The sequence below is a fragment of the Amblyomma americanum genome, chromosome 6, assembly GCF_052857255.1.
Source record: "Amblyomma americanum isolate KBUSLIRL-KWMA chromosome 6, ASM5285725v1, whole genome shotgun sequence".
Classification (NCBI taxonomy): Eukaryota; Metazoa; Arthropoda; class Arachnida; order Ixodida; family Ixodidae; genus Amblyomma; species Amblyomma americanum.
This window is the reverse complement of record NC_135502.1, coordinates 47521594-47593682: the sequence shown is the minus strand read 5'-3', so window position 1 is coordinate 47593682 and position 72089 is coordinate 47521594.

Sequence of the window (72089 nt, the reverse complement as noted above, 5' to 3'; positions counted from 1 at the left end):
GTACGCCTTCAGCCGTTTCTTGTCATAATTTTTTTCGTTTCTAACTTGCGATAGCGGGTTTAAACTGAGAGTTTTCGGGATATTTTCCCGCCACAATACAGTGGGCAGCGGGAAGCAAGCGCCGCCTAGAGGCTTTTTATATATTGGCTAAAAGAGCGTTCCCAAAGGTACTGGCACCTCTAAAACGCTGTTTGAACAGTTTTATTCCTTACGAAAGCCAGAATTTAGTAGCTCTGAGCAAGCAGCATTCTACCTGCTTAGGAACTCAAACTTATAAAAGGAATCCATTAAAAAGGTAAGTCATAAGATTGCAATAGATTAAAAATAACCGGAATAAAACGTTAGTATTCAAAGAACCTCTTTTGCCGTTTTTTTTGGCACGTTTTATTCTTCACTAATGCTTTCGTTTTAAGTTCTCCCAGGTTTCTGGATTAAGTGAAGGTTATTAACTGACTAAAGCACTATGTTCACTACATAATGATTTGAGAAGCGCATGAAATTCAATGTTAGAACGAATTTATACTTTTTGTTGTTGAATAAGGCAGTAAAACAGTACTCTATGTTCAGCATTGGGTAAGGTTTTGATGCAATAACACATCCTGTGCTTGATAATCCACTATTAGTGTGACCAAATAGGAAAACATTACTTACCGCTTTTATTAGGACTCCTGTGCCACATGAGCGCTAAGAATAGCACACCAGGTACTGGTAAAAGGCCGCTTGCAATTAAATTCTCTTCCACCTACCAGATCTAACCATTTAAATGATTTTAGCTAATTGATCCATCTCACAAAATTCATTCAGCGTAAAGAGCTCATGCTAATGCCCTGTTTTCATCGTGATCAGCTTCTACTAAAAGCAAATAAATGACCTTCCCGAATAGTATCTTTTTTTAAGCACTAAAGGGTCGATTCATCCAAAATTTTAAGGAATGAAATTGAGTAACGGAGGCTTTTGCGCCAGTTGGTAAAATATTGTTGTACAGATAGGGCTTTAAAACACTTAATTTGCGCAGTGTTTCTAACAATGATATAATGAATCGTCTGGTTTCTACGGCGAAGAAAGGTTTAATTTGGCCCTGTGTGCCTAGAGGAATGCTTTGAAAAAGTTCAGAACCGCAAGAAAACCATTTCGAGAAAGAAAAGGGCAAAACTCTGCACGTTTTAGTTGGTCGATTCTGAAAATGACGTGTGTGCATGATGTGGCTGGATCAGAATTGAGACATAACACGATTCTGTTATTTCCATGGCATCTTTAACAGCTATCCCTGTACAAGGGAGTATGGAAACTCAACATTGTTATCATTTCATGATAGCGAAGAAGCTTAATATACGTTTATTTGGGTCGACGAATTGACTGAAACCTGTGTGGTTGATTTTCGCCTTCATATTGACGTTGTATTAAGATACGTTCATAAATTTAGCCACTACATTGTTTTTTTTCTGAGTTATACTTATGAAAACAATAAAGTTTTCAAATTGGCTTCCGTTCATGTGCTTTCAAATAGCGATAATTAATTAAATCGGCGTTTGTAGATGAAAGGATGCATTAAAAGGAAACCCCTACCACGATATGTTTATACTGTGCGGAGTAGAATATCACCAAACGAATACCGTTTCTTGAAAGTGTCGACCTTTCTCAGCGCTCTGTTACACAAAAATTCTAGTTCACGGAATCAGCTTCAAGAAAAAAAATCTGTTCGCGACCGCGCTTCGCTTAAAGCACCCGCGGGATAGATTTTGATGCGCGCTGAAAAGTCTCTAGTGTTTGAGGTACATCTGAAGCCTCAAGTGAGGCGTCCTCAAAGCCACCCTAAAATCCTATCGGCCAACCTCAAAGGGAGCTTAATCGTGCATTCGTTACTCGCCCACTTCCTCACTTGCGCAGAACGTTTGGGTGTTTGTTTGCTCAATGTTTTATCAATGTACTGTATTTATCCTTCCCACAGAGTTTTGCAACTCATATTTTCTGAGAATGAGTATGTAATAGACTCTTGCAGTGCAATGACCTCGAACAGCCGTCGTTCTCACCGACGCAAGGATCTTGCATTCGCACGAGAGTGCTCGCAGCACGAGTTAATTAGGCAGTCTTAACCAGAGAGCTGCGTCTTGACTTAACTTTTCCAATTGGTGGTGGTGGTGGTGGAAACTTTATTACATACAGGGGAGTTTAGGACGCGCAGGTCCTTGGGCCCCCGCACAGCCCCACTGCACTCAAACGTTCATGTCCCGGAGGCTCATAACGCTGGCAGCCCGGCCTGTGGCGATGGCTTGCTTGGCCGGGTCCTCGGAGCGCAGTAGGGTCTCCCAAGCCTCCCAAGTGGTAAGGTGCTCCAGGCCCCGCGGGGGAGGATCCGCCGGTCAGAGGAAAAGGATATGATCGAGAGTGGCTTTGGGGTGGTGGCAGAGGGTACAGGAGGGGTTTGTGTGGACTCGGTGATAGCGCGAGCGTATATAAGGGGAGGGTAATGTGCATGTTTGGAGCCACCTCCAAAGTGTCTGATGATAATTGTCGAAGGAGGGATGGGTTGGGGGGTACAGCCGACGCTAGGCTTTGCAGGCCTGCGTCAGTTCACTGAAGGAATGCATGCGCTCCCGTGAGAACCCCAGATCGGAGGCCGCCGGTGCCCGGTTGAGAGAACCTCGGGCTAAAGCGTTGGCAGCCTCGTTTCCGGGATTCCCGGAGTGGGCAGGCACCCATATGAGCTCCATGTGGCGGGGCGGGTGTGCGGCGAGGGAGTTCAATATGCGAAATGCAGGGACGTGAACTCTCCCGCGGGCGAAATTTAGTATGGCAGTTTTAGAGTCCGATAGTATATACCGGGCCTCCGTGCGCGTGATGGCTAGGGCAATAGCGGCCTCTTCAGCCTCCTCCGAAGTGGCAGTGGGAGATATGTGAAGGGTAGCAATCGGTTGTAGGGAGGGGTTCGTGATGGCTTCAACCGCGTCCTCGCCTGTGCATGCGACAACCACCCACAAGGCTTCCGCTTCCATGCCATATTTTTTTGTGGAGCGCCCGTGCGCGAGCTCTGAGGCGGGGTTCGTGGTAGGTGGGGTGCATGTTTTAGGGGAGACGTTTAGTAACTAGTTCGCGGTGAATGTGATCGGGGACTTGGAGCTGTGAGGGATCCGTGGCTGGTATCCTGATACGGATGGTGTGCAGGATGTGCCTGCCGGTGGTGGTTCTCGCGAGACGTATGCATTGTGGCTGTCGGCGGGCCTCGAAAACCTCACCTATCGTGTTGTGTAGGCCTAGATGGAGGAGTTTTTCGGTTGAGGTATCTAGGGGTAGGTGTAGTGCTGTCTTAAATGCTGTTCGGATCATGGCATCCAGGGTGGAGATTTCTGTGGCCTGGAGTTTCAGGTAGGGGAGCGTGAAGAGAAAGCGGCTGAGGATGAAGGCATGAATGTGACGACATAAGTCATGCTCCTTCATGCCCCGGTGGTGTCCAGAAACTCTGCGGATTAGGCAGGATATCGAAACCTCCGTCTGGTTGAGTTTCTGAATGTTGAAAGTATTTTTCTTGTTGTTCTGGATGTGGAGGCCCAGTACCCGGAGAGTGTGTACCTGCGGGATGTACCGGTTTTCCAGTTTCACGGTTATGGGGGCTGTGGGGCGGAGTATGAGGAGCTCCGACTTCTCCGGAGAGCATGAGAGTCCGATACACCGCGCATGTGTTTGGTTGAGGGTAGCTGCCGACTGCACAGTATTCTGTATGTCTCCATCACTGCCATGGGTGGTCCATAGAGTGATATCATCACCACAGAGTGTATGCCGAAGGTGGGGGATAGTTTGTAGTTTGCGGGCAAGGGGGATGAGTGTGACATTAAAGAGTAAAGGGGAGAGGACAGAGCCCTGGGGGGTGCCAACCCCACAAAGGGTGTAAGGGTGGGATGTGTGGGGACCGAAGTGAATTTCGGCCGTGAGGTTAGTAAGGAAAGCTTGAATATAGGTGTACATACGTTCACCTATGTTCAAAGGGGAGAGCGCCACCATGATCGCTTTATGGTCTAGGCGATCAAAGGCCTTGGAGAGATCCAAGGCGAGGACAGCTTTTGTGTGGCCTGGTATGAGGTGGTCAAAAATATCCTGTGTCAGCTGGAGCATAGCGTCCTGGGCCGACAGGTGGGGACAGAAGCCTACCATGCTGTGCGGATAGAGGTCTTGCTCCGTCATGTGTTGGGTGAGTCGGGCGAGTGCGACATGCTCCAAAAGCTTGCCCAGACATGATGTTAGTGAGACTGGGCAAATATTTGCAGGTGTAAGGGGTTTTTGGTGCTTGGGTATGAATAAGATTTTGGCCTGACGCCAGGATTGCGGAAGGGTGCCCTCCTGCCAGAATGTGTTGAAGTACCCCGTGAGCTGGGCAATCGACTGATCGTCCAAATTGCGGAGCATGCTATATGAGATACGGTCAACTCCTGGAGTGGAGTTAGAGCGGAGAGTCTGGAGGGCCGCTCTGACATCTGCTTACGTAATCTCTGCGTCGAGGTTGGCATTCGGGGTGCTGAACTTTGCTGTTTTGTCCAAGAAGCCGAAATGACGCACAAAGAAACGGAAATGGCATACAAAGAAAACAGAGCATGAAATATGCATATAAATAATGAGTACTTTTGGTTCTCTGTTCTTTATGTTAAACGAACCTGAAAACAGCTAGGCCAGTAATGATCCCACCATATTATCTAAGGAGACAGAAAAAATCTGCTCTGCTAATGGCATCCCACAGTGTCAATTCAATGCAGTTTATTAGCTTTAGGACCCCGGCAGCGAAATTTCATAATGGCACAATTTAAAAAGTAGTGAGAACAATTCTTTTCGCATTGTTTCAGCATAAAACCACACGACAACCCATTTTGCACCTTGCTTTAGAATAATTTTTAACGTTGTGGTGTGGCCTGCAGCAATTTTACATGTTTCATGTTGCTTTATTGCGAGTGATAGCTTGAAGTTCAATCTAAACAATTTTGTAAAAGCTCTGTTCGAAGTCCTAATTTACTTTTCATATCATAATTGTAAAACTACATTAATCCTCGTAATGTTGTTGTAATGCTCAGACCAGGAATATAAAGCCCCATTGTGTATGTATCATAAGCATTGCCTCCCGAAGCTCTTTCAATGCTCGTTCAGTGATTGTTTTTAAACTAGCAAAATTTTGCAGTTCTCTATATAAGATGAAGCCTTACATACATTGCGTGCAGTGCCCATAATCTCCTAGAAAAGTTTGCATACTAAGCAGTTACCGCTATTGTTTATAGAACACCCTATTCGGATGGCTACATAAGACTGGTGTTGTATCCGTTAGAACATCGGTGTATTAAGGCGAAAGCTTTTAATGGCTCACTTAGTAAAACACGTTGCGGGGCTAGTTGGTTATGCATATTCTTTCGTTAAAATTTAAGCAGCGCTAACTTTTAGGACGAATACACAGAAGACATGACATCAGCGCCCGTCCTGTCATGTCTTCTGTGTATTCGTCCTAAAAGTTAGCGCTGCTTAAATTTTAACTTTTAATGGCTCATGCTCGCGACCGTGTCCGTCCGTGCGTCCTTCCGTTATGCTCTTCAGCAACTCGATGAGAAAAAAATAATGTGGATTAGCCCCACTAATCCAGGATATACAAAGCGAAAGCGACATTAAGGTATCTATTGACCCACGGAGTCGGTTGTGCGCCTTTTCTTTCGTGAAAACAAACGGTCTTTGCAAAGTTGTCAACGCCAATGAACTCTATGAACGCCGTCGGCTCACTTGTTTTGTTTGGTTTTTGAGGAAAGGAAATGGCACAGTAACAGTATCACATATATCGTTGGACAACCGAACCGCGCATTATAAAGGAAGGGATAAAGCAGGCGGCGGAAGAGGAAACAGAAAACTCAAATAATAATAATTCGTTTTTGGGGGAAAGGAAATGGCGCAGTATCTGTCTCATATATCGTTGGACACCTGAACCGCGCCGTAAGAGAAGTGATAAAGGAGGGAGTGAAAGAAGAAAGGAAGAAGAGGTGCCGTAGTGGAGGGCTCCGGAATAATTTCGACCACCTGGGGATCTTTAACGTGCACTGACATCACACAGCACACGGGCGCCTTAGCGTTTTTCCTCCATAAAAATCGATTTTGAGGAAAAGCGCGGTGCTGCGCAGCGGAGGAACACCTGTGGCTCGGTGCTACTAGTGGCGCATGCGCAGTAGTGACTAGGGAGGGAGTGAGAGAGAAGTTTGGCAGTGCCTTAGCGCTCGGCTATGCCAAGGTATACGTAGCGAAAGCTATGGCATAGCATGGTTAGCCTTGGTTAAACTTGATTGCAAGTCCAGGTTAGTGTGGTTGCCTAGCTATGTTGTTGTCGCATTAAAGACGACACAGCTGTGGCTAGCGCGCACGCGAGCTCTACTTTTCAATCCTCCGACATGCTATCAGGCATGCGACGCAGCTGGCGAAGCGAGCGGAGGCGAGCGCAACGACCAGGAACGCGGCGTGACGTCCTACCAAACGGCGGCGGCGGCGGCGAGCCGCGCGGTAACCGGTAAAGCACGGTAACCGTCTCACATATCTCGGTGGACATCCAAACCGCGCCGTAAAGGAAGGGATAAAGGAGGGAGGAAAAGGAAAAAGAAAAAACTGAAAATTGAAAGTTGCATTTTGAGAGTGCGTGCACAGTGGGTGCCCGGTCACTGCGGCATCGCCGGCAACGAAGAAGCTGACGACCTCGCGACGGCTGCACACCAACTACCTGCCAGCGATCTGCCCCTTGCGCTGGAGGACGTACGTGCGGCCATCCACGACCATCTCCGAAAGCAGCACCTGGACCCACGCACCGCAGGAGGTGAGCGCATCGACATTATCACCGGCTGTCGCGCACTTACACGGTCGAAACGTGTAATGATCCTCCGCGCGCGCATTGGCTGCGTGTGGCCCGGGGAAAGACGGGTGCGTCACGGAATATGCGACGAGTGATGTGTGTGACGGATGCGGTGCAGTGGAAACACTAGAACACCTGCTCCTTCACTGTGCCGCATTCGCCGATGCTCGTCGCGATATGCTTGCGGCCTATAGGGCGCTGGGCATACTATCAGACTCCATCAAGACGCTACTGTGGCCGCAGGGCATTGCGCGAACTCGTGAGCGAACTTTGGTGAGCCACTGTGCATTCCTCGAACACACGGGTTTGATGTCCCGTCTGTTCTCCGTCAGGTAGTTACACGAAGTGACCGAACGCTCCGCGAGTTCTAGCTTGAACGATTAATAACTGGACGCCCCACTCCAGTTGTAGCCAACACAGTGCTTTGTGCGTGTTTTAATTCCTCCAACATGAACTAATCACGCGCACAACCTGGACACATTTCTAATTGTATAAATAGTTTGTATATATTACTTCTCCCCCTATCCTCTTTTCCTGTCCCTTCACCTCTTTCATTTCATTTCTCCATTGTGCCTGCTATCTTTTATTTCCGCTGTCATAGCTCAGGTGCTTCAGTATTGATGGGAGATGCCGGGGCTAGCAAAAATATTTGCCTTCCTTTTTACTATTATTTTAATAAGATAAACCACTACCACCACCATTTTGAGAGAAGGCGCGGCGCTGCGCAGCGGCAGAACGCCTGTGCTCGGTGGTACTATTGTGGTGCATGCGCAGTTGTGACTAGGGAGCGAGAGAGAGATAGATGGATGAAAAAAACTTTAATGGCGACAAATTTAAAGTGTTCTTGACCCTTCCGGGTAACTGGGCGCCGTGGTCGATCCTCGGTCCAGGATGCCGCACTTGACAGCTGCCAGCGTGACTCGGCGTACGAGGAATCGTTGCGCTTCTTCGTCCTGGCGGCAGCCAGCAAGTGCTCCCACTGTGCCACACTCGGGTGGTCTATTTTAGCCTCTAAGTCTGCCTTAGGGCAGGTCCATGTTGCATGCTCTAGTGTAGGTTTTATCTGGCACCACGTACATTCGTCTGGATATTGTGTAGGGAAAATCTTGCGTAGTTTGTGCAAGTACGGCTAGGTACCGGTTTTTAGTCTGCGCCTGTCTACCGCAGAAATACGCCGTGTGTCGTCACTGCTCCTCGCGCATGCGCAGCACGGCTCTCCAGGAATCACGCGAAACTGCACAACCTGTGGCCAGTAAAGCGTTCGCTGTAAAGAACCTTTGTGCACGATGGGATTCGAACCACCATCCTTCCGTTCCGCTGCCGAGCGTGCTAAAGACTACGCTACTTCCTGCCAACTCATATGTAGTTCTCCTTGTCTAGGACGCTGGAGAAAGTTTGCGGAAAGGCGTCGAATCAGACGGATTCCTCCCAAACGCACTGCAGTGTCTCCAGCATTTAAGATTCAAAACCAATTGTGTACTTAATCAACATCTGAACCACACATCGGTCACACAAGCAGCAATACCACGCTAAAAGCTTTCGCCTCACCGCACTTTAGGTCAACAAAGTGGCCCCCTGAATTTTAGCTGTACGTATTAGTAGTGTCGCATTTTAGAGCTCAAGGTTCGCCCTCATTGTTCCTTGCAAATTATTCATTGAAGATATGCACTCTCACAACTGGCAGATATCTGGCTTTTCAAGGTTACTTTACTAATTTAGAGGAAGTGAACATATTAAAATATAGTGTGTCAATTACGGTTATAAAAAATTATTGCAGTGTGCTTGTAATGTTTTAGAAACGCTGGAAAAATAAAAATTGACCAGTACTTATGAAGGTTTGACCAAAACTAAGAAATGAGCATTGTTGGTACGTTTTGATGCACACTGAAAAGGCAAGAGGTGAACTCACCCACGAGTTCTGTGCGCGGCTAAGATCAGTTCAATAATAATTCGTTAGATTGGCTTGGTTCTCCTCCAGCGTATCTACATTGACACCATAACGGTATCCGCACGTCAAAGCACAGAGTTGTTTTTGGCATGACACATGTTTCGCGACTACCGGAGTTTTATTTTTCTAGTAGCTCCGGTGCTTACTTTTTTTCAAAGATATAAAAAATTTGGAGCCTTATTAGTGAGACACTAAAAATTATAAAGAAATTATGGTCGAGAATATGTATGGCGAATTTGTGTATTTATATTTTCTTATTGTATGAAACATCCTTGTGTTACAGCTGTAGAATAAATTTACATCTCCACAGTAGATCCTACAAAGCGAACGTGTCAATTTTTATCAGAAATACCACTGTTGCCATCCTAACAACTACTTGGGATTTGAATGCGTTGAAGGATAATTTTAGATACTGAAGAGGCTTCTTTTCAGAATCTTCCTTGCGGTCCAATTTATTCCCGCATAATTTTGTGCACTTCTTTACGGACATGGTGAAGGCTTCTGGCTTTTCAAAATGAAAAAGAACTAGCCATCTTCACAGTAGGACCAATATTGATAATTTCTGCCCACACAATAGTAGCGGTTGAGTCAGCGCCCGCCAGAGGAGCACGTAAAAGGAGGCACTTGCATTAGAAATCAGTGTACATTTCGCAATGGGAAACTCTGCCTAATGCTAGATTGGTTGCTAGTTCTGCTATGCATCCAGGAGCAAATAAATACCAAAATACGGTGTCTCTTTTCGCCAATAAGTATAGCTGAGAAAAAAAGAAAACAAGCCGCTGTTCTAAAGCGCTTAATGTTGCATATTTCTGCGACGTCTGTAGCTTTAGCACATTTTTTTTGCATTATTGATGCTGTACTGATAGCAGTAGATGCAAACTGCGCCAACTGCAAACCCCGGGAAAATAGATATGTTAAAAAGAGAGCTACATTTTTGGTCTCGTCATGCAAATGTACTTGCTGCTCTGAATATTTAGAGAAAGGCAATGAAAATGCTGCATGAGAAAAACCATGACTATAAATTTTCTTTTGAAAATGACCCCCGCCGCGGTGGCTCAGTGCTTAGGGCGCTCGACTACTGATCCGGAGTTCCCGGGTTCGAACCCGACCGCGGCGGCTGCGTTTTTATGGAGGAAAAACGCCAAGGCGGCCGTGTGCTGTGCGATGTCAGTGCACGTTAAAGATCCCCAGGTGGTCGAAATTATTCCAGAGTCCTCCACTACGGCACTTCTTCCTCCCTTAATTCTTTCACTCCCTCCTTTATCCCTTCCCCTACGGCGCAGTTCAGGTGTCCAAAGATATATGAGACAGATACGGTGTCATTTCCTTCCCCCCAAATCTAATTATTATTATTATTGTCTTTTGGAAATGATGAACCGAACCGATAAAGTTGTACCGAAACAAAGTTTACCACGCAAGCGAACAATGTGATTTGTATCACGGGCGTAAGGAGATGCCTTGTAGCGAGTTTCAATCACAGATGTTGAGCAGAACTTAATATTATTTTGAATATTTTCTGAGGAGCCGCTTGTCATTTCCTCCTTCACCTCGTGACGTCAAGGCGCACTTGCCCCAATGATTGCGACGTCATTGGACCCAGTTTCCGTTCATAGGAACAGCCAGTGCTTGTCCGTAAAACCAACGTTACCCAGAAGGTGTTAGCCTAGGTTGGCAGGTCGTACGTGACATTAAGGTGCACTCCAGAGCTTTGGCCGACTCAGACCAAGTCTGCTGATACAAAATCATTTGTAATTAATTATGCACACTGGGCAATGGTGTTTTGAGTTAATTTTTTTTTCTAATGCCTCCTTTTTTCGCTTACGTCTCCTTTTTTTGCTAACGTCTGCTTGGAGGAAAAAAAATTTGCGCCAAAAAACTGCATTTGCACCCCTTAAATGTTCAATGGGTAAAAGATTACATGTGATCGATAAGATACACCTTAGCGGGCAGAAAATTATAATCGTAAGGACAAGAAAATGGCCTATTGCCCTTCAGACAATAGGCATGTTTCGGTCTGGTGAGATCATGTACCTCCGGCAAATACGATTTCTCCGCTCTGGTATCGTCACTGATCACGTGACTCCCCAGCCGATAGCAAGTTTTCTGAACGACGCCGGACGGTGGCTGCCGGCCTTTAAGCACCGGTGAGAATTGTATTGTATAGCTTGGTTTGTTTTTTGTTTATTAGGGTTTAACGTCCCAAAGCGACTCAGGCTATGAGGGACGCTTTGGTCAAGGGCCCCCTAAATTTCTACCACCTGGGGTTCTTTAACTTGCACTGACATCGCACAGTACACAGTCCTCTAGAATTTTGCCTCCATTGAAATGCGACCGCCGCGGCAGAGATCGAACCCTCGTCTTTCGGGTCAGCAGCTGAGTGCGATAACCACTGAGCCACCGCGGCGGAGTTGTATTCTACTTCATAAAAACAGCGCATGAAGTGACTACCTGACATTCCAAGGTGATGTGAAATGGTGTGAAAAAGTGTAGGATAGATAGTTCTAGCATCTCTAAAAACTCGGACGAATGTAAGGAATATATATTTAAGAGAGCAAGATGAGAAAAAAAGAGTTTAGGCTTACAAGCAAGACTACGAGAACGAGCAGAATGTGCGCATAGTTTGTGCGTGTTCCTCGGGTATATTGTTGCTCACTGTGTGAGTCATTGCCTGAGCACGCTTATTTTACGGGAAGCTTAGATCGACTAGGTACAACATTAAGTTTTTGATCGTCCAAAAGAGAATATTAGTGGAAGGCCGATACTCTTCTCTTTCTTCATTCAGCTCTTTGGTGTCTTCTTTATATAAAGACTGTTTCATTGCCTCAGAAATTATTTTCCTAGCACCCACAAGAGCATTTTAATATGTAGTCCTTTTATTGTCCTTTCCGTACTAATTACCCCTGTGAAACCAGTGCCATATTTGCAATTCCAGTTTTTTATCAAGCGTTCTTCTGCACTATTCTAAGTAGCGAACGGCCGTCCCATGTTCCGTTTGTGTGTAGTTTGCAGACGCAAGTTGCCAGATACCGCAATATAACCTGCGTTATATCCTTCATGAACACTAACATGCTTAAGAACTCATATTTAAAGAAATTCGTTTAATGTAGACAAATACAAAACAGGATACCCGCATTATACCACACTGTAAGTCATTATTCACTTCCTTCTTGTGTTTTAGGTAATTTCCGCTCTTGTTAGTCTGGTTATTAATAAATTATTGCATGTCACATTCATACTGCCGTACCGTTTAGAAAACTGCATTACTGCGCTGTCTACTTCTTTTTTCATAACGTAGGGCTGCTATCACTATTTCTTTTCTGCTTAACCCAAAACGCAAGTTGCATTTAGTCAGAAAACTATGTTAGAAATAATTTCAGAACTTTTTTGCGTTCGTGTGCAGCCGTCGGCCTGCCATTGTCTTCCTGCGCAAAGAAAAAAAGACATTTAGGGGATAGACAACTGCAGCGAACGTTTGGGAAAGTTATCGAGATTCATGTATCGCTTAATCATATTCGAAATTACTTTAAAATTTTATTTATCCTTCCGTGTATTTACTCTTCAAATAATTTGAATGGCTTATTTTTTTTTTACGATAAAGAACAGCTACAGGGTTGAGGTAACACACCTTAAAGTAAATTCGCAGGACTCACAATGAAGATTAGAAAAGAGACAGATGGGCAATTGTGAATCATATTCTAGATGCGAATAGAATGACTGTTCGGTTACTGGAGCTTTGAAGCTTCACCAATCGTTGGAGTGAATGCGCGGGAAAATAGACGCCGACAAGATGAGAAAACAAGCTGGAGCAGTCACCTCAGATGCATAGACCTTTCTTTCTCGCAAAATGGGCACCAGCGTTCTGCCCTTTGTCACCACTATTAGGTGGGGTAGCAAAATATAAAATTAACACCGAGGGCAGCAGTTGTGGGATGCCTATATCTACAGAGTAGAGGCGCAAGTCCTGTTTGTATAAGAGACGGGTCGAAGACGGTCAGACATATACAACTGTCTAGGTCGACCTGCAACATTCGTAGTGCTGGATAAGGAAAGCGTTCCAGAAGAAATACATAGGAAAACAGCGGCGCGTGTTTCTGCTCGTGGTCTTTTTCCGCGCAGCTGCTTCACGAATACAATATTAAGGGACTGAAGACTGCTCCGAAAACCTTGTGATCAATAACATGCCACCTTCTACGGCGTATTGACTTGTGCCTTTTAAATAGGACACGTTGTCCTTCCTACTACACGGAAGAAATATATGTTTAAAAAAGTTCACTATTAGATTTTAGTAATTTTTCTAGAGCATATAATTTGTCTGTCTTCTTACAACCACCAACACTGTAATTACTATGCCGCAGTGAGCTTATATTTACTTCAAAAACCCTACTTTTAACAATTAGTGGGGTGCTTCCTTAAAGCACCTGGAATATATCTGTACACCAGGTTAGACGCTTAGAAACGCTGTTTTTACAGCACACATGTGAACAACAATGGAGCGCTGGCAAGAAGCAAAGTGAGCTGGGCTTGGGTTGCCACGTGCCAAGACCTCACGCGTGCGTTCAGAACTAGCACATGGGGGATCGGCACGAGGCAACTGTCAGCTGCACTTACACCATTGTACGTCGTCTCGCGTGGCTGAGCACGCAGGCAGCTTTGTATAACTGATGTAGGAAGTAGCATGCGAGAAAGGGAGGAAGAAACACTAAAGGAACGGCGTTCCCTTAACAATGTGTCCCGCTTGAAAACGCGTCTTTATAATTGGACCAATTAGAGACTAATCATGTTAACGGTTCTGGCGGGGTGGAGAGACTCGGCCGGAACAGCGCGTGCGGTGTGGTAGCCAACATGTGCGGGTGCGTTCGTTGCGGCCTGAGAAGCGTCAGAACTGACGGCTGCACGCTGCTCCCTGTGACTCACTCCCTGACAAAGGGCCTGCGCTTTCGTTCTGTACCCAAGGTTTTTTGTTTTTTGTAAATATTCTACCCTCCCGCTCGCATTAACCAGGACCCTGCTTATTGCCTTCATTTCTTTTTCCTGAATTATAATTTTTTTTTTATTTCGACAAAGTGCTTGCTTGCGTAAAGTAATATTTACAAGTATAGGTACACACTGAACTCGCGAAGAAAGTCCAGTAACATCCATTCTTCTAAATCTGGTGGACGGCCTGGGGGCGGTCCGCACCGGAACAGCTGTTTCTGCCAGATAGCCCGCAAAGAGGGGCAGGTCCAAAGCAAGAGTTTTGTGTCCACATCGCAGACAGGAGCGGGTCAGAAGGGGCAGGAGTCACCGAAAGGGGCATGGTACTATGCCGCCGATGACCAGGTTACCCGTTTTCACATCAAATTAAATTTTTTTTTTTCAGTCTTATTGCAAAGTTAATATTTTTTACAAACATTTTTCGCCGATAGAATTATTCGATAATTGCCAGAGTGAGTAAAATAAATGTTTTCCGTAGGAAAATTTTATCAAATCTATTGTGTAATAAAGCGGGGTGGCAAACTAGATATCTGGTAACTATTGAGCAAACTGACGTTTACAAGAGTACTTCTTTAATTGATAACTGATTATCCAGAATGCCGGCCCTGCTGTGAATGCACGATTGCATAGTCGCTGTTCTTGACGTACTGATGCTCACTGTACGCCTGTAATGCCAATCTTTGTATCGTATTTTATCCAGCGTGACTGAAATACGAGTTGTATTGGCGAGAACCGAGCTGCAACAGTTTCACAAGGCTGCCAGGTGCTGTTCGCCACCTCCCCTCGTTAAATTTACTTTAATACTTGCAGTCGGAAATTTTTATATGCAATCTTAATTACAATATGTAAGCATGATTTCCATGCCTCAATTCTGTCGTATTCGTACAAGCATTTGGTGCGAGAATGATACGGATGCAAGTCGCCTTTTTGTCTGATGTTATTATTTCCATTTTTTTTTGTCGGGAAAGCGAGAGGCAGAATAAATTTAACAAAAATGATATGACGAGGCATTTTGTTTCAATTTACAAGGATCCGAGGGTAGATAAATGTAGAACAAAATGTCAGAAAAATGTGACTACAATGTCTTTACCTAACTTGTGCCGGTGCTCACCTTTCCTCGGTAAAAACGCAGAATTCAACATCAGCTATTTGTCCCTGCCGATTTTGTTTTTTGATATTTACTTGCTTTGCGCAGCACGAGAGCCCATTGTTGCCACACGAGAGGCAACGATGTGATTGTTATGTGACCATATCACGGTCATCATCATTTTTCTCATCACTGCGCGTAGTCGACGAGCAGATTTATTCCCTTATCAGTTAAGCGGGCTCGAATGGCGTCACGTGACTAAATGACACTAAACAGCTCTCAGGGTTAAACAGCAGACCATAAAAAGCCTGCCTCATGAACGGCCAAGTTTGACATAAAAAAGCTGGCGCTACTCACAACCATAACTTGTATTTGTGCTCGCAGTGCCATACGTTGTTTTCACCACTGTAAACACAGCGGCGTGTCATCACTGTTAGCATATTTTGTGAATGCAACTGAAAATAATAGAACCCGCCACGGTGGATTAGCCTCTACGATGTAGTGTTGCTCCCAACGTCGCGGGATCGAATGCCAGCTTGAGTGGCCACATTTTGAGGCTGGGAAAATGTATAATCACCAGAGTGCTAGACGGTGGAAGTCGATGACAAAACACCCGAGGTAGTCAATATTAACACAGAGTCCGGCGTAGCGCATTTTCTAACAGCCGATGTGTAGCTCTGAAAAGTTAAATTGGCATATCACACCAGCAAAAGTGGTTAGAAGTATGTCCGTGCCTGAGACACTGTTTTGCTATGGTATGCGCTTAGGGCAATAGTGTTACAGGCGCTGTAGGCAATACCTAAGAAATTTCTTGGTGCAATACAAAAGTACAAGAGAAAGAAGTGAAGAACGCCAGTTGGGCTAGTATAAACGAAGCTACCGACAACAACTGGCTGGTGAAATATCGTTCTCAAACACTGACGGGCGCTTTATCGCGGCCACATTTCTTCCAAATGGCCTGCGCCATGAGGGAGAACTGCGCCAGGTGCAGTTTGATGTGTGAGTTGATGTTTCCGCCTGATATCCCGTCTCACCGTTTTGACTTCATGGCCCTCCCGGTTTGTTTGCTTTTAGTAATGCATGAGTGAGTAAGAGAGAGCACATGAAAGGTTCTGTTGTGGTTGTTGTTGCCTCGAAAGCGATTCTTTTGAATGGACCGGCGAGCGTTGTCGTACTTTTTTTACTTCTCCGGTATCACACCTGTTTGAAGCCGAAAAATTATGGGCACGCAATTTCGAGCGGCGTTCGTTTCCGTCCCTGGCTGCCAGAGTGTGACGAATGCTGTAGGAGCGCTTATAAGGCGCTTAAAGCTTAGCGCTTGTGCATTATTTACCTGCTTTTCAATAGAGACTCTTGTCGTAAAATTGTGATAGTCCTCCGTCAAGGCTACAGCGGCGTCATCGGCTTGCTTTCAGTTGTTACATTCATTAGCCTCTTTTGCTCAGCCAGGATGATTGATAATTTTGTTGTTGATAATTTTTATTTATTTATTTATTTGATTTCCGCATCGCCATTCATCACGTTATAGTGGGAAGGGGGTTACAAACACAAATGTACAGAGCACAATACAAAATGCAAAACGCGGTCACATACACGTAAAAGAAACAAAAGAAAGCTTCGGGAGAGTGGTTTTGAGATCAATGAAAGAGAGACAAGAATACCTTTTCGTCACTACACTGCATTAGCTCTAGCACGAAATGGGGAGGCATGCATGCACTTACATAATAAGTTGAAGGTTTGTTTGAAGGTTGTCTCCACCCAACTGCAGTTCAATAAATCCAACATGAAATGTGCGGCCTTTGAAGTAGACATTTTCTTATTTCTAATTGTGAGAACTAGTGTGGTGCGACCTCTGTCGTGCATCTATCTGGCAGGCAGTTTAAAACGAAGCTTAAGCGGTTTATGAGAATTTGAATAGAATTACGGAATACGAATATGTTAGGCCTTGTGGTAAAACGTGTCATGTTTTTTTGGTGGTGTGATTTAAAATGGTGAAGTAATCAGCGACTAACAGCGCGGCGATGTTTAAGCTGTTCTTCAATACATCTGGACACTGCGAAGAAGGTCGGTGATTCCGCAGTCTCCGGCGATATTTCAGAGTTTCGCAGACCACGCTCAGGTATACTTCGACATCGAATGCCGCCAAACGACATTCAACGGGATATTACTTCCATGGCATTGCTTTTATTGTTTGGAGCGAGCGTTTCTGCACCGAAAATGCAAGGACACCGTAGATGACGTCAATGGGGCAAAAGAACCCAAAACCCGAAACCGGTGAAACCTGAACGACAGCCACGGCTTTAGCCTTTTATTTCGTAAGCTAGCGCAAAAGGGCTTCACATGTTTTACCTGGATGTTAGATACTTTCGATCTACTGAACATCGTCAGATTATAAAACCTCTTTGATTACCCTTTGACATTACTTTGCTTTTTTCATTACATTTCTTTTTCACAGTGTATTACGTAACACATTTTTAATCCGTAACATGAACAATCCGTTATTATTGGGTTCCGTGATTGAGATATTGCCAATAAATGAGCTCTTGTACATTACCGCTCTAACAAGCGAATAAAACAGTGCTTCCCATGGTGTCACGGAGGACGTACCACGAGTGGTGTTATTTTTAGCGCCTTGTAAATAGACTTTTCGCTGTACTTAATAAAAACAAATCAGTTACGATAGTGTACGCGCTCACACATTTAGTGCAATATGGCGGCCGTAACAAAAAAGTAAGATAGAGTGGGCATGGAGCTGCAGCATGAAACCTGAAGACACCAATCATCGCTCGTGCACACTGTAAGTACGTATTCACAAGAAGAAGGCAAAGAAGACGTGATAAGTGTGCAGTACTATTTGCAAACATGACGAAGGCAGTGGTTGTGATTCGTATTTACTTTTTTTAAATCGTATGAGAACCAGACCTAACCCGCAATTTGCGGGCCGACCCACAAATAACTTCGCGCAAGCTTGGTGCAGATTGAAATCCCTGCTTCTGTATAAATTACAAAGGGAAGTCTCCGACGTTGTGGGTTCCGTCTGCTTGAAAAAGTGGCGTTAAAGAAAGGCACCATCCTCCAGAATACAGAAGAGACTAGAGTTAGGTTCCCTTGGTCATTTTCAAACGAATAGGAAACTAAAGCAAGCAAGATGCGGTGAAATTGCAATGCGGAATGGTTTCTTTCATGTATTACTGGTCTGGAGGATGGTTTTGGAGGTCGGCGCCAATGTGTTTGTTTTTTGGTTGCATTGGTTCTTGCGCACGAAAGGAAAGGAGGAGGGGCTTTTTTATTAAGTTTATGTTCAAGCGACTGGGATTTCAAAGGCCGTTCTTTAGCGGAGAGACGAAATTGATGAGATCCAAGCGATTTATATAAAGCAGAGCAACTCGTTACTAACCACGCATGCGCAGGATTTTTCTCCGTAACATCCTTCTCTAGCACCTGCATCATAAAATTCGGCGTACTATTCAAACTCTCCTAGAGTAGATATGGATTTTGTATATTTCAGTGTAAAATAGAGTGCTTCATGGTGCACAAATACAGGGAAATGTCAAGCTGCCCATGTGTTCCATGACAGTTTTTTAAACACTGCTTTCAAGCCAACCGAAAGTATGGCAGACATTCACCTTTGTTCTCGGCCAATAAACGAAGTGCCCTGTTGTGCTAAAGCTATACGAAGTCTTCTGGTCTGTATATGACATAGCGCGTCCGATTGCAGTGTTTTTCTTTTCTAAATACCGGGAAATAATCGGCGCAGAATGTTAATTTCTGCCGAACCTGCATTCAGTCCACGAGTAACGAAGTAACTCGATATGGCAAACGTGAAGGCTACATCGGTAAAAGTTAAACAAAATGTGGCGTATTTACTAACGAATTTCTAGGCCACACGTCTGTTTGTGTGGTCTTAAACCACAGTGAAATTATGAAGTAGTTTAAGTTGATGTCTATTGTGTGCCGTCACAACAGGCGCAAGACATCTAATAATATCGTTTTTCGTGGGAAGGGTCATGCAGCAGTGAAAGCTAAAGCTCTATCAGCATGCGTTGACAAAACTGGCGAGTCGAGGATGTCGTGTGGAAGGAAAGCCGCCATACACAACTGTCGTAGACCGAAAACGATGCAACTATTTTTCTACGAAAGTTATACCGTTCGCTCCCTTCTGTTTTGTCCAGATTTACTTGTCACACTATGCTTGTTTACCTAAATTTGCGGAAATAGGTAGAAAGCGAGATAAGAAAAATGTGGAGCCGAATCTGGCTAACTTTCCACTGTTTATCTCCAAAAATAATCCTACGCCAAAGCTAATAACCACTGGCAAGACCTCTCTGGAAACATTAAAACAACTAGATTCACAAACCTACACGACGCCAAAACGTTTGTAAATGTTTGCGTAAATAGCACAATATAGATGAACGCGAAAACGTACGATATCGATAGGGCAACTGACACAGGAGGACTATGCAAAATTAGGGGACGCGATAGTGTAGGCTAGCAACCAACGGGGGCCGTACGTTTGTTCGCGCAAGAAAAAAATTGGCGGCGGTTTAGCTTTGGTTAAACCTGTAGTGACACGGTAGCTACAGCTGGCCGAGTGGAACTTGGTCACGTGGCCAACCACGTGATGAACCACGTGATCAGCCACGGCGCCGCGCCGCCGGCAGCTGCTCCGCACCACGTGACCAACCACGTGACAGCGTGGCGGCGCAGCCACAGGGTGGCTGCGCCGCCACGCTGAATGCTTGAAATGCTACCGTAATGTAGCTCTCGCTACAAAAGGCTGTATACGCCGCTCCTGCGAAGAAGACCTCACTTCGCTCATCGTGAGGGATAAAGATTTTGGACGATGACCTCATGAATGGTTGTGTTTTCCTCCCAAAGCATATTCTGTCCAATGCACCTTAAACACTTCGCACCAGATAGGTTAATGCGCCGCTCTCGGCAATTTTGTCGCTGTCATATTCTAGATTCGAGGCGCAAAATGAGCCCGTTCAGCAGCAGCGTGCCTCCAAGAAGGCTTATATTCGAAGAATAAACCTACTGTAAAATACCAAGCGTCCGCCCATGCTAGAATAAGCGCCCACTGCCCTTTTTGCCAAGATTTTTGATTTTCATAAAAAGCGAGCAAGCTTCCATTCGATTGTGTCCCATGTTCGGGAGGAGTTCAACAACACGGCGGAGACAGATCAAGCGTCCACTGGTCAGTATCTCGGCGATGCTTATTACGGATGGAATAGGGTTAGGAAGGAGGGGGGTGAACGCCACAATGAGGTCATTCAGACGATAAGCGGAAGCTTTAATCAGCAGGTTTTCGTGTCTTCTCATCAACTGTTCATATTCTACCTCTTTGCATCCCCTCCCCCTTTTCTGCGGAGCTCCAGTGACCGCCTTCTTCACTGTTATGACCGGTCGTCAGACCAAACACAAGCCCACTGCACCATTAGCTTGTTCTGGATTTTCCCTCAGGGACTTAACAAAACAACGTTCCCCAATATTTCTCGATTGTGTTCAAATTATAGGTGGGCACTTGCTCGGTACTTTGCAGTTTTGTTTGGACAGCTGTGTGTCTAACTCGAGAAAAGGTTCTAATAACAAAAAAGCACACGCATATTCGATGTTGATAGGAATTGCGTTCTGTTAACATCGTCTCCTTTGTTTTTCTTTCGTGTTTCAACCTTCCTTCCTTGAAACAAATGATACCACCATTTCTTTCGTTATAAGCGCCAAAAGTGGGCTGCTGCACTTAGTTAGGACTGCCTGGAATATCTTAAACGGTGGAAGAAATTTTGGAGAGGAAAACTATTGCAGGCGGCTTGACTCTAAATGATTTAAAATAACATAAGAATAGGTAATTACAAACAGAGATTACGTCAGCGAGCGAGAAAAAAAAAAGTTAAAGTGGGCCGTCTTCTTTTGAGGAATTCAGTCAGTCGCGAACGGCAGAAAATGTTTGACTGTAAGGTAAACATTTCTTTCGATTTTCACCCACTGAGCGCCACTTGCCAGCCTTCTTTCCGTCTCATTCTTTATTCGATCAGCCCAAATTAACTCGTTCACTACGTCAGAGGGTGTTTCAGCGAATTGCGTAACTAATTGCAGGCTCGAAGGATGCAGCAGGCGTTGCCTTTATACGTACATAGCCAAAGACTTACTACTTTTGCACACGCCCAGCCGATCTGCCTATGTACACGTATATGCTGCGTCGTTACGTAGAGTTATTTAGTATCAAATGGATGGTAAAGGCTGCCCGTTGGAAGGCGGGAGGTGTTATTAGGCAGTGAAGTGATCAGCCTCTCTCATTAGGCGCTCTTTTGTCTGGTTCATTTCTGGTGAAATCAAAAAATATAAAGCCTAGGAGGCAATTGCGCGTGTTATAAGAAAGGCGGCCTCCGCCTCTTTAGCTTCAAGCTTTGAGAGTTCATATGCTGTTAAATTAAATTAAATGCTTTGCTCACAAAATTATGCCTAATCATCTGCGGAGTCCTGGAGAGAGCTGCGCATGCAGTCCATCACCTGAAGGATCGTTCCAGTTAATCCAAATATTCGATGAACTGCTATGAACTTTGAGAAGACGGTTCCACACGCTTGAGTATTTGGAAAATACAGGATTCTAGAGGCCCCACAAATATCATAAATATATTTTCAGGGAAAGGGCAGGCTTGTAGGGAGAGAAATCAGCCGCAGCGCCTCTTTAGAAACGCTCGCGTTACTAGCCAGATATCACCTGTGCGAACTTGTTGTGTGCTCTCCCAAACACCCTGAGAACGTGTGGAGGTAGCGGTCTTTGTCTCAGAGGAGATACCCTTGACTCAGCATGGCAAGCTGAGGCAGAAACAGCTGCCAAATGACAAAGAGTGGGGGGGGGGGGTGGCATGAACCACAGAGAGACTCGTTTTATTTTCTGCTGGTTCAGCGCATAGCATCGCTCTCATGCATGAGGGCTGTTAATGTGTCTGACCGCTGTGTTTCGTTACGACTCGGGGGACTTCTCTAATTTGGCCAGTTAATTGTGAAGAGCTAGAAGCAAAGTCATGGTGTAGCTACAATAGGAAATGCTATAGGAGCTCACTTATGCAGCAAGACGACAGTTCTGCAAACTGTATAAGAACATGTTTGTGCGCAAAATTAGATGCAGCTTTCCTCAATATAACGTTTTGAGGAATCTTGCTCGCTTTACCGCGAAGTCCCAAAAAACGCGGAGTGCCTCCCGTTAATTCTGATGATTCATCTCCTAATTGTGCTGTTTTCTTTGCTATAATGAATTGTTGCCAACTTGCCCGCATTTATGCACGCCTCAACCGCAAATAAGATATAGTATGTGAGGTCCTACGTCAATAAGGAGAACGTATAGGCATGAGGAATGCCGCACCAGAGGGATGGGCTTTTTTCACACGCACTGAGGTCTCACCGCACGTCACGGACGTCTTATCGTTCATTTGCCTTTCATGAAAGTGCGGATGCCGCGGTCGGGTTGCGAAATGGGGACCTCGGTCTCGGTATCCGAAATCCATCAGACCTCAGCTACTGTGCCGGTGGCAGGACGAATAAAATGTATGACCTCTGCTCAGATCAAGCCCTCGCGGGAATAACATAATGCATTGTGATTAGGGTATACTTTCTCGCTCTTTTTATGAGATGTACGATTAAACAGTCTCTTCATTGCAAAAGTTTTGAACCACTGACGGCTGGTATGCACAGATTGTAGCTGCTGGGTCCATCTTATGGATGCAGACGCAGGAACCTGTGGAAATTAGCATTAACAGGTAAAGGCACAACCAACTGACACTAGAACAAGGGCACAGACAGATATAGACGCTTCACTAGCAAAGCAAGCAGTTGTATTCTTCGCTTGTGAACCGCCTGACGAATCATGCAAATTCTATTTCCAATACGGTGAATGCGTTGCCGAATTCAGGAAAGCCTCATAAACTTAGCTTAAAGATTGCGCTGCAAAACGCGAGCGGAAAATTTTCATAGCTTAATTGCAGGAAGGTTAGAAAGCTTGTTAAAGCCATATCTATTTAAACTGACATCGTCCTTGGTACATCTAAAATTTTTTCACTGAGAATAAAGCTCTGCAAATTTTCTATCATCAGCTGCTTGCTTCGTGAACGATATTGTACGACGTTGTAATTTTTACGTGCTGTAATGTATCCTAATTGAAATCTTTACTAGACCACTGATAAGCAAGAAAAGGGGGCGGTCTACAGCAAACGCTAGCCTATCAAAGAGCTCTTTACCGGAAAATCGGCCAGCAAAGCTCCAACAACTTAAATTCCACGGGTAAGGTATCCTCTTGACACATCAACTTGCGTGGTGCTAATAAGTTCCTAAATATTAGCTCGCTCTTGAGAGCGCTGCTTCGTCCTTAATAGGAATTATTCGCTGTGTATTTGGCGTGCAAAGCGGGCAGAAACAGGACATTAACGCATTTTGCGATGGCGTGTAGTTTTCGGAATATCTTTCTAGATTCGTCCTTTTTCGCGTTTGGTAGTTTTCATATTCTTGAGTTAACTGACACGTCGATTTGAAAATTCTACGTCATTTGTATTATTTGGTGGATCGTTATGTTGCGATAACTGACAGTTCGGGTTGAAATTCTACGATATATATGTTATCTGGTGGACCTTTCATTATTGTCACATGAAAACAACGCCGACGACAACAAATAAGCTCTCTGTGTCACATAAATGAACTGCTTATATTGCTGAATATTCAGCGCAAAAAAAAACTGAAAAAATCAGCGGCTGTGATAGGAACATACATGCTCGGAGGTCATCGAAGAACAAAACCATCGCCGCTCTCGGCTTCACTCAGTTTAAAGATGAAGCAAAAATTTCGGGATAAGGCACGCTAATCGCCCACGAGGACCTCGAACAGCGTAGATTCAATTGTGTTCGGCTAAAAATATGTAAGAAAAATCGTATAGCAGCTGCAGTCACAAACAAAGGGATAAAGCCGCGTTCAGGCGTCTTTTAGTATGAACATATGAACATTGCAAAGGTTTGCGGGAATATACATTTAGCGTGCCGTACATTACCAGGTTTTTCAAAAACATTACAGACTTATAGCATATTGTTACCGTGTTTACGTTACCGTTGCCGGACGCCGGAATTTTTGGTTAGCGGTGCGCAAGCCAAAAGACGTTTTAGCGTACCGTCTCTTCCGTAGCAAGTTACCGTAAGGCTAAAACGAGTGATGATGATGGCAGGTACACAGCTTTTATTGCAAACAGCAATACGGATGCATTGCAAGCATTTCTGTGAAGTGAGATGCTACATGTACTTTAATAACCTTTTTCTCTGCATAAAAAGACGTACCCACTACACTTCAGCGAACAGCCAACTCAGCGGCTTTTCAAATGCGTGCATGAAGCTATAGGCACCCTTGCCTACCCTGGCAATACGTAGAACTCAGTAAGGTTGCGTGCGCAGCACATGTTGCATTGCGGACGCTGTAAAAAAAAGCGCAACTACGACACCTCCTGTTTGCCGTGCCGCATCGCCGCTTCTTTGGATAGTTGGATGTAAACGCAGTGGCGCCATCTATTGACAGTAAGTGAAAGCGCGTCAACACTGGGCTGGAGAAGCATTTTATTTTCTGCAATTAGTGATGTATATAGTATGGGAATAACCAGTTTTTTAAAGGAAAAACCTATGAAAATATAGAAAAACCGTAAGTCTGGCAGAAAACTGAAGAGCTGCAGTGTAAACGTTGATATTTGGCTATGTACACGACATATAGTTAGGCTTAACTGCTCAAAAATCGGCAGATTATCTCAGAAACATGGCCTAGTTGTTACTCAAACCTCGACGTATGAGTGAGAGTATGTAAATTAAAAGCGAATGCCTTCATTTATGCCGAGAAATGGCACCGATGACCGCAGCGGTGGTGCTCTATTTGGGCCGAAGGGGCCGTGCAGTGCACCTCCATGTTTGTTTACGAGCGAACGCTAACTCTCCGCAATGCTAAAAGAGATCCCGTAAAGTGCTAGCGGCCCGGTAAGTGGCGGCGCATGCGCAGATGTCGCTAGCCGGGCCCGGTAAACGGTAACGTAAACAGAGTAACGCTATGCTATAACTCTCTATTAACATTCTAGCTCAATACATGTTGTGGTTCCTGCCATCCAAGTCACGGCAATTTACAACAATGGAATTGCTGTGCGATAAGGTTCCCATATACTCTGTCTCATAATGTTTCGCGTGCCGTATATTCACCAAAGAACATGTTAGGCACACACAACCACACTTCGGCACGATTTTGAACAAAACTAAGCGTTATTAATGACCAGCCTACTCAAAATCTGGGACTAGCAAAACAGGCAAGGAAGAGGACTCCTGGAATATTTTTTTGTGTTTTTTATTTAAACTTACGGCGAATGGTTTAACAATGTACGGAAAGACGCCCTGTGCAAGCTTTGCTTCAGGAAAAGTTCTTGGAAAAATACACCAGCTGCAGTGTTCGCTAAGTACGATAATTACCGTGAGAGATTCGCGCATGTATTCATTATTCATTATTTCGCGCCACTTCTGCTTGCACGTTCACTGTTTCTCACAGTGTAACCGGTCTAAGATGGCATTAATGGTTTGGCGCATGCGCCGTCGTCGAGAGACCCTCCGCAATAATTATTATTCTCGGAGGCGCTAGTGCACCGTATGTACACAGATAAATAGTGGATTAGGGCCTAGAAAAATTTCTTTTGAACCTCGCAAGTGTGTGCCCTCGAAGGAAGCCATTATTATTCATCATGCTAGTATTTATGGCTGTGCCGTGTTTCTTACGCCTCTGCTACAAAAGCTACGTGCTATTTTTCTTTATTTGAAACTACACAGTATGACACGTTGGTATCGCGCATGCATGAGAGAAAGGGAGGCAAAGTAAACTTAGCATGGTGCTCTCGTCTCTCACTATACGACTGCGCCACGCATCGCTAATGCTTACCGTGTTGCTCTACAAGGCTTGACGATGGCTTTCAATGCTTACTGTGTTGCTCTATAGAGCTTGCCGATTACTTTCTTGAGACACGTGCACATCCTTAGTTTGTCATGTGACGCTTAACTGTGCATACATTGGGCGAAGACTAACGAAGGGGGATTCTTTCTGGTTTCTTCACAGATAGCCGCAAGCCGTTATTATTGAGTCTAGTTGCTTGCTTTCTCCATGGCAGCGAACGCAGCATGGCGGCAGCAGTGGGATACCCTTTACTATCCGTCGGCATCATCCGGCCTTTGTCGACCTCGGCCGATGTGTAAGGTGACTAAACATCACGGGCGAAGATACCAGCGGTTTGTCCCAGGCGTGTCGTTGTATAGATAAAGAAAGTGCACGTTCGCATCACCAGGTGGTCGGCCCCGCTGGGAATTTTCCAGTCAAGCCACTAGGGTGGTTCGATTTTGTTAAGAGGTAGGAGAGGCCTGGGAGATTAGATGACTCCGACGATTGTAGTTTCGCATCTGGAATTAACAAGGCAGAAAGCTAACTTAAGGTGGTAGTGACGCGGTAGCATAATTTCAATAAAATCCTCGTACTTTCAAAAAATGGCGGATAAGGCGGCTTACTCGACTCCATATCGGCGGAGAGAAAATTAAACAAAAAGTGATGTCATAATCACGTCATAGAAACGTAACGTCATAGCGTGCGTGTTGATGGTGGGAAAAAGAAATGTTCGCATGTCTCAACATTCAGCGGGACAAGACGAGCTTGAATGAAGAAGGCACGATGAGATCGTGCTACCCAAACAATTAATAGATAGCGTTCGTTTTCACTTCTTCCTTCACCCTCGCCAACTATGCCACACTGAACTTCATAGTAATAACGTGCAACAGGCACAACAATTATGTTTAATGCCCAGGAGGTACAGTTCTAGAGACCGTCTGTTTGTTTGCTTCACGCGAACCCGAGTTTGCGAGCAACGGAGAGCGACAGAATTGTGCTGTTGCAGTTTTTTTCGTACAAAACTATAGAACAGCTCAAATTTCTGCTAAATTTTTTGACTAATAACTTTTAAAACAACCTAACACAATTCCGACTGAGAATAATGATGGAAAAGAAGGTTGGTGCGGTGTTAAAAAATGTGTTAAGCTCAACACGCGAAATAAACAAATCAAGAGTGCTGTAAATAGCGCTACAGTTGCTGAGTAATATCAGCGCCGCCTTTGAGAACATACATGTTAATAAATACGATGGAAAGGTACGCAGACAATATCAAACATACAACCAAGCACTTAGAGAATAACGAAGCAAATCAAGGTCTGAGAGAACAAGAAGATATACCGACACTCAGACCGTGGTCCATAAGGAGAGTACTTTCTCCAAGAATTGTTAGGAAGTTTTCAATGAAAGAAGTGCCCTCAATAAAGGCTGTTGTGCACCTAATGCATAAATAGAAACAATATATGAGCAATCAATTTCTGGAATTGGAGCAGATCATTGCCTATCGCACAAATTTTTTTAGGTGATATATGATATAATGAAAGTCCAAAACGTAAAAAAAAACACCTGCAAAGTTGCGTCCAAGAATCTTTCACACGCGGTTTCTATCAGTAACGTGCAAGTGGAATGAAAACTCAAGAAAAGGTCATTCAAGTTCGCGAGATACTGCGTTAAACGTTTCTGCATGCATTAATTCATTCCACAACATTTCGAAAGATATAAATCTAAAGCACACTTCAATTCGCCGAGATGCCACACCATGCCAGTTCTGTACATCAAACGTTATTCATTAAACAAGAACCAAGTGCACGTATGTTATTGCATTTCTTAATGGCAAACACAAATAATTTTAATGAATTATTTCGCGGAGCTGGATAAACACTACCCATAAACATTTAATGCTATTTCCCGTTCCCGCAAATGAACAGAATTCAAAACTGAAAACGCTCCTTACAGTCAAGCGTTCATCCGAAGCTAACATCAGATACTTCCCACACACCGGCCGCGGTGGCTCAGTGGTTAGGGCGCTCGGTTACTGATGCGGAGTTCCCGGGTTCGAACCCGACCGCGGCGGCTGCGTTTTTATGGAAGCAAAACCCTTAGGCTCCCGTGTGCTGTGCGATGTCAGTGCACGTTAAAGATCCCCAGGTGGTCGCAATTATTCCGGAGCCCTCCACTACGGCTCCTCTTCTTTCAATCTCTCTTTTATCCCTTCCCTTACAGCGCGGTTCAGGTGTCCAACGATATATGAGACAGATACTGCGCCATTTCCTTTTCCCAAAAACCAATTATTACTATTATTAACTTCCCACACAAGCGCTATAAGATAACTTTCTGGCTGCTATAGGCAGCCATTGCTAACAGTTTTGTAGCGTCAATACAGGTGCCAAAGTAACTTTAATGCCCCACCATCGTATTGTTATACTAGCAGATCAGTTTCCACTTTGGAGCTTTCCTAGAGAGCATCATTTCTTAGCATGTTGTGCCCTCCTCTCGAGCCACGTCAAGCTATTTTAAGTGCAGCAGACTGCAACGTACGACAGGAAGAGCAGCTAGTAAGGCATGAAAAAACCGCGCGGATGTAACTTACCAGAACTTACCACAAGGAAATAAGTAAGCAAGCCCTTGAAAGAAATGCTGGTCCACAGTGAGAAACCACGTGCTAAGCAGTCGCCTAATAAACAAATGCCGGTCATGGCAAGGAACTAGAGGCGATGCTATGAGAAGACGAAACACACAGACTGTTTTTCTATAATAAAGCGTTCTGCTTTCCGAGAACATCCATTACACTAAAAAGTTTTAAATTAAATTGCAGAAACGGGCATGAAATTTTATATGGTTATGAAGCACAAACAAAATTTGAGAGATTTTTGAGCTCCGCCTTTTAGGATATGATGCGATAGACTCAGTGGATCCCGTCAACGCGTTTACTTGATCACGTTAGCAGATTGCGAGATCACGTGGTCTACTAATGTTACAAGATCACATCTCACAACAGTGTCACGTGACGCAAGCATACAGTCATTCGCGTACACTCACCCTCACCGACGTACACATTGCTGCCTGCTTAGTCACTACTCCCTTAATTAATGCTTCTGCAATCACACACATACTCCTTACCAGACAGTCGCAAGCTACCGCATTATGTTAAAGACCACACGACACATATAACACCCCTCTTTATCCGAGCCATACGAACCTGCCTGAGTTGCATTTAGGTAGCGTGTCAAGCTTGCAATTCCTGAGTGAGGCGTTCGATCAGTCACTAATTCAAACTTTCTCTTGAGCACAATACAATTCTTTTATGATTTTACCTGTCGTAATGGCGTTTGAGGCATGTTGCGACCTTGTAATCATAATCTGTGTAATGTTTTATTCACTTTTCAATTTCGACACTCCACGTGGGACGTCACACCTTTTCAAACAACACGAAGTTTCGCGAATGAACGCCGGGCGCCGCCTATGGGACGCCGCATTTTCCGCAAACGGAAGCCTTAAAGCTACAGCAGTGAGATATGCTCTTAATATTGCTTTCTTTAATGTTTGTGTACTGAATTCATACTGCCGCTTCTGTGACACGCCGCCATTAGGAACTGCTGAACTTGGTTTTAGACGCAGTCGGTCAGCGGCATCGCAACCCATTTCATTTCCCTTGGCTTAGGTAAGAATTTTGCGCGGAACTATGTCGAGTAAAAACGATTAGCACAAGCGACTGGACAATGGAGCGGTGGAACAGCAATGCGCGGCGTTGCAGTTAATGAACACGCCGATAGCGGGAATGTTAGGTCGTTTGCACTCTTCGCAGACATTCATCGCCTGCGGAAAATTCTTTTCCTATTTTTTTTTCATGCAATGCTTTCGTAAGACAAACGGTAAGAAAACAGCAGTAAAAATAAAGATGTCACTCCTCACGACGAGAGAGCTCGAAGAAGGCCATGTGACGTGTCAGGCACGCCCGACCAACGCGTGAATCGGCACGTGGCACTCCGGCATTTGTGCTTCCTGCAAACCTCTCTAAGCTGCAGATGTTGGAACGGCCCCGCACTTTCGCTATCAGCGTTTTCTGGAAGCGCAGCTTCGCACGCACGCTGCGGTTCTATTCCAGTCGTCTGTCAGTGGTTCTAAACTTTACTCGCAATTCTGCTCTGCCGGACGCCAGGCGAAGTAAAGGTTTTCAAACTTGCAATTGATCTCATTTGATCGCTGAAGCGCCTGGTGTTGTCGCCGTTATCAAGACCTAGGAAAACGAATAGGCCAGTTTTTCAGAGACCGCTGTGAGTACGAAGGCATGGAAGAGCGCACTGGCGGGCGTGCGTGGTTGCAAGTGATCTGCGGTTGTTTAAATTGATAATACGAATGGATGCTCAGTACGCGTTGGCTAGCGCTCTTGTCAAAGCGCGTGTGAAAGCGACGATGCAGCTAAAAGGGCCGGAAGTAGGCCTCGCGCATGTACGAAGTGCTCCGAAGTTGAGGGGGAGGCGAAGGCTGCAGAGAACACAGTTCTTTGAGAGCAGCTGCAGTCGGGAAAGAACCACGCCAGTAAGCCCGACACATCTGCAGAGTGTTTCGTCAATGGATGCGCACCATCCCTTCTTCGCCCCTGCAAGAGGAGAAAAGTGCCGTATTTGTGAGAACCGGAGCCATTTCGTTGCCAACTGCAGAAGCAAAGAGCGTTCAAGGTAGGCGAATCTCGCGCATATACGGGCACGCAAACTTTAAAGAGCACGAACTCTTTTTTGTGCTCTTGCTTGCTTTGCAAAAGTTCTAAAACTGAGATGGTCCAAATGATCGTATACTCGTAAAATAGACAGCACGAAAATGAACGCGGTTTTAAAATGGAAGAAGTATGAAAGCCTCATTAACATAATGGCCTTAGCGAAGAGAAAGCAGGGGATCATAGAAAAGACGTTGTGTGGGACGGGGCCCAGTTATTAATCCCTGCTTAATTAAAATATCTGGGAAACGAAGGCTGGGATTACAGGCATACAACGATCAAAAGGGGGTGAACATAAAAGACACTTGCACTAATTTTGTAATCCGGTACGTGGTGGCTTGCTGCCTCCACACCTCCTTAATTTCCATCAGGCCGAAGATTCCATGAAATATTTCCAAACAGTTATTTCGAGCAGCGCCCTTGAACTACATAGTCCTTTTTCAGTGCATTCGAAAGTACAGGGGAGGGGGGGACGTTTGTCTAGAACTCCCGAACTGCACGCTCTGAGTCTCTGCGCTACTCAGGCGACATCTTGTGATAACGCCTATTTCGAGACAGGTGGGGTATGAGGATCGGCGGCCAAAATGATAGCGTTGCCCATCTTTTCGCGGCTTGCGGGCTTTCGCGGCTTTGCCACCTGCTTCCGTCCACCTGCTTCCTGAGCGCTCTCTGTGCGTCTTGAACGATCGCATGCATATTTCGGTAGCGCCCGTCGAAGGCCGCAAACCGCTGCACGCAAACTTGAGGCGGGTGCTCGCAATAATCATGCAGTGCGTGGGCAGAACCGTAACGCGATGAAAAGTTCCGCGCCAAAATTTTCGCAGCGGAAAAATGGAACAAAAAATGAAGCCAACCGTCGTCCGCAGAGGCACTGATTTCATTACGCAGCCGACACCGCCGACAGCGCTTATGACGGCAAAAGCAAAGGAAGAAGCCACGGAGGCCAGCGAGTCGAGAAAAGACAGGCAATGCTATCAGTTGGGAAACGCATGCTCACACCACTCGTCTCGAACCAGTCGTTATATCCAGATGTCGCGCGTACAGCCCAGACCGGTCCGCAGCACGCATTTCGTGCGTTCTGGACATGCGCTTAGCCATCTGTACCCTTCTGTTGAAAATACCGGAACGTAATTCTTCAGCAGACGCAGCAGTTTTATCACAGGAGAGAGCAGTGGTTAAATAAGAAGGTTACGAAGACGAAGTGGCCGTATTTCGATGGATGCGATATACAAAAATGTCCGTTTTCTCTGCGACGTTGGCGCCGTTAATGAACCCCATGTAGTCTAAAATATTGAGGAGGCCTCCTGTGGGGTGCCCTTCATTACCCATATCTCGCTTCGGGAATTGAAGTCCCACAATACACTTTTCATCACAGACAATTGTCAACCTAGGTAGGCGTCCATTTCTCTGGGGGACACAATATTTTCTGAGTCCAACCACAAATGTAATAATAAAATGCCAGATGTAGTAGGGAAATCTTTTTGTTTTCCGAGTCAACAAAAGGCCAGCAAATAAAGTGCAGGTGCAGGTGACAATCATTGGCCTGCCTCTAAGGAGCCTATTTCCACCAGATTCTATTCTGCGTTTTATTGAACTTTCTTTACTGCTAGCGAAACATCACCGCAGTGCGTTTTTTGTTCCGTTCATACTGGCGATGGGTTCAAATCTCTATTTCTTTGCCTTGATGCGCTGGAATTGGAGCGGACGTTCGCAGGAGAAGCCTTGCGCGTTGTTTCACAAAGTCACGATTGGTCGGAAAAGGTATCGACGCCACACCACGATCAGCTATTGAGAGCGAGACGCCTCTCCCCTGATACCAAGGCGGATGACGGATGTGCGGTTGGCGCCATTACAGGCGCGCAGTAGTAAGACCGTGTGGAAAGCATGTCATGGTGGAAGTCTCGTATTATCTTGGAAGAACGCATCAAATAGCGAAGTGCTCTTTTACAGACAAGATTTAGTCAAAGCGTAGACTTCAGTTCCCGGCAAGAAATAGTATTGAGCTCGCTGATATCACCGCTGCGACGCGCACGATAGACAAACGTCCAGAAAAATCCTGAACAGCACATCATCTCAAATGCTCGTTGGGAATTGGAGGAGGTGGTTGAATTTCGCTATAAACATAACTATGCCCCCGCTATAGAAGGTAAGATGATACAGATTGCATTACTAGAAAAAAGGCCTACTGCTTAAAGCGATGCTAAAATCATGGCGCAAAGAATGAGCCTTAACGCTGTCGCAGTAAAAAGTGGGAGGTAAATTTGACTTTACCAAATTGTTCGCCATTCGTTTATCATTATAAAATGCATGCTCAAGTGACGTGCTCCGCCTTCGTTGCCATACGCGCATTACTGATGTTAGGAATGCAAGCAACTCTCAACATTATTTGAACGTCAATATTAAGTTTTTTTTTAGGAGGAGCTCTCTCACGTTTAGTGATGAATGAGCAATGAAGGATCGTCATTGGGTAGAGGAACGGGCGCATGTGTTTCCTCAGTACTTTTAAATTCTATAACAGTTGCATACCGAGCAGTGCTCAGATATTTTGGCGTTGCTCTTCTGTTTCATAAGCAGAAAGGTGTTTTTCCTGTTCCCTGCTTCTACTTTTTCTAAAGTGTGGACTACAAATCTCACGCCCACGTCAGTAGATGGTCCTGTCAGAGTGACACTGTTACTGTTTTTGATACTTCAGCAGCAAAATGATCTGAATGGATTACGAGGAAGTGTTTAGGTTGGTTCACATGCACATATAAAACAGCTGAAGCTCGACTTGTCATTTATCAAGCTTAGCCACAACACGGCAGGGCAGGGTTCCCGCACATATAGTGATGTACACTTGGCGCTACTAGAAGAGCCGACCGCTGGCTTTGACAGGTGAAAATAATCCTGTGAAAAAGCAATGGGGCTGCTCTGCAGGAGGGTAAGCCGGAAGCACAGTATCTGCGGAGCGCAGGAGCCGCATAGATGTTTACTCCCGCTTAGAAGTGCAGTTGAAGGCACCTGGGGAAGTCATAGGCTCTTGCGTGGTCGCTGATGCCGTATTTCAACCTGAAGATGTACCCTGCGAACGATTACTTTGTACATCATAGGAGAAGTTGGATAACTGGCGACTTCTGGAGCATTACGTAACCGTTTCACAGCACCGTTTGTGTATCATTACAAACGGCACAGTTCAGAACTTGGATGGGGATGAATTGCTTTTGTCCCCTATAGCGCTTCTGCCTTTTACATACTGAAGGAAGTGCATCACATGGGTTGTAAAATCCGGCGCAGATTAACGACTCTGTTCAGTATTCAGTGAAGAAGGTGCCAGTATTTACTGTCGCTCCAAGACATTTAAAAAGGTATTTTTTCTTCTGGTTAGTGTAGCATCAATACCAATTCCTACTGCTCATATTACGGCACCCTGCGTGCTGTGTTAAGGAGCGCTGAGTTATGACGTTTTTATTTCAGAGAGGGGGGAATTCCCGACAGCAGAATTTCATGTGCTGCGGTTCTTGGGACACAAGATTCTACTCATTGAGCTGGTTGAAAAAAGCATAACCTGAAACGACCCTTGTATAACTGTGGGCTGCGCGAGGGCCAGTAGCTACACAGAAGGTCGGAAATCCATAATTTTTTTTTCCACGTTTGTATGCTTTTCTGCCGCACCACCGTGAATGCTTAGCAGTATTATATTCTGGTTATCATTCTGGTGGACTTGCATTACTAATACTCTCTACAGCTTGTCCCCTACGCAGAAGCAGGTTGCATGCAATAAAGACAAGCTAAGCGTCCGGGTGCCATCATTTCTACAGATTTTAGTGGAGCTTTGTGGTGTCTAAAACTGCTGCCTCTTTCCCCTGGTGTCGAAACAGTTCTCTCACGCGTTTCAACTTTTTTCGTTCTGGAAGAGGAGCTTCACACGAATGGTGCAGTTCGAATACAGGCGGAAAGTGTGAGTGCCTGTTTATAATGCTCAAGCAGTACCAGCCGCTGGCGCTGTATGCAGGTGGTAGCACATTTTACCGCGTGTCCATGGCTTGCGTTGCGCGAGCTTGGAAAGTATGCATTCAAGAGTTACCACAATCTGATCATCAATGCGTCAAATTGCGATCGGCTGCTGAGTAAGAAAACAAAGAGCATTTTTTAAAAACAGTATTTTATTCGCAATTTTCACGACCTACAGAGGTTACCTGAATTAATGCGATACGGCGGTATTTTGCGAGACAGGTTCAGTGGTGACCCTGAGCAGAATCGCCTAATAAATTTTGCATTAAACTCGAACTTCAATGTCGATGGTGGAAGCCTCGGGCTAGCCAAATGGTCTGTTTTAAGGTCGGAGCAAAAAAAAATCAACAAAAAATGAAAACAAGCAGTTACATTCACTTGATAACGTCTGCGGTGAAAGTGCTGCGGCAGGTGACCGACTTATAAACTCTGACAAGTCTAAATCCAAAAACGTTTTTTTTTATTTAAAAGCTAACGTTTCGAAGCTGGCTCGGCTCCTTCTTCCAAGAGGACTGGAGGCAATAGCTAGCGTTTTTAAGTACGCAAGGATGGGAGCAAGAGGTCGAAAGAAGGAAAGTGGTGATGCGAAAGGTGCAAGGGAGGAGGTGGGTAGGGGGCGGAGAGGTCAACGCTGTGAGTCACGTTGTCGGACGGTGTGGAGGCGGGCAATGACGACTTTTCTTCTTTGAGTTGCAGAGAGAAGTTCCTGTGCATATATGCAGTTTACAGAGAGCAGTTCGCTGTGTCCATGACAGGTGGCATCACTAGGACGGTTGCCATTCCTGGCCTTTGGAGCTGTCGTTAGCAGCCTTGGTGCTCAGTGCGAACTGCTGCTGCACAACCTATGTACAAATGCATAACGACTCTTAAACCCATGTGTGGTATGGATGTCCTGCGTATCGTTGAAATGATATGTATTTCTAATGTCCCTGTGGTCTAGTAGCAAAAACAGACGCGCTTATTACATACGATGCACTTCGCGTCACAAGCTGCCGTTTGTTGAGGAGCTGTCATTCAAGTTCTTCCTGCTTTCTGGGAGAACAATGTTAATGGGTTGTTCTACGAAACAAATAAACATATCACAAACCCCAAGCTCGAGTTTATTTCAGTGCCGGCAGCAGCTGCAAAAATGCCATTCCAGCTGCTATCTTCAGAGCGGTAATATATTGCGTCGTTGTATTATCACCGCTTTGTTTTGGCACAGTATCAAAAAAACGCCTATGGCTATTAGTGCGACCACATTCATAATGCATCGTGCGAAGGCGAAAATCAATTGTGTGCATGCCTATAACAGTGCTCAGTTTCGTCAAACACTGACCCAATACATCGAATAATCGATTATTTTTAAGGCCCTTGCTGTCAGTGCTTCATGGGTGTCGACAAAGTGCTCCCCGCACTCACGTGCGCACTTGGCGCTAACACGGTGAAACGGCACCGGAAATGGTTTGCGCCAGTGCTCATACGAGGCATTTTGACAATTCCATCACCCGATGCAGCGGTCTACAGAAGTACGTTAATGCAGTGGACAATGTCGAAAGTTGGTATGAAAATACTTTGTATATTTCAGTTTATTCTCGCTGGCTACATCTTCGGGTGCTGAGCTCCGGAGTAGTTTTGTATTACTTAGCATGAAAGCACAGTCGAACATAGCTGAACTACTGAAGCGACCTTTTATCTACCTACTTTGGAAGCCGCAACGTTAACGAAGGATAAAATTGTCCAAATATTAGAGAATTTTGGGAATTTTAGAATATTTAGAATAAGGAAATAGCGGGGCGCCAGCGCGCAGGCGCAGGAAAGTAACGCCCCTGTGGTTATTATCATGCGCGTGCTCATCGGAGCCCCGTTATTCCTCCATGCTTCTAATCAATATGGTCACCCTAATATAAGCCTCTAATATTTGGGCAATCGTCCGGCGATCGCAGGCGCACACGTTCGGTTGTACACACACACATCTCGTGCACGGTGGGGAGCTGTGAATATTCTGAATAGCTCTGTGAGCACATAATCTTCCGTTCGGCCGAAATATCGAGCCCTGGAAAATAAACTTTAAGGCAATTCCCCCCTTTTAATCTATGCAATTTTACAACGAATCAAGCGGTCACCAAGACCGTTAGCCGGTGAATTTATTGCACAAATAAGGAAGTGCAGACGGCTGACCGTGGTTTGTTGACACATATTCGAACCGATGCGGGCATCTGGAAGGGGACGAGTAAATGAGGTGGTTGAAACAAACATTTTCGGGTACTAACATACACTATGTGCACTCACAGGAAGTTTTTGCACCATCCCACATTTCTTTATCCACAGGGAGAGCCGGAAAAGTGTCTTGCAGCCGATCACCAGCAACCCGGTGGCCGTCGAAACGAGAAGGCCCGAAGGCCAGGAATGGCGGAGTGGTCACGTGACCAAATATGACGGCTCCCACGCTTCCGCGCTGAGAAGTGTCGATACTGTGGGCAGGCTTTCCTTTGTGCTGTTGATGTCGTTCGGGGTCATTTGAACGTACCAGGATTCGAGTAAGAGCCTCTTTTGGTAATTTATTTGGGCTCCGAGGATGCTGTTTTCGTCGAAATTTGTTCTGTGGTCTGTGTCTTTGGAATGTTTGGCTCCAGGATTGCGCTCTCTTGCGCAGTTGCGGACGTCGTTTTCATGTTGCCGAATTCTTTCTTTTTGATTTTGGGTTTCGCCAGTATAGCTTGCGTCATCGCAGTCGGCACAAGAAAATTTGTAGGTAATCTTGGGCTCTTTCTCTCCGTGAAGGATCTTTGGGCACAGGTAGGTAAAGCTTAACATTGCAGGCTTGTACGCAACCTAGAAGCTCAATTTTTCAGTCTTCGGGCGATGGTTTCGCTGGCAGTTGGGAGGGACGTATTTTGGTGGTGGCGTTTGTTCTTCTGCGTTGATTTTTCGCTGCATGTTGTGCTTTTGCAGACGAATATGGCTTTTCAAATAAAGCTTTTTGGATAGTCGTTCATGGTAACTTTTTTGAATGTCATGCCTTTTTCGTTTCGTCTGTCTAGTTCTGTGCTGCACTGTGTCTCAACTGTTCTTAATAATGTCTTCACCACCAATGCTTCATGGGCTGTCGGGGGGTTCAAACCGAAGCAAAGATATTGGCCTGAGTGAGTTGGTTTGAGATATACGGAGAAATGAAGGGCGCCGTGTTTTCGAGATACCAGGACGTCCAAAAACCGGGAGGGAGTTTTCTGTTTCCATGTCTAGCGTGGATTGAATATGTAGTTCTACAGAGTTTGAATTGAATAGGAAATTTCGGGTACCAGAAAAAAACTTAAAATTGACCAGTGCACTGTGCACGCCAGCGAAACATCTTTTCCTGAGTTCTAAATTGAACAATAGATACAAATGCAACAAGTGTGCAATTCACGCTCCTTATTGTGTCACACAGTGCAGCTGACAAGCCGAGTTAAACTGTGCTCTTTTTGCCCGCTGCATTCTGCTTTGTGGTTTTCTTGCTTGGCTTCTTTGATAATGGAAAACAATAAAACGAGGCTCCGCCGGTGCACGAGCATGCTTCCTCTGTTCAATAAATTTGAAGTGAAACGTGCAAAAATGTTTCGCTCGTCCATATTTGTTTTATTTTTAATATTGTTAATTACGTTATAATTGTGTTCTTTTATCGAAGTCATTAAAAATAGCGGCCCTCGTCGCGTTTTCGGTCAAAACACAGGTTGGTACCTGAATCTAACTACGTCAGCATTTCACTTTCGTCAAAGCAATTATAAGTCAGCACGACATTCGGAAGCCGTTTCTTCGTTTCGCATGGCCGAAGTGGTATGGAAAGCTTGCAAGTTGCGCAATCGCAGCACTGCTGCAGCTCAATGGGCAGCGAGCCAAGATCCAAATGGTGGTGGAGCATGTTACGAGAATGCCGCCAGGCAGCGGTTCTGGGACCCGTCGTGCACAAGTAGTATTATTGGCCAAAATATCGATTTGGTGCACATCATTTTATGCGCGTAGAAAGTCAGTCATGGCCCAAAACGTGTGTGCATGCTGTTCCATCATTTCGTTCCGCAGCAGTGCACTTCTTCTGCCCTGGCAGCATGCAGCAATTGTGAAGTGCATGGATACTGTTCATACGTAATTCCAACGTAATGTACGAACTAAGTCATAAACGCCTTTGGGCACGGCGGATGCAGCCGTTGTCTGCGTGCAGCCGTATGTCGAAGAACAGTCGCCTTCTAGCACTCATGGGCATAAGGAGAAAGGAACTGTGCTAGTTAAAGTATAGGCGTCTCATTAGTACATTAGCATGATCATGACGCTCCGTTGCCGAAATTCTTGTTCTTTCTTCCTGTTCTGCCCTTTACGTTCGATGCCCACATGGCAGAATACGGTGGTCGTGGGTGTCGTCACGCTTGATTCAATAATAATGCGAAAAGAATGTCCGAACCCAAAAGAATAAAGTTAAAATATTTAAAATGAAATAGGAAAAACAGCTGTCCTTAACTTCCGAAATGCCCTCCGTGGTTGCGCTATCGGGGTAATTCTGGTTACACGCTCAATTTTGCATGCTTTGAGATGTGGGTCTATGCTGTGCTAGAATAAAATGCAACAGGCTTAGTTCGTTGTAACTTTCCCACGAGGTGATCTGTCCTCAATGGGGGACACATGAACTGTGCCTCCGGACATAGGCGGTCACACGGTACAGGAAAGCAAACCCCTCTTTCGAGGTCAGAGTATGTTCTATGTGACTGGGCAAAGACGAATGAAAGAAGAGAATCCAATCAGCAAAGTCATTACTGTGTAAGCAGCACCACTGCTCATTAAATATGGGGCAGGAAAGCCCCTAGCTCGAGAAATAAGTAAGTAAGCCTCAGAGGGAATCCGTGCGCAAGAAAGCTAAGACTCAAAACATTAAGGGTTGAATGCAGACTTCGCAAATAATGGGCGCTCCTTGCTATGTTCTGAATTGTCTCAAGTAATTTACACCTCTTCACGACAAGTCAACAAAGGCAGAAAGTTGGGATATTATTTAAAAATACTGTCTGGCGAGCACTTTAAGGTACACCAATTCTTTAAGAGAACTCAATAACTAATATTTAAAACTAGGTTTTTTCAGGTAAACTAACGCCTTTTGCAGCATATTAATACCAGCGTTGGCGGACGTCTGGAAAAAAGCGAAGCATGAAACTACTAAAGAGTATACATAAATTCCGATAGTTAACTGGTTACCTATTACGGACAAGCGCCTGATTAACACCTTCCGCCGACGCGCCTTTACTGCGGTTAATTTTGTTCGATAATCTTATCAATGTCACCGCTGAATCAGTAGTAGCCCAGAAAGCACACCAGATATGTGCAATCACCATCAATGGGCTGGTAATCAGTGGCGCTTAAACAAATAAATGCCTTAACTGTGCCTGTCCTTATGTTCCCGGATACAGCTTTGTGTGTACCCTTGTCACGCTGTGAATTTCTGTCTTAACTGCGGGACAAGGTGAATTGGCGGCCCTCCTAAGTCAGTCAGTATACGTCTCTATAAGAATTCAATGATCAAAAATCATCGCGCACTAACGTTTGTCGAAGAAAAGTACGATGGGGCTCATTCGAACTTCGCGCCAAAAAGTCGAAAGGTGTCCGAGAGCTTCATAACATATTTCCTTCATTTCAATTAATTTCGGACATGCACAATTTACTTCTTTTGAAGAGACAAATGGGAAGACATTTAATTTGCTATTACAAAATCTTGATTATGATTTATTGTAGCTTTGTGGATTTCACATCATGATATATTGGTGTAAACTTGTAGGTTTATGTTTTTTATTTAGATGAACAAGAAAGAAGAGGTTGGTGCCGCATAGAAGCTCCGGCTACTCCTTTTCACCAATTTATAGAAACCACTTGGTCTGAAAATATACAGTTCAACATTACATAGCACAAACACAAACTGTACGCAACATATAAAGCAGGGTAGAAGCGTCAGCAGAAGTAATAATAATTAGCGAACATAAACGCTGTGAATTTTACCAGAACAGTACACGATACAATATACATAATAGATATGAATAAACAAGGGCAGAAGAACAGAAAATAAGCTTATTTGCAGCGCACACGCCAAAAGTAATTAACAACGCTCGATCAAAATATTGCAAACTAAATCGCGACCGAAAAGAATCGAAAGGCTTCTGGTTTCTTTCACTCTGCGAACTAGGCCCACATTATCGTGGTACTTTAGTGAACACCTGCACAAAAAAAGATTTACAACTGACCAAGATGCTGAGCAAAACATCGTTACTTACAGAGTTTCATTTACAGTGTTTTAAGGACAGCAGTTTTAGCGACACGCTGCTAATTACAACAAAGGCAAAATATCTCCCCTGTGCGTTCTTCTTGTTTAATTAGGTGGCCGAGTACAAATTATGGGGCTCCGCTACCTGTGGTCATTGCTCTCGAATTTCACTCAGTTGCTGCAACAGGGACAACCGATGAGCCACTTTAAGGTAAACACCAGCGAAGCACGGTGGCGCATAGTTGGTGTGTCGTTGGGTAGCTGGCGGCGCAACACTGGAGAAATTTGCGTCCTCTTAACGTATATACTGAGAAATGACCAGCGATTATCACCGTGGTGGCCGCGTGCAGGCTGCTCCGACAACGCAATCTACTAGAGTGCTGAAACTGGGTGCACCCCGGTTTGCAGGAGGCCGTTTTGTACTCGATATTGCCTCCTCTGCCGCTATCGTTGATGATAGTGCGCTGTCGAACAATGTCTTTCAGGCCCGGGCCCGCACCTTTCTAAAGAAAATTGATATTGTTAAATACATGCAATTAATTAGGAAAAGAGGTTCCAGTAGCTTGAAAAGAATTCCCACTGTGCCATTCTTTAAAATACGATCTAAGTAGCGTTCTTTCACCTTGCTAGATGTTGAGGCCAACGTCAAGAGCACAGCAATGGCACGCTGTATGCCTACGCATCCTCTGCTGGGCACGCCTCGATCAAGTTCATGCATAGTTCCTGGCCTTCGTTTAATTTTCGGGATCATTATAACAGTGCTGGATGTGCCCTATCGTCGCTCTGTGAACTTGACAACGTCTAGTCACGAGAAAAACGCTTTCTCTCTCACCTCTCGTGCTGGTGGGTAGAAGCGTGGAAGTCTCATGTACATACGATTCATCACTTGGCGACAGCAGTGAATTTGAAAGGAATATAGCGCTTTTCAGAAAGTACCAAAACAAAAAGGAGTTAGTAGTAAGAGTTTCTTCCCTTCAACGCGATTGCGTTAAAGGGAAGAAACGCGATAGGGCTAAAAGACCTGTTCACAAAAACTCTGGTGTGCCATTCTCGGCGTCGGCGTTATGAGCGAAAAATTCCGGGCATAGCTCTGGCAGCTGGTCTCAAGAGAGCAACCTAGGAGGCAGGTGGGGGCCACCTAGGTCACGTGACCTTGCGGCGTCATCACAACCTGCCCACCTGAGAGTGAGCAAAGGGCCCACCGTAGCAGGTGGCAGTTAAATTAACGGGTCGCTCGGGACGGGCAGCCCGTGTCTCTCAAGGCGCATCCCTTAACAGCTGCACCACCGCATCCGGAAGGGTATGACGACTCCCAAAGATCTTTGAATGTAGATAATGTCCAATTCTGCTTATGTGGGAATTCGCCCATTAAGCTGTCGCGTCATGCCCTTAAGCATCCCCCCCCCCCTCCCCAGCGGAATTTTTTAAATTCAACAGCTCGGTGCGCCGCGCTGTGGCGATAAGCTAACGAGAATTCGTATTTACAGAAAACTAACAGAACGATTCGTCTGTTTTTTTTTTGGTAGTGAGAGGTTGTCTGTGAGCCAGAAAACACATCTGTTGAGAGTGTCAGTGTATACTCTGAAAAAAAAAGGCAGAATAACTTTTCCGACAGAGTCAGAAAACGCGAGAGAAGATTTAGGGCCGCGCACCGATATATTACGAGTTACTTGAGCTGCCACTTGCAACACAAGAACACTTTTGTTTGTTGTATTATTTTTAATTTCTGGGCGCGTGTGAAGTTATTTTTCACTTAAGCCGTAATGTGGGTATTAGTGAAAAGCTACTCAATAAATAAATGAGCAATAAAAAGTGCACTGCATGCAGCTGGCATCGAATTGAAAATAATAATAAGTGCGGAAATTCATATAATAAGTGATATTAACGCTATGGTAAGAGATAAAATTCTGAAGAGTGAAGTTAAGCTGGGTATAATATTGAAAGTCCAGTGGGTGCTGGAGAGAACCTGCGAGATCCTCTTATTTTTGCAGATTATTTGTTAATTGGTTTTTGGGAAAGGAAATAGTGCAGTATGTGTCTCACATATCAGCGGACACCTGAACCATGCCGTAAGGGAAGGGATAAAGGAGGGAGTGAAAGAAGAAAGGAAGAAAGAGGTGCCATAGTGGAGGTCTCCGGAATAATTTCGACCACCTGGGGATCTTTAACGTGCACTGACATCGCACAGCACACGGGTGCCTTAGCATTTCGCCTTCATCGAAACGCGGCGGTCGCGTTTATAAGAGCCGCAACAGTTCTTCGAGTCATTGGCTCATGCAGCCCTTACTCCTTCTCGATTCTTTCTTCAGAGCTGCGAAAACTGTCTTTACAATCATTGCCACTTTGCATGTCCTTGTAATCCTTGAAATATTTTTGACTATGTCAGTAAGCTCCGTATTCCAAAAATCGTTTTGACTTCGCGTGTGTTGTCGCTCTCACAACCACCGACGGTTTTTTGCCCTTATCCTTGCCAACTTACAACGAGGCTAAGTTTTTCCATTTTACCTTAATTGCTTATACGATGATTCGCTATTAGGTAATCATTGTTGCATTTTTAAGATGCGCGATTTTCGGCGTTGTTTTTGTTTTCATCCTTAATGCCGTCATAAGCGGACTAATAACGGTGAGACTTAGTTGGCCCAACCGATGTCCACTAACCCGTTTACTAACGTAATACTGGGGCCTCAAAACAATTTATTGACACTAAAATAACTAGAGCGCGAGTAGCAGAAGACGTTAGGACGTCTAGTCCCAGCCTGAATTGAAGTGTTTTTGCTTTAGTTCCTTTTTTTGAACACAACTAAATAAAAAAAATTCTGCGCGTGTGCCGCTTTGCGCCTCTCGGCTACCAGGGGACGTACTATTTATGAGGTTCAAGATTCCGCTTCCAGTTCTTCGTGCTCTACCAGTTCAATGGCGCAGCAAGGTCTCCAGAGAATCCATTGTCAGCCACCATCTTAATGGGACCCTACGTTCTATTTCGGAGCTCTCACCAGCAATTCTCCACCCTCGTTACTTAACCCTATCTTTCTGGCGCTTTTGGTTTCTTCGACGCCTCTGATAAGTTTGTTTTCATCTTTTCCCTTCTTTTTATAGCTCCTTTATTCTTATTTCGTCCGATGTTCTGATTGAATGGCGGTCGTAAATTGTTTCCGAGTGCTGATAGGTTTCGTTGGCTTATTTAGAGCTTGAATGTCCAAAGCCAGGTCGTATCGTGGATCAGAAGAGAAATGCTAAAGAGATAAAGGGATGAAGTGTTTTGTTTGTTCCGTAGGACTGTTGTTTAGCCAACAACCCCAAGGCTACTCCTTGGGGAAAAGGAGGTCAGGGGTGCCAGTCCAAGGGTTGGGTAGTTAAAAGCGGCAAAGGCTTCTGTCACGTCTGAGTACACCTAAATAGCATTAGGACTTTTGCGGTTGTGAAGTTTTACTTTCGCAGCGCAAATATTTAGTACAAATTTCCGCGGTGTGTATTGTGTGCTGATGCTTCTCTGTTTGTTCCTCTTTCTATTTTGTACTTATCCTTTTCCCATTCTTGTTTCCCCCGTCTGTGGAGGTTTCGCGTCATTAAATACGGCGTGATTTTATGACGTCAGCGTCACACTGCATGTGGCTTGTGATCACACTACCACGCGGACACTAGCTAACCTTGCAAAGAAGATGGGTCGCCCGAAGCAGCGGTCGGAAACCGTAGCGAACGTCGTCGGTAACGTGGGCGCAAGCGATGACTACGGGTAATTTTGTAGCTGCAGCCTCCAAGCAGCGCAGACATTAGGTAGGGATTTCGCTAGTTATACAAAAATGTACGCAGAGGCGTGCTCTATTAGCGAAATGATATCGTTGCTGCTATAATCACAACGAGCCTTCGGTAGTCGTTTGTTGATGTTAATGTTGCAACAATAAATCCTACCAGGCTAATCTTGCAGAAGACATCACGAAATCAATTGTTTTGAACCTACAAGGCAGAAAATAACGTGCCACTAGGTATACAGGGACGTCTTAAACTATGCACAAGTAAGAAGAACACCTGAAGGATGCACATTTTCAGCGTACGTGTAATCATTCCCACGTCATCCATTCCCGTCGAATCCTGCCTATGTTCTTTCTGCTTTGTGACGAACGAACGTATTAACTTCCCTTTGCCACAATGTAGAGAAGGCTGTCGCAGGAGCGCTTTTAGGTGTGACTAATTAGGGCAACTAATTAGTTCGCTACAGCGTCAGGTAATGAAGTCACGCAGCTAGGCACGCCCATTTTTTTTTCTCGTCCTATGGTTTGAGGGTAAGCTGTGCCCGTCTGTTTTATTTCCGTGCAGCGGAATCCGTAGTAGTTGGTTTCTTATTCATGCACAGAGTGAACTAAGTTATTTCGTTTTATGCTCTTGGCATTATACTTTATCGAATTATTTTTCTGGTATTTGAAAATATTCTGAAAACGCTTTTGTCCTCAAGCTACGCCACGCATCCCAATCAGAGTTAAGCTTTCTTTGCCACTTAAAGACTCATACTGCAAAGATGCACAATTTACACGAGCGTTGAGTCGTATATGTCGTGTGTCTCTCTTAATTAAGAACGCATAGTTTCAGCAATAGTAGCAATGGGTGTAGCAGTTCATACAGTGCCTTACTTCTGCAGAAAAACTGTGCGAAGACTTATTTGTTCTGTTCACAAAAACGCTACGAGCTGGCGAGGGCAACCGCCATATGGCGAGTGCGTGTAAGAGGTAAATGGTTCTAATAATCTTCGCTCGGATTCGGATATGCCCACTTGTCACTGCGAAATGCGGTAACGTATGCCCTTAGAAGCTGCGACATGGTTTCATACTCCTCTCATAACCGCTGAGTCTATGCATGCTTTTTAAAGCATGGCAGGCTTTCTATACCTACGCCTAAACATTTGACGTAAAATACTTAGCCAGACTACCCGTAGTCAAAATCTTTGAAATGCGTATTGAAATTCGTTCAGAAGGAACAGGTGACAATAGCAAATAGTAATTCTGAACTGTGGTGCAAAATTATATCTATTACCTACATTCCGTAGGCCGTTCATAGAAAATTGTTGGTTGTAATGTTAGGAACAAGACTTACTCAGAATAAATATCCACTCTGGCCAGTTTTCATTGTAACCGCGGCCGGCGTGCTCAGCCATACCACAAGATTGCCGAGGCTTGAGTTCAAAAACCAAAAAGAACAGCCCCGCGTTGCTGAACAAGGGAAGGCCGACGACATGGATGGCATGCATGCGGCGAACTAGCGTCCGGATATTAGAGTCGTCCCCGCGGTATATCACACTTCCCGACTTTACAGCATGAAAGTGCGTGTGGCATCTGAGAGCTTGAGAAACGAACGTAACAATTTTAGACGAAGCTACTAGCTACAGGTGAGGACTTTCGCCACTCTAAGGACACAAATATGAAGTGACTCAGCATACGCTCCTGCTAGTCGATATCGCCTGAGCGCGTACTCAGCCACAAACCATTTCATGCTTTTTGCTTCTTTCGGCAGCCTAGAAAGTGGTGCAGTGTTTTCTGAAAGTAGACAGCTTATAATTAATTTTACCGCAGGCGATTTGAATTTTGAGAAGCTCAGCTTTGGATATTTTCACGCGCACTAAGACGGCTTATGACTGCGTCCAGCACGCACATTCCAAGTACCGGTCCCGAAGTTTAAACGTAATTTAGTGAATCATTAAAGCAATCGTACTCTCTTATAGAACGTTCACATCGTTGATAAGGTGACTTATTGACCTACCCGTTATCCCACATTTAAGGTGCCTAACACTAAATGAAATCATGAAGAGATAAAAATAAATAACTATAAAGTACTTCCTCCAACCTTCTCGTTATTCGGGCGTAGAGCATACTTTTCGTGCATCAAGCGTTCAAGGAATATACAATATTCATAAGGAACAAGCCGTCCTTTGAATCCATTTAGAGCCATTCTGGGTTCTAAACTGAACAGTCTCAGAAACATACATGATTCAGAAACACACAAGCAGTCCTTTCCCTCCAGTAGGCCGGTCAGATAATATAGGCAGAGACAAGCACCTGTACATCAGTTTCAAAGATGTCCTTACCTTTAACTTGAAATAAGGCGCCTGTAACGTCTTCATGCATGAAGAAAAGGCACTATAGGAGGTTAATTGCAAAAAAGGTTATTAAAATATTTCTTTTGTTTTCTTTCTTTGCATAGATGGGGTTGAGGGCTCCCAGCGTCTTTCGTTCTTATGGGCTCTTACAGCTGTGGTTTGAAAAAAAGGTAAGTGCGCCACGCTTCGGGCTGACGCTCATGTCTGTGTGTTTGTGTGTGTGTTAGCGCAGTAAAGGAACGTCGCTCCTTATACAGGCGCCAGTTGGAATACGCCACGGAGGTGGCTTACACTCTATTATGTGCGTTCCTCGCTTTATAGACGCAGCGGCATTATGGAGCGAGCTCTTTCTTTCTTGTTCGAAAATGAAAAAGCAAAGATGAGTTTGTTTTTCTTACAAAAATTAAGATACAATTCTTGTGCCGGGAAAGCTCTGTAACGTGCACTTAGTTTCGGAAATAGTGCATTCTCGGAACGAGCATGCAATCGGGTACCGAATATGTAGGAGTATAGAGAGTCGAGGTACTTTCTTCATTTCTTTTTGTTACAAAAAAAGCCTTTTCCATAATAGCCCAAGACGCCCTGAAAATCTGCAGCTCCTACGCGGCTTCCAGTTATGCTCTCTGCTTTCTAGCTCAGCCTCGAAACATCGCGTATTGGGGACTGAAAGAAAAATACGGAGGGTCATCTCTACAAAAGCACTACTAGCAATAAATATTTAGGAGGGCATCTTTGCTCGGCAGCAAGCGAGGCATGACATAGTTTTACATTCGACTATGCAACCCTTTTCAGTTCAGGCCATTTTTGCCTACATATTCATACTAGGCGATAAAACTACATATTGAAAATATGGGTCCCAGGAAGACGTGGTTGCTTTTTTCAACTCGAGGGGCTAGCGCTACGCTAAGTTTAAAAAAAATTTAGGGGCGATCAATTGGGCTGATGCGGAGGGAGTGTGAGTGCATTTTTATTTGATTTGCTGTTTTTTTTTCGATTTCTATTATATTTCAATTACAATTTTACTACACACCTGATTCTATTCCAGTTCTTCTTCTATGCTAATTCTGATTTGATTCTGATTCATTCTTGACGCTTGTTTTATTATTATTGTGGCTGTCTGTCTTAGCCATGTTCATATAAGCTGAGCCATTCTCAGTGCGGCGCCTCCCTCCTCTCCCTTTATTAGCATCCACTCAGTTAGCACCTTCTACAAAGTAAACCTCTACAGCTCCCAGAGCTTCTTTGGACAAGGACAAATGCTTCTTCCATTCCGAACTTCTGCTTATGTGAAAGCTGCATTGCATACTTTTTATGGAGCTGTCAGACTGCACATAGGTAGTAGCTATCAAGTAATTATTCCCTCACTATAAATCTTACTCTCTCTTGGCGTTTACCCCAAAACATTAGTTCAACAACCTTCAATTTTTTTTGTAGCGATACCTACATTACGGTAGCATTTCGAGCCTTCAGCGTGGCGCCGCCGCCACGCTGTCGCGTGGTTTTCACGTGGTGCGAAGCAGCTGCTGGCGCCGTGGCAGATCACGTGGTTCGTCACATGGTTGGTCACGTGGCCAGCCACGTGGTGCGGAGTAGCTGCTGCTGCCTGCGGCGCGACGGCGAACCCAAGCAGCCACAGATGTGCGCATGCGCCGTGTCAAGTGGGACGAAGAGGAAGAAGGAACGCCCAGCGAAACGGAGCGGCGAAAGCCTGACTTTGCAATTCAACTGTGCCAGTTCCATTCGGCCAGCTGTACCTATCGAGTCACTCCAGGTTTAACCAGAGTTAAACCACCGCCATTTTCCCCATGATATCACAATAACAACAAAATATGTTGCCTTTTCTGAGGCAGTGTATTCATCAAACTAGCTCAAAATTCTTGGACACTACTTCCGACACAGCATGAGAGAGGACGAATAATCTAACGTATTTATATATGAAGGAGTAAGTTGGTTTAGATCCCACCGTGGCGAGTGATTTTCTTTTCTTCTACACTTCAATCAAAATATAGAACAGGTAAAAATGGTCACACGACTAATATCCCATTGATAAACACTACAAAAAAAAAACGTTTCCATGTGCTTCTATTTTTTTCATTGACTGCTGGTTTCCTCATATATCTACATCGCAACGAGCCGCTCATTTCACTCTTTGTCCCCTCAACATCTTAAGAGGGGCTCGGTTCCAGCAGTCTTGACGTTCATTTACTGATACAGTTAACCTTCGCTTGAGTCTTTACTGTGAGGAAATATTTAGGTAGCATAGGAGGGTTCTCCAAGGTCTGTCACCCTCGTAGTTGGATCAGCTTCCACGTGGCAGTTTCGGCATTACAGAATATTCCGCGTCCTCCACTATGGTATTGTGTGACGCTGGAGATGCTCTGAAGGTTAGATTACTTGCAACACAAAAACACCAGAAAGTAGAAGGTCGGACAGCCGCCGCCACAGCCGTCTTGCTACAGCACTGCACGCGAAACGCGAAGGTCGTAGGTTTGTATCCCAGCGGTGGAATGTGGTTGCCTTTTCTTCTGCCTTGTAATAAACTTTTTTCAGGTAGAAAAATGATTACAACTCAAAATTCCCATCGATCAACATCACAAGTAAAATATGACAGGTATCGGGAAAGATAAATTTCAAGCCATGAGGAGCACTTGCCGAAAGTAGGAAGAGTCCTGCTTTGTTTCGAAGTGCGCCAGCCGGTGTCGTTTTTATTTGAAATTGCAAAAGAAAACAAGCAGCAGCGTTAACGCACATCTAGGAAAAATAGCCACTCTTTATCTCTAGCCGTAGCCGTACTTTGTCTCTAACCGTAGCCGTAGGAGTAGCATAAAACGACCGACTGAACATTTCGCCTGTGTTCGAGCTCATGCGAGCAGCAGCTGTGGAGCGTCGACGTCCATTCAAAATGTCGCAGAGTCGGATAAAAGATAATTCAGCCTCAATTTGAACAGATACCTGACCGAACCACCGGCAGCCCCTGCGTTCTTCTAAGCGGTTTGAGATGTTCGCCGGGGAGAGGCAACAAATCATTAAGCCGGTGCTTCAAGAGGGCCATTCCATGCGCTGCTCGATGTTTTTGCATTTTTCAACAGACACCGTTTAATAGAGGTGCATGAGGTTCGCCATAATATTAAGAGCATTAGCTCTTCCTCATCACGTTTCGAGATTTAGTGGGGTCTGCTGCCCCCCTGAGATCACAGCGCCATCTGTGGCAGCAACTAGAAAACAGCATATCTCACATGGACACTTGTAGCGCCAATTACAATAGCAGTGCAGAAACATCCACCTGCCGCGTGCCAATGATGACGTCTCGGTGCAGTATGGTGGATAGGGGAGGAAAACTGGACAGTTGCGTGACCGCCATATGTGTATGCATTCGTTCCGATATATATACTCCGACAACAAGGGGCACCCATCCGGGGACAGTTGTGTACTGACTTTGGTAGGCAAATAAAACCCAATGGGATGTGGTATAAAAACAAAAACACAATTATTTAATAGGTAAACCTTGTAGACATGTAACTACTAATTGCTGCGTTACCATATCGCGCCGCAAGCCGAATTCTACGCCCCTCTTGACCCCCCAAACGAAGCAAGTTCCGTTTGGGACCCATCTTGAGGGGGTGTAACTGGATAACGGGCGCGGTCTTCTGCTCTTGCTCCATCTAGTTAACTGAACAGCTAAAGCTCGTTACTTCAACGTCTTCCTGATGGTGGCGGTCTTTTTTAGATGCCATAAATGGAAGCGTGGACATCGGCAATAAATGAAGCCTGTAGCTGAAAAACGTTCAACTACAACGCAACAAGAATGTGGCATGTTACCTTAGCCATCATTTGTAATGTGCTTGATAGACAGTGCATCACAGCAGTTTGTAAAGGGGAGTTGACAGCCTTTACTGTATTTCAGAAATATGAGTTGCTATTTCTTAAATCAAACAAAATAAATGCATGTAACAAAAAATGCCAGGCCATTGAAAAAAAGGCATTGGAAGCAAAATTTGAGCATTCAATACAGGCCGACAATACCACAGCCACATACTCTAGACTGCAAGATAATATTATGAACTGGAAAACGTCGAAATATAATAATCTGAAATCAGAATGCATGAATTTCATGTTATTAATTAAGTACGCCACCACGAGGACTAAAGCTAGCAGTTACCATCCAGGATAACACTGTTGCTTTCATAGTTGGTTCGTTTCAGTCACCCATGTTTTTTCTCGTTTTACTCTCACAGACTATAACTTCGCAGATTTCCTACATTACAGCAGCGCTACCTACTGTGCTTGGCTTATTTTTTAAAAAAATAACCGCTTTACCGTTACAGCTGAATTGTGTTGGCAGAAAATAGCCTTCAGGCCCATGAGTCACCTTTCTTCAGAGGATGTGCCACTGCATTGATGCCATGAAGTTTGTATGGAGACAGGAGGTGTCGCCGTACTGTGGCCTGAAAGATGCGATTGAAAACCAACACATGCGCTCATAGGCGGCAGTCTTTACGGTCACATAGAGCGTTTCCTAGCGGGGTATGCACCACGGCACTGCAAGCTAAGCGTCACTTTCGGTAATGCTTAAAGCAACATGTAATTCGGCATCTTGCAATGCTCTGGTACGTCTTCCCCTGTTTGTTGGCGAAGTGAAGAGGCATGTTCGCCCAGCCTCACGTTTATACACCTGAGGCTGGGCGAACATGCCTCAACAAACTGGAGAACACGTACCAGAGGATTGCAAGAAGTGCAATGGTTGTTTTCCCCTGCTTAATGGTACTAAGATTGTAGGGCGTGGTAAAGACAAATTTGCTAGAGAAATCTTGGAAGCCCAGAAAATTTCGATATTCAGTGAAGGCACGTGCATTAGTACCCCATCTGTGTATCTGATGGAGAAGGAATTGAAGTTTTTAAAACGCACTTGAGTTTTCTTAGCACCTTTTATTATCTTTCGCTCTTTCTATTTTTTCTTTGCTCTTTTTCCACACGTTTTAAGATTATCAGTGTGTTTTCACCTTGTTTTATGTCATGCGCATGCGTGTTGTTGCTCTGGGATGGGGTGTGGTTTACCGTCTCATTTCATTTTATTCAGTTGTAAGTGTAGCAACCGTCCTGTCTTCGCCCTTCTTTGTCCCGTCCATACGCTACGTTTTTGTTTATAATATGTCTGACTAACTGGCCCCTCAGTATGCGCTGTACAGTATTTTTGATAAGTGCAGCCTTTTCACGCATATTTCTGTAAAAGTAACCTAAAACTTTTTTCAAGATAAAACTGCCTTTATGAACTTGCCTCATTTGACCCTACCGGTGCTGTTTGAACTCAGATAAGGTAATTATGTCACTTTCATCATTTATATACTTACATTCCGCGTAACATTCTTCGTCTTTCTGTGAGTAATAGAGAAGAATAGCCTTTGTTTCTCCTGGCCAAATTAAATGTTCTTATGCTTACTCCTTGGTATGGCCAAAAGTAACCTGATTTATTTGCACACAGTTTTAGTGACAAAAAAGCAGAATGAGGACAATGCGGCATTATCACAAGCTTGACGATGTTTATTGCAGTAACAAGGAATGTTGCCGTGCGCCACACATTTTGAATTATAAGCGATTTTCGTAGTAACTCCTCTGCCAAGACTTATTCGGCTTCGGTCGAAGCACACGCCATTCTTATACGTTCGTGCGATATACGGAGTTCCTACGGCCGATTGTCCCGTGTGCCACAACATGAACTGTCATAACTTTCTCTCTCAAGCTGTTGTTTCGCGCGGCTGTTCCAGGGATCCCGTACCGTGGAAGTAAGGACCGCACATGAAGGTTCTCCGGGATCTGCGAACACCACGCAGTATTAAAAATATCGATTTCACTTTTTGACTGCGCTGGCACTCAATTTTAACAGGAAGAAGAGGCTGAAGCGGAGTTATCTTGTTTTCGGACATTTCATGATCCCTCTAGAGAGCTAATTGAGGCACGTGTATGAACCTACAGCAACACATTCCAAACTTCTTTTACGTCGACCCCACTGTCACCCCTGTATCGTTCCTAGTTCTCGTATCTGAAGTCTTGTTTTGTCATGGCCATCAGTAAAAACTTCATCGCAGGCTGAGCGAGGCTCAGACATCTGGAATGGGAAAGGAGAATACGTAAAAGAACGCAGTACCGCTGAAACCGGATAGAAAGTAAGGAGGTTAAAAATGGAAAATAAAAGAAGTTATAAATGCACTTTTTTGTTCTATTTATAATAAAGAGATACAACCTTTGTTAAACGTTTAGTGCCCGGAGAGTTTGTTTTTGAGCTATATAGTGGGGCTCTGAGTATCCGACGCAGTCCTAACCTTCGGAGAAAAAAGGACCACTTTCACACTTCAAGAAATTTGGAATACTGGCGATGCATAGTAAGTTGCACGGTGTGGCAGAAATGTAAACTCACATCGAATGTAAGCATTCGTCAAAGGGTCTGCCTGTACTGCCCTTACTTTAGTGATGTTTTTATTTATTGATAAGGGTATCTCCCTGTTCTCTAATTCCTTTGTATAAAAATGAATGAAAGGGGGGCGAGGCGGGTAGGGGGAGCTGAGGGTGAGAGGAAAAGGTGTCTTTTTTTCAGCTGGAAAGCCTGGAAAAAGGTCATTACTTTTCATTACGCTAGATGACGTGAAAAGGAACTACACAAGCCTAATAACAGAGGTCGACCTTCTGACTTGAACACCATAAATAATAGTTTTGCTGCGCTGTCCCGCTGCGGATGTAGAAGGTTAATCGAACTCCGCACTGTGATCATGGAACTTGCGCATAAGCTTATGTCCTTTGTCAGTGGTCGCGTGCAACGTGAACCGGCAGCGGAGGTGCATGCCTCACTGTAGAATAAGCGCCGGGCTCCTTAGTGGCCTCTGCGCTTTTGATTAAAAATGAAGCAGTGGCGCGGCCGGCCTCTTTCCTGGCGCCATTGAGCACTGCGAACAGTGGTTCATCACCAGACAGACAGGCGGCTGCGCTTGGGCGCTACCGAGCATGGACCGTGGTCGACTCATTCGATGCCTCGCCGAGAAAGGGAGCGTGTTCAGCGGAAGAGCTGAAGAGCCGGAACCTACAGCTGTCTTCACTGCACATACTCGGCGGACTGATGCTGCACACCCACCGGAATGGTCTCTTTCGTCCGCCTCTTTTTGCCTTAGGCCTCCCTGGTGTAATATATTGCCACGGACCTGGCTCGAGCTACCTGCGCGCTAAGCCGTGACGAGGACGAAGTGGTCGCGTTCGCGTGAGGCGCGCTCGAGCTGGCTCTGTTCTGGGTGATTAAAAACCTCGGCCGTTCTGCGGTCCCCCTCTACGTCTACGACTGTTCTCCGTCTGGCCTGTGACATCTGGTGGAGGTCGCTTGGGTATTCTCGGCTGATGCTCCATCCTTCATCGGAGAGCTGAAGCACAAGCCCGGTGCCTCTTCTGCGAACCCCCGTCCATCGTGTCAGCCGCAGGCTCCGCGGGTTGTCTCCAGAATTCGGACACCAGCCTCAAGAGAGCGCACCCATGGCTACGACCACGGCAGCAAGGTCAGACAGCGCCCCGTTCATACCTGCTTCTTTTGTGAGCCTGCAAAATCCCCGGATCCCGAAGGCCTTTCACGGCGGATACTCGGAGGACGCCCAAGACTGGCTTGATCAGTTCGAGCGCGTTGCGCGTTTCAGCGGCTGGGACGACAGTGCTAAGATCCGGAACGTTTACTTCAGCTTAGAAGACGCCGCTCGGATCTGGTACGAAAACCGCGAGACGAGTCTAACGACGTGGCAGGTCTTTCGTCGCCAGCTGTTGGAGACTTACACCAGCAGCGATCGCCGTGAACAGGCCGAGCGTGAATGGACCGCTCGCATTCAGCTACCAAACGAGAACGTAGCGATGTACGTGGAGGAAGTGACGCGCCTCTGCAACCGAGCGGACCCGACCATGACGGAAGAGAAAAAGCTCAGACACCTGATGAGAGGCGTGAAAGAGCAATTGTTCTGCGGTCTTGTGCGAAGCCCGCCCAGAACAGTCACCGAGTTCCTCTCCGAGGCTGTGCTCATGGAGAGGGCGCTCCAGCAACGGTACAATTTCTACGACCGGCAGCTAAACCCTATCTCGGCTCTACACCCCCTGGATGCTGCTTCGGGGGCCAATACAAGCTCCCTTCGGGACATCGTGCGTTCTGTGGTCCGTGAGGAGCTGCAGAAACTTCAGGGGATTTTTCCTCTGGACTCTCTGACTAGCGCCATTCGGGAGGAAGTTCAGCAGGCGCTCAGATCGCCCGTCTCTCCAGTAGAGCCGCCACCACAGCCAGCTGCTTGGCCGCCAGCGACGTATGCGGACGTGCTGCGCCGTCCTGCGCCGGTTCCCTGCGCGCCACCGTATGCCCCTTCGGTAGTCGCAGTACACGCCGAGCAGCCGGTTCCCTACTGGCAAGCTCGAGGACAGGCGCCGAGGAAGACCGATATTTGGCGTGCGCCAGACCGACGTCCCCTGTGTAACCATTATGGCGAGGCCGGTCACATCTTCCGGCGGTGTCCATATCGGCCTCCGGGATTGCGAGGCTTGTCTGCAGGTAGTCCCCGTCCGCGGCATGCCGAACAGCCTCAGGAGTTTGACGAATACGTCACCCGCCGGCGTGGTTCACCACCTCCTCCGCGCCGAACGTCCCGATCGCCCTCACCTCGCCATCCGTCGCCTCATCAGTCCGGTTATGGACCTGGTGCACAGCGTGGGTCCTCGAGCCCGCACCGGGAAAACTAGAAGAGGCGACCTTTGGAGGCGAGGCCGCCGAACGCCGTATTGCCGAAAAGCTTCCACCGACGCGCCGACTGACCCTTCCCGAATCGACGACCACGATACCGATGACGACGACGACGACGACGAAGACGGCGCCGACAACTGGGTCTGGTAAGACCAAGGTCTCCCTTGACATACCCGTGCTGATTGACTCTAAGGAGGTTAGCGCACTAGTGGATACGGGTGCGGACTACTCGATAATGAGCGGTAGGATGGCTAAGGTGCTGAAGAAAGTTATGATGCCGTGGGCAGGGTCACAGATACGTACGGCTGGTGGCCACGTGGTTACGCCACTCGGAATGTGTACGGCAAGAATTATGGTGCGCGGATACACGTTCGTGGCAACGTTCCTCATTTTGCCTGAATGCTCACGAGACGTCATTCTCGGTCTCGACTTTCTTCGAGAAAATGGTGCGACTATAGACCTTCGAAATCGCTTGGTTACATTTTCAACCGAACTCGCTGCCACCAAACCCGCCCCCGAGAATTGCAGAGCCGCACTGCGTATATCCGACGATGCCGTAACGGTGCCTCCACGGGCGAGTATTCTGGCTAGGGTCACTTGCGACGCGCCACATTGCGGACAACGTGTTGTTGAGCCAAATGTCTCTCTTTTGCTCACCATGGGTGTTTGCGTAGCAAGAGGGCTCGCCTTTCTATCTGACGGTCGCAATGAAGTCCTCGTGACCAATTTCAGTAATGAACACCGCCATTTATTTGGTGGCACAGCCATCGCCCACGTCGACCCCGTCCAAGAGGTGGCTGAGTGTTTCGCATGCCTAGAAGACACGCCTGGTGAAGTTGACGAAGAGGCAGTACGCGCCGTTCACATAAACGAGGGCCTCCCGCCCGCAGAAAGGCAGCAATTGCAAGAATTGTTGCTGCCGTTTAAGGACTGCTTTACCTCGTCGTCTAAGGTACGTCAGACGCCCATCACTAAGCATCGGATAGTCACGCACGATGGCGCGCGCCCAACACATCAACAGCCTTATCGCGTATCTCCCCGAGAGCGGGAGGCCATCCAAACGCAAGTGAAGGAGATGCTCAATGACGGCATAATCCAGCCATCGATTAGTCCCTGGTCGTCTCCTGTCGTTCTCGTAAAAAAGAAGGATGGCACGCTGCGCTTCTGTGTGTATTACAGAAAACTTAACAGCGTAACAAAAAAAAGATGTCTATCCGCTACCTCGTATAGATGATTCCCTCGACAGACTGCGCCAAGCAAAATACTTTTCTTCTGTAGATCTGCGCAGCGGATATTGGCAAATAGAAGTTGATGAGAGGGACCGGGAGAAAACCGCCTTTGTCACCCCGGACGGCCTCTATGAATTTCGTGTGCTCCCCTTCGGACTCTGCTGTGCTCCAGCAACGTTCCAGCGAATGATGGATACCGTGCTCACCGGCCTTAAATGGCAAACATGTCTAGTATACCTGGATGATGTAATCATTTTTTCAACAACGTTTTCGGAACATTTGCAGCGGCTCAGAGTGGTGTTAGAAGCCGTCCGATCAGCTCATCTTACTCTAAAGCCGCAAAAATGCCATTTTGAATTTACTGAATTGAAGTTTCTCGGGCATGTCGTCAGCTCCGAGGGCATCCGGCCAGACCCTGACAAAATTTCTGCCGTCGCGGACTTCCCGGTTCCCACTGATAAAAAATCCGTCCGAGGATTTCTAGGTCTGTGTTCGTACTACCGACGTTTCATAAAAAAACTTTGCTAAGCTGGCCAGTCCTCTGACGCGCTTGACACGAGATGAGGAGCCATTTTTGTGGGGTGCCGAGCAGCAAACTGCTTTTGACGATCTACGACGTCGGCTACAATCACCACCAGTACTAGCCCATTTTGACGATGATGCCGCCACTGAAATTCACACGGACGCCAGCAACGTCGGTCTTGGAGCGGTTCTCGTCCAGCGTCCGAACGGTGTCGAAAAAGTAATCGCTTATGCTAGCCGTGCACTTTCCCGTGCAGAGTGTAACTACTCTACAACTGAGAAGGAATGTTTGGCCGTAGTATGGGCCATCACAAAGTTCCGCCCCTATATCTATGGCAGGCAGTTCAAGGTTATTACTGACCACCACTCATTGTGCTGGTTGACAAACTTGAAGGACCCATGTGGCCGCCTAGCACGTTGGGCATTACGCTTACAGGAATTTGACTTCACGATCATCTACAAGTCTGGTCGCAAGCACACCGACGCTGACAGCTTGTCGCGTTCACCCGTGCAACCTTACGAAGGTAACGCAGAAGACGAAGCATTCCTTGGTGCAGTCACGTCGTCCGACATCATCGCACAACAACGTGCGGACGACGAGTTGAAGCTGCTCATGGAGCATCTAGAAGGTCACCATCCCTCGATACCCTCCCACCTGGCTCGTAGGCTGCCATCCCTATGTCTTCGAGGCGGAGTGTTGCATAAGAAAAACTCCGCCTCCAGTGGTAAGAGTTACCTTCTGGTTATACCAGCCGCCCTCCGCCACGAGATACTCCTCGCCTGCCACGACGAGCCGACCTCTGGGCACCTTGGATTCACGCGCACACTTGCCAGAGTGCGGCAGAACTACTATTGGCCCAACCTTGCCTCATGTGTGAAGCGATATATTCGGACCTGCCGTGAGTGCCAGCGTAGGAAGACGCCGCCTCTGAAGCCGCCTGGCATGTTGCAACCTATCATGCCTCCTAACATACCCTTTGAACAAGTCGGCATGGACCTCCTCGGACCATTTCCCTTGTCGTCGGGAGGAAACAGATGGATAGCTGTTGCAACCGATTACCTGACGCGTTACGCCGAAACGCAGGCTCTCCCTCAAGGCACAGCGTTCGAAGTTGCGCCCTTCTTTATGCGTGCAATAGTGCTTCGACACGGCGCTCCGTCCGTCGTCATCACAGACCGAGGGAAGGCATTTACAGCTCAGCTTGTCCACGACATCTTTGAGCTGAGTCACACCAGCCATCGAACAACATTATACCATCCCCAAACAAATGGGCTCACAGAACGCCTGAATAAAACACTGGCCGACATGATTTCCATGTACGTGGATGTGGAGCACAGAACCTGGGACCAAATACTCCCCTACATCACATTCGCGTACAACACTGCGACTCAAGAAACAACCCGCTTTACACCATTCCGTCTAGTCTACGGCAGAGAAGTGCGGATGATGCTGGACGCCATGCTCCCGTGCGTGGATGATGACTTGACACCAGATGCGGGCCGGCTCCTTTGTCGAACAAGCCGAGAAAGCTCGCCAGCTTGCTCGTTTGCACATCACAGCTCAACAAGACACGGACTCCAGACGTTACAACCGGCGCCACAGGGAGGTTACCTACAACATCGGTGACCGTGTGTGGGTGTGGACCCCTGTCCGCCAAAAGGGATTGTCCGAAAAACTGAGCACCGATATTTCGGACCTTATGAGGTGCTCCGTCGTGTTGGAAACGTGGATTATGAGGTTGTTCCACGTGGAACTGTGGCTACCGGTCGTCGGCAACCACGGACTGACATTGTGCATGTAATGAGACTTAAGCCATACTTCTCGCGTGAGAGCGATGACGCTCCACTTTAAACTGTGTTCGGGTTCTGCGTTTTAATTTGTTTCTTTTTGTTCGTTTCTTTTTTTAAACATTGTCTTCCTGCTTTTCCTGTTCGTTTTCTGCTTTGTACATACCCTCGCATCGGGTCGATGCTCTTCTTTTTCGGGGGACTAATGCCACGGACCTGGCTCGAGCTACCTGCGCGCTAAGCCGTGACGAGGACGAAGTGGTCGCGTTCGCGTGAGGCGCGCTCGAGCTGGCTCTGTACTGGGTGATTAAAAACCTCGGCCGTTCTGCGGTCCCCCTCTACGTCTACGACTGTTCTCCGTCTGGCCTGTGACAATATCAATCATGTAGTGGAGCGGGGAATGTATGAAAACAGCTTTCGGAGTTTCACTTCTGCAGAGCAGGTGCTAAATGTACTCCGAGATCTGAGACTCCACTATGAAGAAGATGACTATCATGTGATAGTAGCGTATGCTTCTACCACCACTTCTGATTATTTAAAAGCCCAATGATTTTTGTTCCAGTATAAACTTCCCTACCTCTTTCTAAGGAATCTAGCCTGGTGGCTATCCACGTCTGCATCAAAGTGAAGTCGGTAAAGGTAATTGCACTTCGCCCTTTTTAGAGCCTTTAGAGAGTAAGTTTTCCCTCAGTCGTAGGTGTTTTTCTTTCGCGTTTTTTGCAGTTCTACTTCAAATTGCATTTTTTCGCGTAATATATTATTTTCACGACTTGTAAACTTTCTATTGCAAGTAGGGTACATGTGCTTAGCAAAATAACACGAGAAGTATAGCGTGTTTCCTAATATTTCTTCGTGTTTCCTCGTAGAGCAGAAAAGAGTGTGTGTGTGTGTGTGTGTGTGGGGGGGGGGGGGGGGGGGGGGGGGGCTCCCCAGACTCTCCGAACAGTGCAAAAAATACGTTGCATCGAAGTGATAAATTTCGCTGGCGCGACTGGTAATTAGAGAGCTTTAGTGTAGCGTTCGCGTAGAGCGGATCTCAAGGAAATTGGGTTAACCTGCCGCAAGCAACTTATCCCCAGAGAGTTTTAGAATAGCATTCTGAAAACGTTAAACGCAGTCTATATCATTGAAGGCGAAAGGTTGTTTTCAAACGATCGCCATCGTCGGTGTTTTCCCAAAAAGAATATATTTTAGAATGTTTTACTGCCAATAATACGGTAACGCTATTCTCACCGGCAAAATACCGAAGGAATTCTTTGGCAATTAGAATTCTGTGATATAAGAAATATAAACACATTGGCGCTGTCTAATAAGATGATGCTAAGTACAAATCGCTCTAACAGAAATACGTTAGAGCACGAATACGTGTAATATTATTATTAATTGCTTTGAGAAACTACTAAAACCCTTAAACGCCGTTACAGAGCTTGAAGCCTATATTCCTACATTCCGACCTGTTGTATTACGTTCAGAGAAGTTACTTATGGTTACGGCGCAGCTTGAAGTACTATTAGGCCCAGGATCGAGAGTGCATCCACAAAACTAGCCTGAATTACAGCTTGCAATTTATTGACGAAAGTGGGCACTTTACTCTGTGCTCAACTTTTGATGTAGTCTGAGCAAACGGGTGTAATACCAAACCAGCATTTACATATTACGCAAATAAAAAATAACCTGATTTGAATCCGAGTTGCTTCAAGCTAGGTAGTACCGTAGGTCAAATTTAAAATTAAAAGTAACTCTTCAGAGCATTTATGATAAAGAAAAAATCAGTCACACTAAAGCAGCACGCCGTCACACTCTGATATTGCGTGCCACTGTGTGCATTTATACGGAGCCCGAAAAGTGACTAAACTCTCGGACAAGCATATTTCGAGAACTTTTGTGGTGTACCCGGCATACTGCAACGGCTGCTTAGTAGAGTAAAACCACTAGTTGAGGGGGGGGGGGGGGGGGAGGGGGTAAGCGGAAGACGACAGCTGCATTTACCCAACATGATGACCATTACCGCGACACGAACTGGTTTACCACAACCTTAAGTCCGGGAAAAAGGGGACCAAATAAACCGATTTGCGACAAGGTTTTAGTACAATATATTCTGTCTATATTCGCAATAGCCTCGACTCCACCAACGCGCAGCTGTATCTTGAGTGGCCGAAAATAAACCCACTGTGAATTCGTATATCTCCTTCCACATTCCCAAATTTCTGCAGGGCCTACTTTGATTACTCTCTCCGGCTGACTGTATATCAGGTTCCGCTAGCACGCTTTCGCACTGCATACAATGTTTTTGTTCCATATTGCACATGCGCTCCTGTAAGCATGCAGGTTTGATGGTTTGCAACGGCATCACTGTCCTGGACACCAGGGTTACAGGCCCTCCCAATACTAAAGAACTAATTTGGGGATTCCAAGACAGATGATCCCTTTTGTTATGAGTGACAAGCTTTCTCTTTCCTCATTAACTTGTTTTGCTCTTGGAAATAATATAAGTAATTTTCAATATTATTTGAAAAAACAGGCAAAAATATGTCTGTGCAAACTAGTTGAGTTGTTTCTTTTAATATTCGAGGGACCTATACTTCCATGGAAGAAGCTTGCGCTTCGCGTATAAAAGCAGAATTTGTCGATACATTCGACGTATTTTTGGGTGAAAGCATGCCCCGAAAACTGATAGAGGTTCACCAAACAAGCCTGATGTTTCCATGTGAACAATTGCTGGTAACCGGCGGCCAGGACCTAGAGGAAGGCCTTGCACGGAACGCCGTACCGCGGCCGAGTGACAGCCCACAATCTTGCGCATCCGGCCGCCTTCTGCAGAGCGCTGACAGAGCACTATCCTTGTGGACAAGGCTGGACGCAATTTCCGGTGCGTGGGGTCGAGATGAGGCGGAAGCATGCTCAATGCGTTCGCTTTCGCGCGGTTTTCTGCCGCATTGGCGCCATCCACAGGACGGTAGAATCATCCGATTCTATAAGGTTTTTCAAAACTGGTGCTTGCGAGATGTGTGGCTTAGGCTAGGCTTCCTTGAGCGGCGAGTGCATGCTTCGCGCATTAGTACCGTACTTTTGAAGGTGCAAGAAAAACGAAGAAGGCAATAAAATACAAGCCCCAAATTAACAGCTGCTCCGTTTGAATTAGGAAGATTTTTTTTTTCAAGCAGATTCCATGTCGTAAAATCTTGCACTTTATTTTATGAATATTTAGGTTTTTCCCGCCGCCAGTGCCTACCTTAAAAGCGTCATCACTAAGAAGAGAAGGATTGAAAGGTAGTAATGGGAATCATGTCTGACGTATTCTTTCTATCGATTGCGCAAAATATGTTTTTGAGGATGCAGTTCTACCCGCCGCGGTGGCTCAGTGGTTAGGGCGCTCGACTACTGATCCGGAGTACCCGGGTTCGAACCCGACCGCGGCGGCTGCGTTTTTATGGAGGAAAAACGCTAAGGCGCCCGTGTGCGGTGCGATGTCATTGCACGTTAAAGATCCCCAGGCGGTGGAAATTATTCCGGAGCCTTCCACTACGGCACCTCTTTCTTCCTTTCTTCTTTCACTTTCTCCTTTATCCCTTCCCTTACGGCGCGGTTCAGGTGTCCAACGATATATGAGACAGATACTGCGCCATTTCCTTGCCCCCAAAACCAATTATTATTGTTGCTATTATTAATATTATGCAGTTCTGTTTGGGCGGAAAGTAGTGATCTCTGAAAATAGCTCAACGAGACCGCACCGCTTAGAATGTTACCCTGTACAGAATTTGCTTTGTCATAGATTGTTTGCTGTTGTTTCAAACTTGAGACAAACTGCAGGTTTTAGCTTAAAACGAAAACACTGCAAGCAACGACCAATTAATTCCTCTTGAACTGCCTAGCGTTGGCGGATGTTTGAAGAACGAAAGGAAAGTGAATGAATTTCTGCAACACAACTCTTTACCAGCCACCTGGTTTCCTTCGTAAAGACGCTATGTTGATGAAACGTCAATGCGTGATACTTGGACAAGAACATTTGTCCTTCTAGTGCTGCTGGGCCTCAGACGGAATGGTTTTGTGGAGGTTTTGCATGGTCTTTTTCAAGCGGTAAATTTTGCTTGCCGGTGGAGTTCAAAGCAACCCCCGTCCCTGCTTAGAGGACGTAATGGTGGAATTTGCTGGGCAGACTGCTGTCATTATTCTAATTATTTAGAGAATACTGCAGACCGATTGGGTTCTTCACCAGAGGGTACATTCATTTCTTCAAAAGCTACCTTGCCCTAAAATAAGCAACAAGAGTGTGGTTACAAACAAGTTTGCACATGAAATTATACACTGACACAGACCAAGTTACAAAACGGACTGCATGGTGTGGAATCACATGTCGCAAACTCTGCCGAATTAACAACGTACACTATGGCTTTGCTAATAAATAATAATTTCTTATCATCGCGCCAGATATATAAGCTCTCACCACATTGGAGAAAGGAGAGGTGAATTCTTAGCAAGGAGTTCCATTCCGATATTGTTTTCGGGAAGAATGAAAATTTGTATAAATTTGTGCGGGCAGCTTGAGCTCTTGATGCTACAGCCGTATTAATGTCTTTAAGGCCTGGCTGTGTCATCTGCGAAGTAATCATGTGGTTGAGTGCCTATTGTCACAGTGTACAGACAGCGAAAAAAGCACAGCCTGGCAGCCATTCTTTTTCCAGCCAACAGTTGAAGGGCTGCCTGCGGACGGAGACTCTCTTCGCTTATACCTGTTATATCATTCCAGCTACGCGCTCTTACATTAACCATATTACAGTGAATATGCATAGCGCGAACTTTTAAAGAGACATGAATGCCTCGTAATTGATAGTCAGGTAGGTTTATTAATCGTTAGAAGCACCATGAGGCAAAAATGCCTTCTAGCGCTTACACTTCCCCTATTGGCGGGATGGAAGTTACGTCACAGACACATGCCATACCATTGTTTAGAGGGATGGGACGTCACCAGGCCGCAAGTGATGTCACTTTCGGTAGAGGCATCAACAGCTCCTTTTGCTGTCGCATTGACAACGCATAATGTAATTAGGTGTCCTCTGACTTTTGTCTTTAAGTCCTGTAGCGCGAGTGGGTATTTTATACGCGAATAAATACCTATAAATACGAGGACGAGGATGCTGTCTTTAGTTCCTCGAGTTTCCTTTTCGCGAAGCAAGTTTATGCAGATCTGCAATACAGGGACTTGAAAAAATGTTTCCCTAAAACTATGAAAGCTTGGTACTCATTCTCGCCTCGAATGAGAACAACGTGATGCGGGCTGTGGAACTATAAAGTGGTGAACCGCAGTCTGCCCTGTGCGGCACCTAGAGCTCACTAATTGCTAAATTGAGGTAGTGCTGCCATGAAACGCAATTAGTTCTCTTAACTCGCATTTCCTCACAGATTTGCGCGTGTATGACACACAAAACACAAACATAACCCTAGGCGGAGTGATCAGGGCTTGATAAGAATTTCGGCAGTCCTTAGCTAGCCCGATGTGTCCTATTGGAAGCGGACTTGCGCTGACCGGAAACGCGGGGGGAGCCCTCCGGAAATCCTAGGCGGAAGTGAAAGGAAAACGGAACTTCGGCACATAAAGAAATTACATCCACAAAAGAACAGAGAGAGCAGTATATTTCTTATCAAGTTTTCAATCTAGCCGGCTATGGGGCTTGCTAAAAAAACTCACTCGTTCTTTAATGGTTCTCTTTATCCTTCCAAGTGGTCTATCAGCGATATTTGCAAAGCCAGTGGCTAAGCGAATACCTGAGAATAGTAATAAACATGCTGCATTACGAGGAAGTGAAAAGGCTATAATCTTTATTACTCGAATATAAGCTCCTTGATGTTACGCGTTTTCGTGCGAAGTTTTTCTTGATCGTCATTGCACTAAGATCTTCGAGGGTGTGAGGAATTGAAGCTTGCATAAAGGAAAAAAGGAGGAGATTTCTGGTGTGTCACTTTACAAAGGCTCGACCATGTGCAGTCTGACGAAGAGTCTTAAAGGAAAGTTCGCCCCCGTCGAAACGGAAGTCATTAGGCCTGCTGAGAGCCTACAGATCGCACTGACTCATAGCATATAATATATACTGTGAATTTTTCTTGCCCTTAATGGCCTCAGCTGCTGTCGAGGTCGACGGCGAAGACCATAAAAATGAAGCCAGGATCCCTTTCAGCCGGAATATTTTACTCTATTTTCGCGAAGCATGCTACTTGTGAAAATAGCTTACTCCGAAGAATGCTTTATGTTCTGTTCATTTCTTTATTACGCAATCTAGCTTCCCTGAATGCATTATATCAGAGGGGGGGGGGGGGATATAAAAACATATCTTATGCAGGTAATGTCTGAAAATAATAAACACTGGCTAGAATTTAATGAGAAAAATACACTGGCGAGGATCACCGTGCGACACATCACAAAGCAGATGTTGAAGCGGGGGACGTATCTAAAGTGGAGTATTGAACGAGGCCATCATATTACTTATTCTTGTCATTGATCAGCAGCGATAAGATATCACCTTCTTTACTCATGCACAATAAAAAGAAAATGAAGGTTGAAATTTCAAGAAATAATAATCCGTTGTGGGACTATTTCTATAACAGACACTACCGGCCGTGAGATTTTTGCACAGAACAACTTGCCGGGAAAGTTTTATTGATCTGCACTCAAAATCAGTTGATTGCCTACTCACCCGTGCTTTCTTTGTTTTCTTGCAGCCAGTGCATTTCTCGTGTCGCGGCACGAAAATGACTCCATATGTCTGCAGCAGAATCTCCAGTGAAAATTTCTTCAATCACTCAGTTCCACGAGGAAGCTTACGCGAATTGTAGTGACATTGCTCAGAGTTGAGGAATTGGAGTTACTGCACTTAATAACAGTTATAGAAACACGTGTTTCATTTCGCGGACGATCTCCGGCAGTTCCATACCCTCGTGCATGCGCCGGCTACCGGCTGACGTCCTCGCGGGAGGCGACCCAGACATACGAAGGGAGAGATGACTGATACTCTAATGGCAAACAGTGCCGCTAGGGAAATAGAAGGAGAAGAGCTTCTGGCTGAGAACACCGGAATCTAATCACAGCAGTGCGCGTATGTTGGTCGTCTCCGTGGTGCGCTGATTTTCTTGTCGTGGGGAGCGCGTCCTAACAGACGCTCGGACTAGTAACGCAGCTTGTGCTGGTGGCTAGAGAGGCGCCCACACACTTAACACGAATGACAGAAAGCGTGGCTTGGAGTTCCTCCGGCGCCACAAAGTGATAGTCATCTTGTGCGAGATAATGCTCTCGGTATGTCCACGGGGGCTAACGATAGATGGTGCGCCGCTCGCTTTTACTGATTTTACACCTGTGCCCGATCGCCGCGAAGACAGCGCGCTCGTTTACGGGGCGTTCCTCCGCTTTTTTCTGGCGGATGCGGCCTCACACGCCTTGGAAATACATTGCTGTTTTTTTTTATCGCGGTAACCCGAAATTGCACGCTAAGCTGCCTCAGCTCGCCTGCCTGGGGAGCTTGGTCCAAAGGATGACGATCTAACGAAATAAATGTTGGGGTCGGTGTAGTGTGCTTCCAAGTTGTATTTTACAGGAGGTCGCAGCTATTGCGGCGTACTCAAGGAAGGAAAAACAAGCAGCAGGGCAAAAAAGAGCTAGTTCAGCAGATAGTGTCTAATAGCAAATAAATCCACCACCATTACATTGTGTCACTCTCTTCGTTATTTCCTCACTCTCCGACATTGCGCATCGGTTTGCTTTTGCCGAATAATATCTCGGCGTCCCGCTTTTTATGGGATGCTCTGGAGATCATACATTATGACGAAGCGTGCAAAAAAGTTGCGCGTTTTCTGGGCACGAGCAAATCTAAATGCGATTGATTTCTACTGAGTATTCGTTGTCGCAATAATGTAAAGCGCTAACGTGCGACTTGCAAAAAAAAAAGATACTGTTTAAGCTAACTAGGAGCACTCTACTTGCTTGTGATGCAAAGCGCTGTGGGATAGATGACGATAGAGCCAGTTATGCTCTACTAACTGCTTTAGCACTTTAGAATATTCTGCTTAATTTTTAATAAAAATTGAGGAGAAATTATGTATGTCTTAAAAAAATCGCATTTCTTTCATCATCATAAGCTTTACTACGTCCATTCTAGGACAAAAGACTCTCCCATACCCCGCCAATAAACCCTTTACTCTGCCAACTTCTATCCTCTTCTTTGCCGGGCTAAGTTGGACGCCGTAGTGGAGAGCTGCAGATAATTTTAGACCACTTGGGGCTCTTTAGCGTGCACTGAAATCGCGCAGTACACGGGCCTCTTGCATTTCGGCTCCATCGAATTGCGGCTGTCGAGGACAGGATCAAACCCGTGTCTTTTCGGGTCAGTAGCTGAGCACCATAACTACTGAGCCACTACGGCGGCATTTTTGTTCAAAGTATTGAGAAGCAATGCCCATATCGTGGGCAATTATGAAATGGTTTTCGGTGCCTAACGTAGATAATCTTGGCAATCGAAGACGATGTTCACTAATCAGGTTCCTTTTACTTTCTTTTTCCCACCAAAGGAGGGCGGTGGGGAGGAATGGGTTGCTAGTACGCTTGCGCTTCTCGTGAGAGTACCTAAACCCAACTATGCTTCGTGTATATGACGCTATTTTGAGGCTGTTGAAAGCAGACACTATGTTTTAGGCATCTTTCCATTCCCAGCGCTTCAAGAACTTGGCTTTCTCCTCTTGTTATCAGACGCTGACTAACCACTTCATGTCGCTGTTCAAAGAAAAAGTAATGAGCAGACAAAAGTGGAGCAAAACTAAAAACATATGATAATAATTTGTAGTCCTCGTGTCAAAAAGAATCGTCAAAAGGTGTCGCCAGTCTCCTACAGGTGCAAAGAAAAAAAAGAATAAGGGCTCTCGCTTAAGCCCCAAACCAAGCCCGCCTGTCGTGCTAATGTAAACGCCGAGAGTCTGAAGCTTCTCAATGAGCTTCTTCCTTGAAGAATAATGGTGCTGGGTATAGGAGATAACACTATTTTTGGGTACTACGAATCTGACCGGATAGCTCTAGCTTAAGTTCACTGCGCTTGCAGCCTCATGGGAAGCGAAGTATAATTTGAAAGGTTTTATTATTATACGCATTTTGTCATATCTTGAACGATGCGTCTTTTATTCATTTGTTTTATATTTATCAACTTGAAGCGAAATGCGGAGCATGTCTGGTGCACTGCAGAGGATAGGTTTGGACAGAGGCAGCAGAGAGTTTTGGATAGAAACGTTAGCAATGGTACTTTTGAGCTTTAAATTCACTAAGGCCTACAAAGGAGAAAAAAGGGCAAACGCAAGTTTTCAGTACAAAAAGAAACCGACTATCTCCAAAAAGAATCTTTTTATTTCCTCTTAACGAAGGCTGAACAGTTGTTCTCAGTGCATACAAAAGCGAAAATGTAAGGTTGCTTATCGCTGAATTGTGAAGCCGCGGTTTCATATTTCAGTGATAAGCAACCTTACGTATTTTTTTAGTTGTCAGAAGCACCTTGCAGCCTTTATAACTACAGTAACGCGATCTTCCTGTATTATTTTTTGTCAAAGCGAATTTTGTGCAGTGTCACTAAAAAGAACTACAGTTGAGATGTGCTTGAAATTCGACGCTTCCTACTTTCTTTGCGTCTACATTTCAGTCCTTAAAACTGACGCAAAAAAGAATGAGGCTCTGGCGATGAACCATAAGCGCTGGTGCCCTTTTTGTAATAACGACTTTGAGCTCTCGTAATGATGTACACGCGCTTTCTTTCTTTTGTCTTGGTTTTAGGAACCTGGCCTTTGTGGGTGCTCATTAAATTACTTCTCCCCGCCTGTATTGTGTTTACGCAAGTGATCACATTCTCGGAAATATTAAACCTTCTTTTTCGGCGCGTTTTCTTTGTTCTTTCAGTGGAGTTTTTTACTGCGAAGAGAAATGAACTTGGGAACTAACTTCTGACGCAACACTTAAAATGAAGTTCATTTCGCCATCGCTTTAACCACAGCTTTTTGTCTGAAATAAAACAAAGGGCAACAAAATGGCTCTACTGCTACGCTTGTCACCGTGGTAAGCTCGGTCGCCTGTTGAACGCTTTTAAAAGGAAGAAAACTTTGTAGGAATAGGCGACAGTTTTTGTTATGAGCAAAAAAACAGGTCGCTTAAGATTCAGATACATACATATGACAAGGGGCGAGCGTAGTATTAAAAAATTCACTGATTATTCTCGTAGAAAGAGAGCTAATGACAAGGTATGACGCGACAGCACTCGTCCCGCCTTCTTGCACGTGCCTTGTCTTTTAGCGATGTTTATATGAACATGACCTACCAACTAGCTCAACTATCCATTTTACTCCCGCTGGTAAGTTGTCTTCTTTCGGGTTTGGTTTACCTTCATTTTAGAATATCTCAAGGAATGGTGCATATTTCGATATGTATCGAGTTTTCAAATCAATGTCGCTTTTGTCCTTAGTCTGTGGCTGTGCGAAAATATCTACGCGGCGCTTTGACTGGAAAAAGAGCGGAAAAGATGTCGTTGAATGTACAGATATCTTTATTGAAAGTTCATAATTTGCCAGCTAAACCGGAGTGGTCTGTTTGAATCGCCGCCTCCAACGAGCACTTCAGTCTATTTTTTTTTCTGGCTGCCGAATTGACCGCATGTCTAAGGCATGAAGTGAGCTACGCGTGGAAGGAACAAGTGTAAAAAAATGACGCAGGCTCCAGAGCTAAAACCACCTACGGTAATTGAATTTGCAGTAAATCGCCGATTTTTTGCGCAGCCTCTTCTTTTCAACTAAGCAAAGTTATATTTCTTGGACTACGTTGAAATAAATTCGACACTGGCAAGCAGCATTCTCTCTACTGATTGTTGTGCTGCTCCGGTTTAGTATGCGCTCCGAAGCAGATGGCTGCTCAGAACTTCGTACTTCGTTTAGTGTGTAACTTGACTAACGCAACAGCGCAGTGTAGCAGCTACTGCATTGTTTTGATACTGGTATTTTAGACAACGTACTCTACGCATAACTTTACACAAACACTATTAGTATATGTAGGCCAGGAATACCAGCTTCACGTGATTTTACTGAGTTAAAGTAGTTCTAAGTGGAGAAGCGAAATTCTCAAGTGAAGCAGACTTTCGAGAACGCTTGTTGCGAAGAATATCCCAAAATTGCAAGCGCAGAGGTACAAATAGGCTGAAAGGCCGAACAGGGGATCTAAACAGCGGTTACAAGCTAAGCGCCTAGCATCACTTTGCGTGAACCGAACACGCAAATTGACTTTGCTACTTGCTTGTACTACAGGAAAATGCAAGCTGTTTAATATTGTAGGGCCTCGTGCAATATTTTAGTACTGACGTTGCAAGGGTTTAGATTGAAAATTTTCAACACACGAGCATGTGCAACTGCGCGTGTGGGCGCGCGTGCAGGCGTGTACCTAGCAGAGGACAAAGAAAAATTGGTGTGATCAATTTAGCTTTCAGACAGAGACGTATCTTCTAAAGAGACGGTAACTTGGCATGACGATGACTAAAACACGAGCTTCAGTTTTACTCGAGTACATTAACTTGCTACCCGAGCCGCTCCGGACTATGAAGAGATCGTCAGCGCAGAGTGGCCTCAACAAAGCGCCCAAGCTTCAAGCATGATGGCAGTTGGATTTTATAGTATGCCTTGACTGGGCTCATCTTTTTTTTTCGGCGCATTGTTCGTGTTTTTCTATCCCGATGCTATTATTTTCTGGTCATACGAAGAAAAATGCCTTGAATGAACTTTCACTTTAAAATGTTTTTCGGGCTTGTGACGTTAAATTAGCACGTGATGGTAATTGACGTAAAAATGGCGTATGTGGTTAAAATGGTTTAATGAAATTGTGCGCGCGCTCCCTTCTGATATAAGCGCCTGCCCTAATACAGAGTGGCGCACGATCAGAGCTCCAATGTCGGCTTCTTTTGTTTGCAACGTGAAATGGGGACCCTGATGATAGTTGTTTATGGCGCAAAGTCACTTTTCGCCAAAGAGCGCAATGGCAAAAGCTATTTTCTGCTGCACAAGTTTGGGACAGAGACCAATTTCCCAAGAATTTAACCTCACATAAGCCAGCACTAGGTCAAAGGGTACGTACTGATTATATCACCGGTGGGTAACCGGCGGCACTGGCAATCTAATCCGACACGTCCTCAATACGAGGCAGATGCTGAAACTACCAGCCCAACGTCATGGTGCAAACTAAAATATCCATAGCTGAGAATCGGTATGAAACTAATTTTCTTCGAGATGCAGCGGTGTAGCTACGCTTATGCCCCGCTTAAGGATAGGGCGTGTTCTTGTTCTATCAGTAATTTTCTTCAGTGCATGAATTTCACAAGGGCTTTCAAGTGGTCGTCTGGTGAGCACGTTGCCAAGACAGAATATGGTGTTTTCATTCTCTTGTACCGTGAACATCGGCTCTAGCGTTGAATAGAATACTTGGGGTCGGGAAGGTGCAGGGAAAACTTCGGTTCGGCCCGAGAGACTGGGACGTTCTCTCTACGCATTTAAGATTCCTCGTCTCATTTCCAACGCAGGCGCCGGTCTGATACAGTTTGGTAGATGAGTTCCACCTATGATCGGTGAGAGTAGAATTCGCACTCAAACCGCTTTAAATGAATCTTCAACCTAAACATTGCTGAGCACTCTTAACGAGGAATATGCCCCATTTTTCTATGGTTGATGATAGCGGGCGATGTGCTTGGATTGTGGCCACAGTGATCGCCTGCCGCGAAGGCTTGCCAGGCATTGTGATGATTTATTAAGGCGAATTGCTCGTGCAACAGGTTATGACATCATGACATAGCCGCGTTACCATCCTCCATCAAAGTATATTGTCATTACATCTCAATTTTTCCTGTTCATCCCTCTTTCCTCGTCCCTAATTGCAGGGTAGCCCACTGAAAGCCTCATGTGGATAGTATTCCTGTATTTCT